At 38.7% G+C, this 72,089-nt stretch overlaps 1 protein-coding gene across 1 annotated transcript; it reads right to left on the bottom strand.

The window, feature by feature from the left end:
* Positions 1-715: 715 nt before the first annotated feature.
* On the bottom strand, positions 716-38,389 carry LOC137180979 (sodium- and chloride-dependent taurine transporter-like). Its single transcript, XM_067586299.1, has 15 exons — positions 38,195-38,389; positions 25,528-25,757; positions 25,238-25,372; positions 19,514-19,602; positions 18,623-18,765; positions 17,996-18,128; positions 16,547-16,681; positions 15,629-15,732; positions 15,395-15,519; positions 12,317-12,429; positions 11,395-11,532; positions 8,557-8,659; positions 7,880-7,980; positions 7,228-7,398; positions 716-6,818 (listed from the first exon to the last, which is right to left on the bottom strand). The coding sequence occupies exons 2-15, from the start codon at positions 25,754-25,756 to the stop codon at positions 6,660-6,662; spliced, it is 1,878 nt and encodes a 625-aa protein (XP_067442400.1). The 5' UTR covers position 25,757; positions 38,195-38,389; the 3' UTR covers positions 716-6,659.
* Positions 38,390-72,089: the final 33,700 nt, after the last annotated feature.

A 72,089-nucleotide genomic window follows, 5' to 3' on the forward strand; every position in this document is an offset into this window, starting at 1 on the left:
CACATGTAAAACAGCTGAGTTGGCTGCTGCTAAGCTAACAATTGCATTGGAAAGGATCACACCTTGGTTTGATCAATCATGTCTGAGTCTAAAAAGTTAACTTTTTTAACTAATAACTATTTTTCACGCCTTTGATTTGCAAGCAATCAGCAAATCAGTGCTCACTGGTTTCTGCTCTCTGTCCATGATTGCTGATTAACTGGAGGAGGCACATTTACTTTTTTGTCTAGTGTGAAACAGCCAACAGTTTTAACTTCCTTCAGGGCCTTGCATTATGATAATACACAGAAAAAATAATATAATCAGGTTCAGTTTACATACAGTATATCTTCATTACAAAGGTTTCAATTGTCCTGTTACTGTGTATACTGTAATTCTCATGGAGCAGATTTTCAAATCATTCTATTACTTTCACATATTTAAGGCAAACTGGCAGCACTGAATATGCTGGAATGCAGCCCCCTGCTTTTGCCTGAATACCTTAAATCTTGTATTACAGGCTTTGTAGGATTAGAGTTTATTATGTTGTCAGGGGGATTTAGGTACATATTTAGGTACATATTTAGGTGGGATTTAGGTCCCATGAGTTGGGAAATTGAACCTGAATGGAATAATCCATGTGTGTATGTGTGTAAATGTTTGACGGGTATTCACTTCATATATTTACAACAACGGACAATGTAGAACAATCATCCAGACACAAGAAACTCCAAACTCATTTTCTGAAGACAAATTTTTTATTAAGAAATAAAAAAAGTTTTACATCTTTGTAAAACCTGTTCAAACACATATTTTTTTTTTCTTTTTTTCTTTTTTTTTTACTAGCTTACAGGTTGGCCATAGAAATAAAAAATAAAACCTTTCAAATTCTTTTAAAATGTTTTTTTTCTTCACCAAGAATTAAAAAACATTTTCCCCATGTACATTCTGAAAAAGGAAGGGCTGGTATACTCTATAATGCAGGAGAGGTGTTGTCATTGGAAACCATGATTAAAATGAGTCTGATGACAGAAAGGATGGGAAGGATGAGCAGGACTCCATTTCCCAGAAGCCTTAGCGCTGAGATCACCATTACTTAAGTAAGTGAAAGAATTTTATTGTTAGAATTTTGTCCTCATAAGTCCAATTGTGAATTTTCAAAGCTAAAAATGTCTTTAGGTTACACTGTAACTATGGTTTTCTTAGTGAGGACATATTTTTCAAATGTCAAACCAAGGGACGAAGATCTTTGCATTAAGGATGTTGTGAGGAAATAGAGTCCCTTTTTTCTACCTTTGCAGCCACATTAATAGTGACTTCAGTGATAATACAGATGTGTTACTTCTATGTAGCCTACAATTCACATCTGTATGGTCTCAAGTTGCATCCATATCACAGAAACAGACAAGCCGATTCAGAATCACATTGATATGGTGGTGTTTTCATACCAATAATGGACATAATGTAAGCAACATGAGATTTAAAATCAGGCTATCTGTGCCCGTGTGGATGTAGTTTGGTTTTTCACTTTCTTTGATAAAGCACTGAGGTTGCAGGGTTTGGTGGGGTGGAGTCAGATTTACATAGAAATGTCTGAACAAGCAGGATGCGGAAATTGCATACAAGGTTTTAAAAGAAAAGCCCACATTTGATATGGTGTAATCTCGGTCTTATTGGATTTACTGCTTTTGTTGCAGGGACAGGTTTCCCAAAAGCAGCCAAAATTATAGGTATTTGTTCAATCAAAAGCAAATAGCGAAAGATGACTTCAAATTAGACTCATAAGCCTTGTAGGAACTGGTTGGATTTTTCTTTGTTGTTGATGTGTTGCAGTTTAGAAATGATGAACTTTGGTGGTGGCTTTCTTTTGGGAAACTGTCTGATTTTTAGCAACACAACAGTACTGAGATAAGTATAGGCAGGTAGAAAGATGGTGGGCTTAGTGGCAGTGTTACTGTGTTTCATACCCCTCACAAACTCACAACTTAGCAGTCTGTCACAAAAATAAAAAATATTATTTTGCTAAGAAATTCAGTTTGATGTGACAAAGTTTAATAATCATTTTATTCTCAGTGCATTTCAAACCACAAGATATTTGATGGAATAGTGGTTTAGTTTGGTTTAGTTCCACACTGCAGAGCATTTGTGGCGGGTTTTAATTTAACTGGACCCTGAAGATTCAAATTTTCTTCATCAAGAATTCACAGGCTATCATCTTTCTTCAAAGATTAGTACCACCTTTTGGAAAAATAGCATGAAAAAAAGTATTCTACAAAGTATTGCACGTAACAAATTGCAGCTTTTTTTTTGTTTGTTTTTTGATTGACAGTTGTACATGTTACTCCAATGACAGAGGTTCAAATACACTATATTTGGAATACAAAAGGCAAATGTGACAGACAAACAATCAAAAATAAAATAAAACAAGAAATTGCTGAATTCAATAAAACAAGATCAATAAAAATAAAAAGAAACTTATTCTTTTTTTTCACCCTAAAAAATAAATCTTCAGAAACTTTTACATTCACCCGCAGGTGACTTTCACATTTCAACATTCGGCGGTAAAAACTTGTGCATCGCTAATGCTTCGATTCTCTTGCAAATTCATTATCTCTGAGAAAAATCGGTTAGCTTAGGTTAACAGAAGGTTTACGCAGGCTAACTGATGGGGAGTGTAAGAAGGCAGAGAGACTGGTACATACTGTAAATATACACAGAGAGGCAGAATAAACCAAATAAATGACTGCATTAGTTATTTTATGGCCCAAAATTCCCCAACAAAAGAAGGATCTTAGCACCTAAGAAGATTTTAATCAGTTGTGAGACATATTTAGCTTTATTTGCATGGCTTAAACTCATTTTTTAGTCTGTTTTTTTACTCTTATCAGCAGATAATTAAGTTTCAACATGCTATTGACAGATTTTTTTAAAAATCCCCACAGTGTTAAATAAAATGTTCCATTTTGTGCATCTTAGAAATTATCAACCTGTGTAACAACACAGAAATTTTGAAAAGTCATACATAAACCATAGTTGAAAACCTGTCAAAACCTGACAAAATCAAAGATTAGACAGAATCTTTAACTGTCCATAGGTGCTCTTTGCTATTTTAGTTTTCATAAATATTTCATATGAAGCTCAGTTTCCGAGCTGACAGATCTTTCCGATCAAGTTGAGTTTTTTACTATAGTGCAAAGATCCTTCGGGGGAATTGAGAACCAGATCTGTACAAAAGTCTAAGAATAAAATGAAGCTTTGTATCTGCATTAAAATGGGGAGTCTGCAATGGGAGCATAGCTGTACAAAGACGACTTACATAGGAAAAGTTTGTTATTGTATGAAAATAGATGTCTGCTGTGGATTTGGTTTTCGCAAATCCCTTTTAATGATATGAACTATTTTATTCTATTTGAAAACAAAAATGAAATAAACTGAAGAAAAACACACATCAAAGCTTAGATGAAATGAAGCCCTGGTCTCACAATGACTTCTGATGTGATGTTGGTCAAGTATCTGCACCGCGTGTGTACTGTACAAATGTATATTCGATGAGCAGGAATGGTTTATTAACAGCTTGATCTATTTTAATATGTCTGCTTTTGGGAGAACAGAAGCTCTTCATGCTAAAACCTTAAGTGTTTTGACAGTATTGTGATTTATGTTTGACTATGGAGGCCATAAAAAGATGGCAGTGTTTTTATTTCAGCCTCATCATTTAATATGAAGTCCAAATTATACAAATAAGTGCTATATAAACTCTCTCTGTAGTTTTTGCCTTTGATTGTGGATAAAACAGGCAGAGAATGTGTGATTTTTCTTTGTGGCAAAGAACTAACTGACATTTTGTCAAGTTGAACGAAAACATCAATTACAATTGTTACTATTAAAAGTAAGCTCTTGGTCAACCACAGTTATAAGTCCGATTTTTTTTTTGGACACTGGGTTAAAGTAGCTATACAGTACATAAAAGCACTACAGAGAAGGTCCTGAGTGAATGGTCGCTGGTGACACATACTCATGAGAAACCCCTTGTTATACAGACATATTAAAATGAATGTGACAGTTACGCTTCTCAGATAGTCTGCTTGTAGTTCTTACTGGTTCACATCGTCAGTATTATGGCCCTTTATTAGCATGAAGAATGTAATGTAGTTTTGTTTTCATGTTTGTTAAAATCAGCCAGAGTTGCAAGATATTGTCAGTGTCTCGCAGGGCACGTTTTCTCACCATATAAATGGATGTAGCTGGTTTCAATGGCAGCCATGTCAACCTCTCAACATGATGATGTGGGAACAATTCGATCAGACGTCAAGTTAACAAATGCTGTCTGCTCATTTTTTTGTTTTCCAGGCAGCATGTTTAGGTCTTACAAAGTCTTAGTCTGACTTCATGCAATATTTCAAGTATTTGTAGAATTATTTCAATGGTCTTTAATTTATTGTTGCTACGCCATAAAACTCTCCCACATGATGACAGAAATCCAATTCCCTCTAACTTGTTAACTTATCTGACATTAAGCTCTTCACCTCCCATTTTAAATGAGGTGATGCAACGTGGTGACAAAATTTACCAAAGCCAGCTGCCGCATTTCCATGTCTGGAAAGTAGTTTGACACTCAGTCTGACACTGATTTGTTGGGAGCGTCATCAAACCAATGGCTGCTTTGAGCTGTAGTTGGTGACATGATGCTTAACCCTTGGCTACAGTGCCCCGTCTGGCTGAATTTATCCGATTTAAATACTGTCCCCTGGTATTTACAGAAGAGGAAAGGCTATAAACCCCCAACACCTACAAACTTACAGATGGAGCCATTGTAGAATTCCCATTTTTTTTTACTGTACACTGAACTGCTCGCTAAACAATGGACCCACAACCCCCACAACAGAAAATATTTGGGAAAAATCTGTTGCATTGTTTCTTTGTGTGAAGTTTAAGACGGAATGGCACCGTTGGCAGGACCAACAGTGGAAAAATGCACAATGAGGACTATACTACAATGGCTGCCACTGTAAATGTATGATTTGTATAATAGCTTAGTATTTTCACCAGATGAAAGAAGTGTTCCTTCTTCTACGTAAAACTACAGCAATTATCATCAATAGTGAATACCAATAACATTATAGTCTTAATAAAAAAAATCTAAACATTGACAGAGGAAAAACTAATAATAATGTAACTTCCTCTGTAGAAAATAAAATAAATCCAATCCAAAATTGTAAGCCAAGAGTGCCTAGTGCAGTCACTAATGTACTGTAAACTGGTCTAGGACAGAGAAAGATAGATAGATAGATATAGATAGACTGATTAGCTACTACTGTACAGTACGCCACAGACAACACACTCAAGGGTTCAACCTCCACACTTCAAATCCTTTCGGATACCTCTCTCTTTGTGCAGAAGCGGGTTTCCCCGACGCAGTCTCAGTGCTAGTTTTCTCTTTGACCCATAGTTTATGGTTATGGAAGATGGGGATATTTGTGCTAAGGTGCGTTTAAGAACCAGGATCCTGGCTTGATAAGGGTCATTGGCTATGATGGCTGTGTCAATTATACATTCATCTGATTTTTCTTTTAGCTGCACCAGGCAATGTTGTCTATTAGTGGCCCTAAAGGAGTGGAAAATTTGTAGCACACTCAGGGTTACTAATCCAGCAGGCAAAGCATTTAACTTTGATGGCTGCAGCTTTGGATTTTTGCTCTCGAGTTTTAATTTGTCATGTTTTGTTGCTTAATTTGGACTGAAAGAATCTACAGTCTTGTGAGATTTTTTTCTGGGATTGGGACACTTTCCCTGTGACAGCCATATTTTGAGATTTACTTCTGCAAATCTGGTCTTTTTTCCTCTACAAAATCCTGCCTAGTGCAGCTGAAACAATATCAAGATGCTTTTCAAAATTTCTGATGACTGAAATGGGTGCATGCCACTTAATACCCTGTCTTTCTCTAATTGTGACATGGGTAAAAAAACATTTAAGTTAATAATGTTGTGCTTGTAGTGCCTCGATCTTTCGCTTCATCTAAACAGGGCCTCTACTGAACACAGTGGAACAGATTAAACCAAAGCTGAACCCTACTGTATGGCACATGTCATCAGATAAGAGCACCCTGTTCATAGCGTCACAGGCAAAGAGCTGTTGTATATTTCAAGAACTTCCAAAAAAATCTGTTTTTGGTGATCTATGATCAGTGAAGAAAACCTTTTTCATATTGTGGCTACAAAAGGCTGTTTGATTCCAAGACTCAATAACCACTGTCTTCCTTTTTTTAGAACAATGGCTGGTTGTCTGCAAAAGTAGCTGGAGGAACAAACAGACTTAAAAAAAATCTACCAGCTTAGGACCAGAGGCTGGTGCTAATTTGCTGCTCTGTCTAAAAACGACAATAGTGGGAGATATAGTCACATGAATATTACAAATAGGAAAAAAAACAGCTTGTGAGTAATTCAGAAATAGATTTGAAATGTGATTGCTACCCTCTTAAGAAAACCACCAACAGCAAACTACTTCCAAAGTATTCCTAAAAGATTTGAAACGTGAACTTTTTTTTTTTCCTCAAAACCCTTATCAGTCCACCAGACAGACAGATAGACAGATAGACAGAAAGCTAGCTAGCTTTAGAAGCATTTTAGAGGACAGGAGAGGAGAGGAGAGCGATCTCATGGAGAGCCTCCGCCTCATTCCTTTACATCATGGTTTCTACGATGGTGTGGGTGGGGGCCTTCATCATCAGGCCCTTGTTCCCGTTGGGGTCCAGCGGGTAGGTGAGGTCCTTGGGGCCACGGTGGTCTGCAGGACGGGAACTGGCTCCGCCACGAACTGGGGCTGCCACTGCCTTAATCCTCTGTAGGAAGGAAGGAAGGAGGGATGGAAGGAAGGATTAGAGAAGGGCAGGTTAAAGGAGAGGAGGAAACAGAGAGAAGGGAAGATGGGAAGGAAGAGGAAAAGCAGTGAGAGAATGAGAGGGGCCAAACAACAGAAAGAGTGAGGGAGAGAAGGGAGGAGGGGGAACAAAATAGAGGGGAGATGGAATAGAGAAAATGCAAAAAAAATAAAAAAGTTAGAACAAGATGTAAGCTTAAAAATTGGACTAAAAGCAAATTACAGTAGCTACAAGGAAAACCTACAAAATCTGCATTTGAAGAGGTGTTTTAAGAGATTACTTTGATTTTTTTGGTCTATGTCATTCAGGAAATGACCATAAATGGCTAACCAGCAGATGGCTACATCAACATGCCCCTGGCTCCACCCACCTCAATAAGCGGCCCATCAGATCGAATGATCTTGATGACAACCACCATGGGAATGCAGATCATGGAGGCCAAGGCCAGAGTCCAACCTATTCCGACGGCCCAGTCAGGATACTCGTAGACCTTGTTGTACTTCAATGGCTTGTATTTGACCAAGGAGAAAATAAAGCAGCCCTGGAGAGGAAGAGGAAGAAATGCTTCAGATTTTTTGTATCTGGCTTAACCATGAATCTGAATTCAATTTACATAAAATATACTTTACAGCAGCCTTATTCAATGTATGTTAAGCTGTAAGTGCACAATAGAACATGATGGGGATGACTCATGTGCATCATTGTGCTATTTCATGCAATGTATTATGTTTTTTTTTTTGCAAATAATATCATATACTCTGTAAAGAACAAAAAAGAAAGAAAGCATTTTATGGAAGGTACAAAAAAATATATATTGGCTTTCAAGTAAATTGAGCAATTAGAAATGGTGGTGTGTCCCTTTCAGATGTATGAAAAACACTAAAGCAAAGACGAAAGATCAAGTTTCCGGAAACAGAAAAAAAAAAATGTTGAAAAAAAGAGGAAGAAGTCATTTACATGTGATTATGGTTTCCTGTAAATTCGCAGTGTATACTATATCTACGGTGAAAGCAGATACTTACCATGCACAGTAAAGGAGTGATAACAGTCCAGCTCCATTTCATCCAAGGATTTGGTCTGTAGCCAATCATGTCCTCAACCGCATCGTAGAAATTATCAACGCCTGTGAAGACAGTAACAAATCTTCTGATTACTCTTAATAGTTAAACTTATTCAGTAAAGAATACAAGGTTAGAAGAATGCAAGGTTATTTGTATAGCACCTTTTGTAGAAAACATATATGAAAATGTACAAAATGTACTGAGGTTTTGTAATCGCATTACCAGCAATGGCATATGGCCTTACAGCAGTGGAGTGGAAACATAATAACAATAATTGAATTGAGTGTTTAAATTAATGAGAAGTCGTATAGGCTAGATTTGCAGCTATTAAATCGAATTTAATGAAAACTGAGTGAATGTGGATGTGGAAAGTGAACTAACAGCACTTGCTCTTCCCTCATTATCACCACTAACGTGCTCTTGAGCAAGGCACTTAACCCAGCAACCTCTCTGAGTGGAGCTGCTCGGAGGTCAGCTAAACAATCTGTGCTGTCCAGGTGTGAATGTGTGCAACTGTGTGAGTGTGTGATCAGAGTGTTCCTGCAAAAGCAATAGCTATGCAACGGATATGTCTTCTTATTGTCCATTAAATACATTAGATGCATTTATTTGGTTGTTTTTAGAGGGCTGGTACTCACCATAAACCCAGGCAACAGCTATACATTCAAAGAATGCCACCCACAGAAGGCACACACCGCTAGCTGCATAGTAATCAAACAGCTGGAAAACATACATGCCACCCTGCAGGGAGACAAAAATAGAGACAGATGGGTTTAGAATGATCACATGTTACTTTCAGGTAATATTTCCTCTTTTCATCACCCTTTAAACAGAGAAACTGTAGAGGTCTACTGTCTGACAAACCCTGACAGGGTTTTTTGCCTTTCTCAATGCACTGAGCTACTTAATAAACTGCAAACAATTGTGCATTATTCATGTAATCTTTAAACTTTAAACATCACATAATAATTGAACATACAGTAAATAATGAAGATATATGTTTCAAGACTTAACATGACCAAATGTGAGCAGCACGTGAGAATGCGACCGTGTGTCGATGTCTCTGTGTTGCAACGTGTGTGTCCAGTGTGAAAACTGTTTTATCATGGGAATCCTAAACTTGAACCAGGCCACCACAGCCATAAAAAGATGTTGTCATGGGAACAGCAGAGGGTGAGAGAGCGAGGGAGGGAGGCGGGGCAAAAAATAGAATGACGGTGAGAAGACAGTGGATGTTGCGTGAGATCAGAAAGAAGGCTGGGAGGGTAGAACAGAATAATACATAGATACCTATGGTATAGGTAAATAAGTAAAAACTAAGAGAAAGGACATGAGAGGAGAAAGAGGAGGAGGAGTGGAAGATGAACGTTGGACCGTCAGATCGACAGAGTTTGTATTACTTTCACCAATTAAGTCTGCCTTGCTTGAAGTGTTTAATGTTTAATTTAGGACTTAAAGAGGAACTTGATTTAACACATGAAAGTCTGTTTCCAGGTGTTGGTGAGCACTATTGCATGCATGAAAAAAGTTGTATAAAGCCTTTTGTGGCTGCACAGGGAGGAAGTGAGGTTACCGGACCTGCGTTGCCCATCTCATCTCTGCTTGAGGCTAGCTACGTTAGACATCACTAGCATAACACACCCAATCTCCAGCCAATCTGTCGGAGGTCAACTTGCATTGTGGGTAATGCAGGTGTCATGTGTGGAATACAAAAGATGATATCTCGGATTATCTCTTCTTGGCAGAGAGGTCTTTTGACTTGCAAATAAAACCCCGTGGCTTACAAAAAATGAGCATGGCAGAGATCAGTTGTGGTTGATATGCATTTTGAATTAAAAGCAGAACTGAGAACAAAATGGCACGCAATGTGTAGGTGTTTTTTTTTTCATTCTTTTGTGCAAATTATTATTGGCACATGCAAAAAAAAAATGTATGGATGCAAGACTTGCCTCACAAGAAATGAGGCATTTGAATTTTTTATTTTGTTTGACATAAACAGAATAATTAGCAAGTGCAGTGACAGTAACCATGTCCAAACAAAGAATAGCACCCAACTTCCTGAAATGCAAAGCAATGACTGGAGTACCAAATATATATATATATATAAAAAGTTGTGCTAAGTCATGCTAACAGCATTATGTAACCATGGAGTTCCAGGCAAGGTGGAAAGTTACTGATAGCTGACTGCTATTTCTGCTGTTCTGTGAGACATTTTGGATGTCTCAGAAAAAAAGAACCATTATTTATAACAGTTGATTACATGTGTTTGTGCTCTATCTATTGAACATACAACAAATCTTGTAACTTATTAGGTGCTGCTGGTCTAATTCTGATGAAACTTGGAGAGAGTATGTGCCATTACACTGTGTTCCAATACAAGTATGGTGTAATGGGGTTTGATTGTAATTCAAGATAACATTTGTGTACTTAAACTTGTGTCATATGCAAACCTTTAGACTTTAAAGCTCTTGCAGAGATGATGAGGAAAGTTCAGAAAACAACAAAAAAATAGAGGTTGTACAGCTTTCTGTAGTGCCCAGTGACAGAAGCATTATGTGTGACAGAATGTTAGTGGTCTCATCTTGGTGACTTCTGTCCTAAAATGTGACACCACTGGTCCTATTTTGACAAAAACCTGGATGGTTTAAGCATTTTGGCACTGCATTCTGCATTTAAAAGACTACACTTATTGACCTACGGTAATAATGCTTTCACTAAAGGTAAAAAAGTCTCAATAGGCCTGTTAAATTATGACATTATGATTATTAGACTTGTATTTGACAAGTCAAAATGCCTGCAATGAAAATAGTCTATTAGTACAAGGCCGGGGTTGGCAGAATGATACATTACAATGATGTGTCTGTTTGATTCAATGGGACTAGCTTAATTTAGGGGTTAAAGTAGGTGACGCTAAGAGGAAGACGGTAAGAGAAACCAATCACATATGATGAGAATCGGGGAAAAACTGACAAGAAACAGAAATAGGAGAAAAGGAGGAGGAAGAGAAAGATTTGGAAAAGCTAAGTCAGATCTATCTTTAATACTAGAAGAGGGAAGGGAAGTTCTCATGACTTGACAGTATAAATAGACCCCTGTCAACTCCCTGGGGACTGACACTAATAGCTGTCTGAACACTGTTGTTCCTGCTGTATTGAGCTGTGGGCTGGAGCATGAAATGAGGTCTGCAGCCGCAGTATATACATACAATTATCAATAGGTACTGTGCACATTTATATACTGGATAATTACTATAATTATGACAGACAGTCTTTCCAAATGCTGGCATTTCCTCAACCTTGAAAAAGTACTGGCTCTTTTTTTTGTTTGTGGTTCATAGCAGTTATATAAACTCATTAGAGTTAATATTTTTCTGAGTTTACTGATGTTTACACTGTTGCTACACACAATATGTTCTGTTTATGATAACTAGTGACACTATTTCAGTTTTTTCTGTTCACTTTTCATGGTGCTGTTACCTTGGTAACCATGGTGAGGCCAAGCAGGTAGCTGATGCAGCAGATGATAGCGATGAAGATCTCTCTGCGGTAACCCTTCCTTAGGAAGGACGGATACAGATCCACCAGTGATGTGATCTGCCCTTCCACCTCCACAAACTACAGAGGGACAAAGAGACACAAGATGGGTACAGATCCACTGACAACATGACCTGCTTTTTTCATAAACTAACAGCTTTACATCTTTTGCTTCTCATCACTTTAGTTTCCATTAGTAAAAATGCATCATAGACCTCCTATGTTGTCTAGCACAGGTGTACTGTATAGAATTTAGCCTCTCTTGCTGTTGTTTGGAACCTGATGTGTGATTTTTGGCTGATTTCAGTATGTGCATGCTTTTGCTTTAACTCACAGGTACGTGAGAGTCATATTTGTATTCTGTATACAGTAAACTACAATATAGCTGCAGATTTTATAAATGGACTTGTGGAGATAAGGTTTACCATTTCCTCTCTTTTCTTCTTTCGTGCCGCAAATTGGATTTGACACTTCCATACACTGACTGAATGTATAAAACTTTATGGTGATTACTATACTGATTACTGTATATCATCTCCTTGTGTGATGCAGCTTTTTAGCAATGAGTAGCCCATAAACAAACGGCTCCTGTCAACTGTGTGTTCAAAAGAAGCGGGAGTACAATATCTAAAATAAAACACAGCACCATTTAAGCCCCTGTGCTGCAAATAATATCCACCCTAGTCTTTTAATCTTAAAATAACTTTCAATGAGCTAAAGTAATGTCACGTCAATCTGATGGACTGTTAGACAGGTCTTTAGAGGAATATATTCTGTGGTAGACTTTTGTGCGCAGGCTTCTTCGTGAACAGTTAAGTGCTTTGCTCATGGCTGCCCATGTGTGAATGTTCGTGTGCCTGCTAACCTGACTGTCGAGGCCAAGCAGCAGCAGCATAATGAAGAAGAGAATTGCCCAGACTGTAGGAAAAGGCATCATGGTTACAGCCTTGGGGTAGGCAATGAAAGCCAGGCCTGGACCTGCAGAGGAGGGGGGTGGGGGGGGGTAAGAACAGATAGAGAGGTGTGGGGGGGGGGGCAACATTAGTATCATGTGATAAGCTCATCTGATCTACATCCCTGTGGGAAGAAAAGGTCCCAAATAATTGAGATGCAGAACCAGATATGAATGCACGATCAAACCTGGGCTACAATACTGCGAACAGATGCTTGTGTGTGTGCAATCTACTGTATTCTCTATGAAGCAAGGTCTAAAGAGATTAACTATGTCAAACACATCTTTACTTACCTGTTACTTTGTAAAATATTACTTAAGACACATAACTAACTGTATGCACTTACATGAAACTATTCCATACAATTTACAATCAGACATTATGAGAAAAACTCAATATTATAAGAATTAAAAATAGAATAATAAAGAACATAACAACATATTATGAAATTTATTCTGAGTATAATATAAAACTACAGCTCTGTGGAAGTCTTTCAATAAGCCATGAGAGAAATCCCACAGCATAACTAGTAGATGTGTTGTGTGGTGGTAAAACCGTAGACCACTGTAAACATTGCAACAAAAATACATTTGGAAAATCTATAAAATATTTAACTTGTTAAGGGTTGGCTTAATTCACTTTTCCTGGCAGCTGGAAGTCTTGAAGAGACAATCAACTGCCATAAAAGGGTGAATCAAGTGCTTCTTCATTTTTCTCAAATTAGTCAACACCTACTTCACTCGAGTCATTTTGCATGCCTAACTGAATTAAGCATGATCTTTTCTATGAGGAATGCAAAATGACTGTTGCAAAACAGCAGCAGATGCAAACTGGGATGCCAAATAAAAAGCAATGGCATTTTTTTTTTCTGAGGTTTAATTTGATGTTGGTGCTACAATGAGAACTGTCAAACAGAAGTCAAGAAACAAGGAAGCAGTCGTAACAGCAAAACAGAATTGCAGCTGATAGCAACATGTGTAAATATATTCAGTTTTTGTTGCGAATTATGACAAGGCATCCAACCAAACACCGCGTTGACTCAAAAATTAGTACCAACTTCCATTCCCTGAGAGGGGAAATGCTAATCAAACTTAAGAGTACAACTCAAGAAATAGAATCCACAGCATACAATGTGTCATTACTGTACAAAACATCATATAGTTCTTTTTTTTTTAGCACATTATTGAGGCAACAGAGGCCTTGCTTACATTGCAATGTGAAAACCATACTGTATTCTTTGTGTATTCAGTCAGCATATTTTCTCATGCAGATAGCATACATCAAAACCAAGCAGTCGCAGTTAAGGCAGACTCACTTGTGATGTTCCTAAACTTCTGAAAAAAACTGTCTTACCTGGCAGGATTTTGACCTGTCAAAGCTTGATAATCTAGCTGGAGTATGAACACTTATCCTGCTGTCTAGCTGATCTGCTCTGTTCTTATGCTCACTGCAAATGGACACACTTTTTCAGGTTGGAAAATTACCTCTTCATTAGCGTTCCATGTGCCATGACCTCAAGGAGTGTCAGGCTCTTTCTAGCTCCTCCTAACATACCACTGATGCACATTTCTATTCTTTGGTAACCTGCGGAGCATCAACCCACTTGCCAAACACAAAGTTGATATCGGATGATTCTGCACACCCTGTTGTTAATTTGGCAGTGGATGTAAATTGAAAAGTACAGAATGCTCCTATATTTGTATCAACTGGGCTGGCACCATGAAAAGTGTTTCAAGTAAACAGACTAGCTAAATTTCCTTTAATCAGACTGAATCGTGGGTTTCACAAAAACACTTGATGTTGACAATATCTTTCTTCTGTTATAAGCAAAAAATGACAACTTCCAAGTTTGTGTCTCATTTGATGTCAGGCAAGATGCCGTATTGTCTTAAGCATGTAAAATATATCACCCAGAAGGGGGAAATCAAACTTTCCAAACAAACCAAAAAGGTAGTTCTATAAAAATCTGCTTTCAGTTCTCTGTTGGTGTGTTAACACCTTTGTTTGAGTGTAACTCATACTTTTAAAGAATAAGTCAACAGACATTTATTATCTGCTTTGGGATTTGAAAAACAAGCATAAATTATATCCTTGTGTGATTCTATTGAAACTTCCATCTTAAACTTACAAACACAAAGTTGCATTTGCAGCCTCATAGAATAATTATACACTGTCATAAGGCTCCAATAATACTGTATACTGTAAGATATACACTGTAAGTCCATGGAAAAAATGTTGGTACTCACAGTTGCATGAAAGCTTTTCCAAAAGACCTCAGTCTAATGTGTCCATGAATACAAATCTTTTGAGATTTAGGTATTATAGTTCATTCCTGTGGGCCCTTACAGGCAGTATAAAAAGGCACAGTTGCAGGTTTTAGATGCTAGAATAAAATGATAATAATAATAATAATAATGACTTTTGAACCAGCTAATAATCCCATATGCCAATATGTCACTAAAACAGATAGGAAACACAACAATGGTGAAGCCAGGTCACATAGAGTTAGAAGAGGAACATCTCAAAACCAAAACTCTGATAGCATGTTGAAGCTAGCACAGTGGCACAAGATGCAATATTATTCCTACGTGTAAATTCTAGCTTTATTTTTCGACTCTCAATGTCTCTAATTCTTGCTCTTCAGAAAACAAAATCAGTTTTCCAACATCTCTCTCTTAGCGCTAATCCATCCAACTTACTGTACTCGAATGATGAACTAACAACTAGAACCAAATATGTCCATACATATGTTCATATATTTTGTCAAGGAGTGTTTGATTGCGGAAACGTCCAAAGTCTGATGCCGTCATTTATAATTAATCAGGGAATCCATTTCATTCCAAAGTACGATTCAATTCGAAATGCAAATGTATTGGCTAATTCTCTTTTGGGTTTCGTTGCTGTTTTTCTTAATAATAGCTGTTGTTTATTTTTTTTTTAACCAGGAAGCAGCGCCCACCATCACTGCCGCCTTTTCAGAACCCTCGTACCTGACTCTGCCACATCAGCAATGTCCACCCCTTGCTCTTGTGCCATGAAGCCCAGGACGGAAAATATTGCGAAGCCAGACACAAAACTGGTACCACTGTTGAGGGCTCCCAGCAGCAAACAGTCCCTATGTCACACATACGTCATGAGGAGGATTTGTTAATGAACACACAACCATCCCTTCACCCCCCTCTCTCCCCTTCCGCTAAACCCCTCACTGAAAACTGATGCCTCACCTGTAGCAGTTGTATTTGTACTTGTTGTAGCTCCCCAAGGATGTCATGGCGCCCAAACAAATGGCATAGGAGAAGAAAATCTGGGTGCCAGCGTCTATCCACACCTGTCAAGTAGGGGGAGAGAGTGGGGACAGAAAGGCTGAGGCCTGCTGATGAGGGGAGGCACAGGGGCATGAATACTGTGTAGAGAGACACTGGGGGGGAATTTAAGTTGTGGGTACCACTCATATGGACTGGGGAAGTAAGGGTCTGCATAGGTCTAGCAGGATCTATCAGAGATACAGTGGTGGTGGTATTAGTTCAGGTCAGAAACCACCAGATGGACTTTAAACAGGGTTGTTCAGATAGAACACAAAACTAATTTTTGTCTTGCATTCTTTGCACAAATTTGACCACTAAAGTGATATTTTCTTTGTCCAAACAGCCAATGTACCGACTGCAAAGACACCCGCTCTAACTAGCTAGCAACATATGCAATGACTGTGTGTGCAAAGGGTGCCTATACTGTGACATGGGTGACATTTCAGGTTATGACTGATCTCATAATTTAAGAATGGAGTAAGTCTACATCTTTCAATGACAGATTGTTCTCTTTTTCTTCGTATTGTCACATGAACTGGAGTTATTAAGACTTGGGGGAAGCGCATAAAATATAGAGGATCTATTTTAGTAATTATGTTGTGATTAAACTATACTTCAGTCTCTCAAAGTGGTAATTGCTATGTTATTCTGCCAAGTATATTGTAATAGGTTTTCCATTTCTAATTTAATTTCAGACACTTTATGTGCAGCCAGACATATGTTTGTCTTGTTGTACAGCGGCATGCACAAATGTCAGTTAGACTAGAGGAGGAAAGGAGGACTATAACAGGAACCCAATGTTGGGTTTTCTCACTCAGACAACCCACAGGCACCTACCTCTGGGTCCTTCAGGCGATTAAGGTCAGGGTACAGGTAGAACTTGATGCCTGCTGAAGCACCCGGCAGTGTCACACCACGAATCAACAGCACGATGAGCATGATAAATGGGAACGTGGCTGTGATGTAGACCACCTGGGGAAGATCGCAGATACAGGAAAGCAAAGTCACACATGATGGAAATAAACTAAAAATATTTCAGGGGAATATATGAGCTGGGCAATTACGTTGATGGTAATTTGTTATTTTACCAACTAGCTAATATCTTGGTGTCATTACGAAGAATTATGTCTGATAAATGTGTGGAGTTATTCTTGAATCATGGAAAGAACTGACCACAGGCTGTCCCTTAAATCAATTGCAGTGTATCAGCGTCTGGAAACTGGTGACCACACTTGGCCTTGTAGGAGTGACTTTATTACCAGAGTTACAACTTGGAGCAACCAGAAAACATAAATCAAGCCAGACCGATCAATAGAGTGTGTTGAGGCTATAAAAAGAGTAGTCTGGGATTGATTGAGCTGCCTCAAGTCTCAGGGGGAGTTGTTGTTGTTGAGTAGCTCCAGTAGCAATTGTACACAGTCTGAAATGTTTTTTTCTTGAATGTTAAGATGTTAATCAGGTACATATATATATATATATATATATATACTATCATACATAACTGTATTCCTAAAATTATCTGACCATTATTCTCAAATTGATGAATAGTTGTTTGGAATTAGAGCTAAACCATAAAAAAAGCAAAGGTTGCTGTTATGTATTACAGTGTTAGCTCAAGAGCCTGCCAAAAAGTTTAGTTTTTAGGAAATCTTCAGAGTATAGACTATGAAACTCTGTGTTTGCATTAACTTGGATTCATGTAGTAGTAGAGCCGGGCCAAAGAATCTGAAGAAATGCAACAGCTAAGTGGAACCTGATGTTGCCCCGACAGTATTCTAGTCTTCCACATGAGAGCCACGTGTTTGTACAGTTAAAAGTCAGTTCTGCACAAGTCTTGCCCAAAAAATATATATTACATAATGGTGCAATCGTGTTATGATTGTTGTCTGTCTTTGACTATGGGATTATTCTATTTCTGTAATATTAAACAGAAAATAAGGGATTTAGACCCGCAACCTTGCAAGCACATGCATTTGCCACTTCCTTATCTCCCCGAGGCCTTCATAAAAACTTGTATTTTCCTGCAATCAGTTAGAACATAGCATTCTATTGTTCTCTTAGTCAGACCGCAGTGAAAAAAAAAAATCATATGAGCATCACCCTGTTATGGTTTCCAGCAGTCATTATGATACAGTTATGATAAAAGGGGACAAGTCAGTTCTTGCATTTTTTTTTAAGGTCAGCAAGTTCATGAGGAATAACATTTTGTTCCAGTGCAAAACGTAATCAGTAATGAAAAAACAGCAAATACAATACAGGACAGTATAAGGTAACAGGCTTATTTACCTTGCCAGTGGACTTGACTCCCTTCCAGATGCAGAAGAAGCAGATGACCCAAACGAGCAGTAAACACAGAGCCAAGTCCCATTTGACAGGACCAATGTCTTCTATACCACTGGAGATACCCAGCACATTATGTCTGCAAGTAAAAGACAGACGTCTTTAAGCACATGTGCTTTATGACATGGTGACAAAAAGCTAGAGATTAATTCATTAATTTGAAATTAATCACTGTTCTCTGTGTGGGGTTGGGTGTATAAACATCTATGTGTGAGCATCCATGTGTGTAATGACCATATTACTGATGTGTCAGCTACTTCCTGTGTCCTTTGGACAACTGAACAAGTTGTCTTTGGCAGGGATCACTAACCACACTGGCCGCTAAATATTTGAGAATATAAAACCTAAGAACCCTGCAGCTTTTGGTATTTGCCTGTTTTCCAAATGTGTCCAGGGGCCTTTATAGCTTCTTTGACAAGTAAATTAAACAAGTTTCTTAATGTCAGCTTTGGCCGACAGAAAATGGTAGGCTACCGTCTAAATTGCAGAACACTGCTAAAGATGTCAAAGATGTCAAACAAAATTTTTGTGGTTATGCAAGTGAGCATGTATGTGCGCTCTTATGTAACTTACTCCCAGAACTCGGTGACGGGGGAGGTGAAGTTGGCGTTGGCAGCCAGCCAAAGGGATTTGTTCTTGCGGTAGGTGTCCTCAATGCAGTTTTCGGTGTTCCATGCCTGTTTGCACTTGGCCCAGGGCAGCTCCGGCTGAAAACACTGAAATGCAAAAAAAAAAGCAGGAGTCATGTAAGAGTATACCCTAGCTATGGAATATGCTCACTTCTGATTTGCAGGCGGGTGTTTAATAAATAATAATAACAGCGATTACACTGTAGGCAGGATGAAGAGCAACAGAAGTAACATTTCTAACCTAATGCACACACTTTATTTGAGTCAGGTACGGTAGGCTTAGAAATTATTGATATGAATCTTGCATGTTTTGACCTGATAGACAAACATATATCAACACACACATTGGTCTTTATACTACTGGGTGCCGGGTATTAGGGCCACTAGAGACGGCAAACTTTAACCTGATACAACAGTTGTTTTAGCAGCTCAAGTAACTTATTTGTCATGACATTATTTATTCCATTAGTCACTCCTCCAGTAAATGATGAGTCTGTTTATTTATTCAGTATCCGTCAGCAGATATAAAGTTAATTTTTAGCCTTATATGAACAAAATTTTGCTGAGATCTCTTAGACAGATAGTTCACAGCCCTGAAATCACATGATCAAGATATAAACTCTGACATTTCCTGTGTTTGATGACTTCCTTTTTCTTTCGTAGCAATATCTTACATTGCTTAAGTGTCTGCAACACAAATCTTCCAGCTAGCCGGTACATAAGGCCAAGAATCAGAACTCACACTGCCCTGATTAAAATAATTCAACATTGCTACAGTGTAAGTCATGCAAGATGGACTTTTTTATGGGATCAAAGCTTTTTTCTCCAAACCTACCTGGAACAGGTAGTAGACACCCCAGGCCAGGATGACAATGTAGTAGATATTCAGCAGGGACACGATCACTATGGAGGCATAACCAATACCTGTAAAGACAGAAAGATCATCGTGATGAGACTAAAAGATAACAAAAGTCCAGTGAAATGATGAAGAGAAGAGAAGCTTTTCTGGCAGAGGCAGAGATGGGACACGGAGACAAATTAGATACAAGTCATTAATCTCAGTTGTTTTCAGTCCTGTGGCCTGAATGAACCCTCTTCAGAATAATATGCAACTATTTTTGTATGAAAAAATAAACATCATCTGGCACTTGAACTTAAGACCTAATACAAGACACTGACATTTCATGTTCTTCCAGTGTGACAAGTGAATGATATTTTTAACTTCCTTCAAATGACCAACAGTTGTCACCATATACTGTAAGTCCCTGCAGTGTCTCCACATTTTGTGCAGGGGGAAAGGTTTTCAGTGCTGCATTGTGATTGGCCAGAAAAGAGGATGTAAGAGTAGTCAGTTCATAATGAAACAAGTGTCACGTTCCATGAAATGAGAAGCGACGCAGACAATGCTTTGTGGTTAAAAGTTAGCTGTAGATTCACTTTGTATCTTCACCATGAATTACCTACATGATAATACACACATCTGATAAGTTATTAGTATATTTTTCTCACATGAAAAGCCCACAGGCTTTTAAACATCGTGATTAACACTGCCCACCACCTTGTTCAAACACAGATTATTATTTTAAGGTGTGGTAAAAAAATCCAAAAGTTTCCACAGACCTCAGGCTAAATTACATATGGAAATGTGTATGAAATGATGCAGAGGACGTACAAAACACTACCATTTGATGCAATGGTGCAGGCATGAAAACTAATTGAATAAAAAGAATAACAAAAACTTTAAATTAAGTAAAATTAAGATTTCTAACCTAGGGGACATGTGGTGTCAAGATTTGTGAGTTCAGTCTGCTTTCTATCACCCAACCTCTACTTCCTTAGTCTGCATATTTCGCTGTAAGAGGTGCTACTTCCTGTTCGGGTCATTTCTCTTTTTCTGTCATGCTGAGGTAACACATCATGTGCTTCTCATTTGCGCGGTAAAAACTGCTCTTGATCGAGGATATTTACTGTGACCAAACTGTGAATCTAAATTCATCCTTTAACAGTCCATGTTGATATTTTTCCCCATTAGAGCAATCATGTTTTAGTTTTTATAACCTTCAATTGTGTTGCCTTGCCTCAATTTCATTTGACATGTTTAGGAGACTGATGAGCTGACCTCAATTACATCAATACTGGCCTCGAGACAGAGCTGCTGGTAAACACAGGATCAAGGCTGAGTGTGTGTGTGTGTGTGTGTGTGTGTGTGTGTGTGTCTGGTATTTCTACTTCTCAAGGATATAAAGATAAGAAAATCCCCCAAAATGAGAACAGGTGTAGGAGTTGGGATTGGGGTCAAGATTTGAACATGGATTAGATTTTTAAGGTTCGAGAGTCACTGAAGGTCCTCGTAAGTGTATTAGTTCAACTCGTGTGTATGTGTATTATCAGTAAGTACACACAGCCAACAGAGGTCACTCATCCAAATTAATATCCTTCAACGTCATTGGCCATCTGTGTGTGTGTGTGTGTGTGTGTGTGTGTGTGTGTGTGTTGGTCTTGATGAACAGTCGGCATGAAACTGACAGAAAGTTCTTCAGCCTCATTCACCATCTGTGTGTCTTTGTGTGTATGTGTGTGTGTGTGTGTGTAAATGTGCGTATGAACGTGTGAACTATTTCACCATCGCATCATGTCCTTTTAATCACTCAGCTAATTAGCAGCTGCCGACCATCTACATCTCTAAACACACACACACACACACACAGAGACACACTCAAACGCGCGGATCACATGGAACAGTGCTGATCAAACAAACAGATGCGTCCTCCTCCATGATGTCATTTCTTGTGCTCATCTGCTGACCTTGGCTGACCTCGCCGGGTCTGTTTACATTTATGTTTATAATAGTTTTGTTTAAACATACATAACCACGGCAAAGTTTTTTGTTTTGTTTTGTTTTTTTTTCATTTCACACCAACTGTACTTCCAAAATAAAGTTTCCTTATCAACTGCCAGAGGATTCAGAGTGAACTGTCTGTAATATTATAATGTCTTGGCAACATACTTTAACTGGCTGTTATTCATCTTATTAAAGAGGACATAACATGCACATTCCCCGAAATATCTTTGCATGATTTACAGTTAAAAAAAACCTCTTACTTATTTAAAAAACGTACATATATTTATCTTATACTGGCTATTTATGCAGCCCCTCAGTTCAGCCTCTGTCTGCAACAGGCTGTTTTAGGTCCTGTCTCTTTAAGGCCCCCCTCCCGATGAGCCCACTATCTTCTGATTGGTTAGTTTCTAGAAACTTCTGTTTCTTGGCAGACTTCCTCTGGCTCCGGAGGCTACGTAAACAAACAGTAGGCGTAGGATTTTGCTTCTTTTTTCCCTATTCTTTACTCGAAATATAAACTAGTTCGAGCCAGAACGGAACAACCTTAGCAAACAACAGTAGTCTGTGGTCATGCGTGAACAATCTGACTTCAGTTTGATGGGGAAGTAGAGTTAACGTTGCAAAGGAAGTGTTCAGAGCAGGTTGAAGTCCTGGCTCTTACATACATTAACCTCATGTTTTGGAACTTTGACCATGTTTAACATAGACATCCAACATTATAACAGTATATAACAGTAACAGTGTCCCATTTAAATCAACTAAGTAATCAATACTATGCTGATTTTAATGGAAAACTCCATTAATGTAGGGGAAAACCATTACAATTGTTAAGCCAATTATAAATATGATTTTGGGGCTTAACGATTGATCGTGCCAAGTTGGACCAAGTCTGTTAAAATCTTGGGAGGTTGGTGTTGGTAGGTGGTTCGCTTCCCATCATTCTTACTAAGATTATTTTTTAACATTTATGACATTTATATAATTGGGACTGCTGAAACCGTCTAAAAACAGCAAACGAAAAACTGCGATGATCTTTGAGTGAAATTGAATCAGTTACTTTATTATTCAGAGCAACAGTTTAGCTCAAGTTCTCATTTTAATGATGTTCACCTCTCTGCTATTGTATTTAACTCTTTTTAATTAAATGTCTTTTTATGATGTCTTGTGTCCCTTTTATGTCTCGTCTTAATGCCTTTTATGTTTTATGTAAAGCACTTCGAATTGCCTTGTTGATGAAAGATGATACTGTATACAATTAAACTTCCCTTTCCTCTCTGCAGAGTTTATAGTTGTTGTTGTCCTTATCTTGTCTGCCAAATATATAATTTTCTTCAGTTTCATTCCGTTTTTGCACACAGATTGCAGCAAAATGTTGCCTGGCAAACCCGATTCTGTTTTGGTAAAGGGGACATGTGAGAATTTGTTTTCTCACAGGATTTCGGCCGTTGCTTAGTAACATAATTGCAATCACAGCCTACCTATCACCCAGTATGATTTCTCTGTATTTACTAAGTCATTCGATATGTGCTCCTTCCTCAACGCCAAGACTATTAAAAAAAAAAACGGTGTATGTCGGTGGAAACGGTTGTTATGGGGTGTTGTCTTTCTTTAAGTATGTTCCCAGCTATAGAAAATCAGTTAAGCTGTGTTGAACGCTCGTCGCCATTTTTTTTCTTTGGGATGGATTCTGACACAAGAGGATGACGTTCGCTTTCTTAAACTCTGATTGGCTTGGTTGTTTTTTACGTGAGCACAACATCAGACCTATTTCAATACCCTGAAAAACAAGCGATGTGAAACAGGCTATGCCACGTGTATCTGTGCTCTTTCTCCTTCTCCTCCCTCGTTCTCATTTCAGTTCAGTTTTCTACTTGCACAAAAAAATATTTACACGTTTCTAAACCAGGTTTACACAGAGGTGTAAACAACAAATAATTTATGAAGGAATCTCTCTTTCTTCTACCTCCAACGCCTGAGTTTTCTCTCTCCCCCTTTCTTTTCCTGATTCCTTTTTATTTTTCATTCTCTCCTTGTTTCCTCCACTCTGTCTTCCCTTCCTTCGCTCTTTTCTACTATCTCCATCTTTTCTTTCTCTCTCACATTCCTCCCCCTCCCTCTCTCCTCTATTCCTTTCCCCTCTCTCTCTCTCTCTCTCTCTCTTTCTTCATATCTGCCCCTTTCCTGTCTTTATCAATCTATCTCTCCGCTCCTCAGATCTCACTGCTCTGCTTCTTTTCTTTCTCTCTCTCTCTCTCTTTCTCTCTCTCTCTCTCTGTCTCTCTGATGTGTTGCGCGCTGTTGCCGTAGCAACGAGTGATTCAGGACACTCTGTACACCGTCTCGGGGCACATGTTTGTGTGTATGTGCGAGTGTGTGCGAGACAGCGGGGAGGATAATGTGTCCGAAAGGAAGAAAGAAGGTGTGTATGTGAAAGTGAGAATAGCAGCAGAAGTAAATAATTAAATCCAGATAATGAAACAACAAACAGTCATGACGATAAAATTACTGAACTGAATTTATAAACGTCAGGTAGAATTACAGAGGTTTGTGTGTGTTTGCTTAAGACGAACTGTCAGTATGAATAATAAAAAGAAAATACTGAAAAATTCCCACTCGGAGCAGATGTAGACAGTGATGAATACATTAACCTTATTCAGCTGGTGGCGAACAGGAGGAGAGGGGGAGGTGAGAGAAACGAAGAGAAAGAAGTGGAGAAGATTAGGAGGGATGAGAGGGAAGGAAATATGACGGAAGAAGAGGACAAAAAGACTGAAGATACGTAGAGAAGAGGAGCAGGGATGGGCAAAACAAACGAAAAAAATGTTTGGATTTGATACCAGAAGCAACGTCAGGGAAGGTATCTAAAAAATCTGAATGTGCTTCCTTGGAAGAAAGAAGGTTTTCATAGGAGAGGAGGTGAGAAGTAGAGAAGGTTAAAGCAGAATAGAGGCCACAGTGTGTTGGTGTACCAGTGCGAGCTTGGTTGCCTGGTAACGGTTGCAGGGTAAAGTCTCAGCAGTGTGATTGGAGGAGAGTCTGGTGTGACTCAGCCTTATGTTGCACAGCCATTCCTCTGTGAAAAACAACAGAGGCCTGGAAAAAAAATTAAACCCAGCAGTTGGACAGTAAAGGCTGGAGACACCGCGCTCTGTGCTCGCCATTTAAATCAGTGAGATGTTACCAGGCCGGGGCAAGAGACGACAATCGGGTCAGTCAACTATTAAACTCCGTTTGCTGTATTTGCAGTGAAGTGTGTACTGTTAACAACATGATAAGCATCATTTTTATGTCCATACAATACGTTTATTTTATAATGTGACCAAACTTCACCCAGGCTTTATTATATTTACACTCTAAGGTAGACAAAATTTTCCACAAGAGCAGATTCTAGACATGTAAAGTCTTTATCAGTCTTATCAAGCATGTCCATAGCTATTTGTGTGTATGTGTGTGTGTGTGCGTGTGTGTGAGACACTGTGTCTCCATAGTGTTAAATGAGGGGTTTCCAACAGTAGAATGTTAAGAGCCCCCATGAGACAAGACCCACCTGGGAGACTGTTGATGAGGGTGAATACTCCATCCACCCACGATCTTCACATCCATCCTTTTTACTGCTCTATACCACCATTCATGTTGTGGCTGACATAATGTTTGCCCCAACAGGTAAGTACTAATGCTATCTAACAGAGTCAATTCAATTGGTGAGGGTCTACATACCAGTAAAGATGGGGCAGAGCTTCTCCCAGCAGGTGATGCCACCCTCTGACGTGAACTGACCCAGGGCGACCTCCAGGAAGAAGACTGGCAGACCTCCGCCAAACAGGAAAATGAAGTAGGGGATGAGAAATGCACCTAAGTGGAAGGAAGGAAAAATTGAGTGACAGCTGCAGACATGTGAAAACATAGTAAGCATGAATTCAAAGCAGGGCAATGTGAAAAAATAGAACATGTCTGAAAAGCAAGTCTACCATATGTAAATGAATAATTGTAGTATTTTAAAGGCTTACCTCCACCATTCTTATAGCAGAGGTACGGGAAACGCCAGACATTCCCTAAACCAACAAAGCCGCCGGCCACAGACAGAACAAAGTCCAGCTTGCTGGCCCACTTCTCCCGCTGGGGGTGTTTACCCTCCGCCTCATCTTCAGGCCGGGTGCCAGGGCTCTTACCAGGAGACGGCTTCAGAGTGTCCTTATGGAAATCCTTCAGGCACTGAAGTTTCTCTTTTTGAGCCATTCTGTAGAAACAGGAAACAGACAAAGAATCCAGTCAGAAGTGGTCTGAAATGAATCCTCCTTTGAAGTGTTATGTTAAGTTTTCAGTGTTTCAGCATTTCACATAAACCTCGAGAGAACCAAACAGCTCTGTTCAATATATTACAAGATAAGTAGATTTTCAGACTTTAACAGAACCACATGACGGTGGCTGGCTACATGCCAAAGTGTCTGCTAGAACAACACAGTGGCAACAACCCAGAATCTTCAAGCACCTGGCCTGTGGCTGGTGGTAATAGTTTCTCAGTCAGGCTTAACCAACTTAAATCTTTGATCACTTAAATCAGTGATTGAACTCTTGTTGAAAGAGGAGGGGAAACAAAGCCTTTATAAAGGCTCTTTGGGAAAAAATACCAGGAGCTTCACTTTGGAAATTAAGTGTTCAAGTAATTCAGAAACGAGAAATATATGACTTGCTGTCGCTTCCAGCCATCTGATTGTCAGCCTGAGCTGAACTTCAAATATAATAATTATTGGTTTAGTGTGAGGCTAAACCAGGTGCGCAGGATCAGCCAAGCCTTCAGGTCCCCTGAAGGAAACACCTACATTGGCCACAGTTAACCATTTAGCTACACTTAAATGGGTTCCTCATTGAGATACAGACAGCATCTGTTGATGATTATTTGTTATACCGTCACATTTTATAATCTACCCTTTAAGACATCAATTACATTAAGTAGTCTGAAGGGCGATGGGTTAAAGAGGAGTCTTTTTTGGCTTGGTTTCTTGAACTGTCTTGTTTTACACCAGCAAAGTTTGAGTGTAAAATTGGCAACAAACATAGAGAGATAAATTAGGCTTCCCTTAATCATGTAAACTGTTTGTGCACACCATCATTACCGAACCACAAAGCTATTTTCTTGGCTACACGGGTGTGGTACTTGTTGCCAAAGCAAGTGAACATATCTTGTAATGATACCCATTAACATTCGGTTTCATTATATTACATATCTGATTATATCAACATTCTCAGGGCTAACACTGACTGTGAAACGTAACCGGAGGTATCATTTTATCTTAAACTAACTTCATTTATACTCATGGTTTGGTTTGGTTCATACTGCACTAGAAAAGCTTAATTGGTTGATTTTTTTTTGTATTTGGCTCATTTATGTTTTTATTACTCAGGAAAATAGCTTTTAATCAAAATTCATAATTCATGTGTAGCAAGCAACTTGTAATTCTGCCAGGCTAGATAGTTTGGCAGCAGAGAGAAGTCCAACCAAATGAGTCTCCAGTCTATTTGCTTAGTTGACTCTCAGCTCATGTTACTCTTAAGTGCTTTCCAAGGAAATGCTACTTATCAGATGACAGCAGTCAGAAGCCCATACACTCTTGGTGTTTTGGTTGTTGGTTGTCTTGGAAGAGGACTGAAGCTGACTTTTTCAGGTGTGGTCATTGTGATCTGCCCAAATAAACTAAACTAAAGAAGGGACACAGAGCAGTGATACTGAGTAGAAGTCAAAATATGCCAATGGATCAGGGTTGGGGTCCAATAGTCGGTTCCATTTTGGATGCAATTCAAAGTCTGATATTTTAATCGGAGAGTCGAACAGATCTTTCATCAAATCTTTTCTTTATTAGCCAAGTACACCTGCTAAGCTCCCCGACCACCAGCACCCCTACACATTAACCCTTGATTTTCTATTTCCATGTTATATAACGGGCTATATTGAGGCAAATAAAATACATTACTAGACTTGTGTTTGTTAGGTGTGTTTGTATATACAGTACGTGTAAGAAATTCCAATGGAGAGATTAAACAAAAAACAAAGTACGATACTCCTGCTCTTCGTCCTCCCTCCCTCCCTCATTAAAACTATTAAATGACACCCGGAATGGCTGGACGTCTAGCCAGGCCGGTGACACAACCAGAGCTGTAAATTTCCACCTGGCAGCGGCAACGAGAGAGAGAGAGAGAGACGGACGTACTTAGTAGTCAGCAGATGTCTGTCACTGTGGAAAATGTCATGTCTTTATCTCTTTCCATCTGCCAGGCTGCTGTGCACTCAGCTTCTCTCTCTTTGTCTCCCTCATTCTTTCACTCTCTATCTTACTTTCTGCACAATATTTACACTGGGCAGGATCAAGGACATGACTACATTTTAGATAAATCCCCTAAGGCCTTCCCCTTTGCTGCCTACAGATACACACATTTTGTTTAACAATTCGTAGTTTCCAAAATCCTGTCTTTACTATGAACATATTCCAGACAGAAAAGCAAATTTTCCTTGAAAACATGAAGAAACAGTGAAAAAAAGGATTAAATACAGCAAGAGAATATTTCCATTGAAATTTGCTCATATGGAGCCACCGAATACTGAATTTGCATTATTATTGACCCATTTGTGCATCCCAGGTTCCCTCAAACAAGTTAATGATCTCACAAACACACGCATTTCACTTCAAGACTAACTTCCTTAACAGTTAATTAATAACACTGACAGGAAACTGAAAACACTCCCTTTGTGTGTACTTGTGTGTGTGTGTGTGTGTGTGTGTGTGTGTGTATCAGTGTCAGTGTGTTGAAGTATTTCCCGCTTGGAGAGACAATGGACTCCATTACGTCTGTGATAAACTGTTAACAGCAGTAGATAGTAATGGCCATGTGTGATAGTGATATTACTTCCGACATAGAATTGGACTGACATACTAATGTGAATAACAATGCCAGCTAGAATGTATGAGACATATGGGGAACTTGTTGAACACTGCCTGCCACTGTCTTTGACCACTGAGAGACTGGTGGTAATCTATAACCTTATGTTCCAGGATCTTAATCAAGTATACTTTCAGAAAAGCATCAACTTTAGGCACAAACTGTGTTTGCTCATTTAAAAAAGTAATCTGACTTCAGATGGGCTCAAATGTGATTATTATGTTTTGGTTCATTTGGGTACAGAATCAACAAACTGGATTAGCACCTCTATAGAGTCGAGTGTCATTAGCAAATAAATACAAGTCAGAAAACAATTCACAGTCTTTGTGAATGATTACCTGCAGTGGTAACACGTAAAGACTGAAAAGTAGAGGACCCAGAATTGAGCCTTGTGGCACTCCATGGAGGCTCTGTTACCCTGTATGACAGTTACTATTGAAATAAAATTAAAAATTGTATACCATGTAAATAAGCCTGTAACAACGTAACAATAGACAAAAAAATAACTTTCACCTAATTCCTTATCCCTTTATCTCTAAGGAAAACCATCAAATACAGAGCAAACAATGTATCTTAAAAGGTTTATCTCCAATACTTTTACATAGAGCTCATAGAGTGGTTTTGTTGTTTTGCTTTTACAGTTGTGTTACTCTCTATTCTATAAAAAATAGAATAGACAGTTTAGACAAAGGGCTACTATCCTCCTCTTTGTAACAACAAAGAGTCTAATATAACATAAGAACTGGGCATGCAGTCCTTTTTACATTCTTAAAAAATATTCATTGCAGGCCTTCAATTCGAAACCTAAACCAAATCCAAATCCAAATCCATAATGGTGTCACCCTGTGCAATCAAAAAAAATGCTTTCTATGGCTGATATACTTACCGCTGTCAATACATACACATGACAAGCAGCGGAAATGAGTTTCCTTTACAGGGTGGCTGGGCTCATCCAAGAGAAGCTCAGACATGTGGAGCAAAACTGCCGCTTATTCACTTTAAAAGGAGTCAGTTGAGGTGGATTGGGGATCTGATTAGGATGCTGGCTAACTTGCTGGAGGGATTACATGTCCCATCTGGCCTGGGCTATGAGCTACCTTGATTAATTTGCTGCCTGAGCACAGATAAATGGTTGAAAAAGGATGGAACTGAGTGGTGTGCATAAGTAGCAGTAGCTATGATGACTGATCAGTGAAAGAGTGCCACCTAGAGAAGCTCTAACAAAAAAACTCAAAGATGTCACCATACTGTTTAAAAGTCTGATTATTAGACAAGGGATTGGTGGATTCCTGTTCCAAGTAAAGAGTCTTCAGTAAGTCAGGAGGGAGTGAAAGTCATACTGGTATGAATTCTCAGATGTCAGAGGAGATATATTAGCAGGAAATGTTGTTGTTGCGCAGTTGCCTACAAGATCTCCAGAGAGCAAGACTGGCCGTGGGAACTGCAATGAACTGTGGGACGATTTAAAGCTCAGGCCAAAAGCTTGGTGTAAAACATAGAGACTCATTGTCTGGTGTTTTGTGTGTGTGTGTGTGATCCCTAGGCCCAGACTCTGGACTTGCATATAGTCACTTCAGAACCCAGCCAGCACCACACACACACTTACTTCACTTCCTAACCACTTACATAACACACTATCCTATTTTAAGACCATGTACATTTCCACTGGACTGGCCGCCTATTAAATCCACTCCTGTCCCCCCTCCTCCTCTGCTCCACATTACTTTCACTCCTTTTCATCAGCCTCCTTCTCCTCCACTTCCAATCTCCTTCTTTCCCTCTTTTTCTATTTTTAATTAAATTACATGTCTAATTATATGTTTCAATGTTGCAAATAGGCTATTTAGGCCATTAGTTTATAAACAGTGATTGGCCTTGTTGGATTTTTGTCTTAGGGGTTGTAAATGCAATTATTCTTCTCATCCTCTCCAGCACTTGTTCAGTTCTCCAGGCATTTCCTTCATCCCCTCTATCATCTCGTTTGGAGCCAGAACCTTCCAATTAAGGAGTGCGGGGTGTTGCCTTTCACGTTAAGGAAACACGTCCTGCTACCTCAGAACTGCGCAAACGCTAGCTAACTGGGAAGTAAGCTAGTACCGGGCAGTGCACACCTGGGCTAACGATAGCTACTTTAGCTAAATTGTGCTAACAGGACAGGTATCAAGTAACATTAAACCTAACAAGATTTTGCGACTCAGTGCAAGTCCTTGAGCCAGGGAGAGCAGCAGTTGAGCCAGCTGTTAATCACAGCTGTCAATCAACACCCGGACGGCAGACATCAAAGCGACTATAAGTCTTCAAATCTTATTAACGGAGCAGTAATGATCACTTGTTAGAGGACCCAAATGTAGCAACTGAGACAACAAAGACTCAGTATTTCGAGAGAGAAGTTGACATTTTTAAAATGGGAGTCTACTGGAGCCAGCATATAGCGGCATTGCACATTAAGATGTTTCCGCATTGGCTTTAGCCTCAAGCCATGGTAGTCGCCGCTTGGTCTCCTCTTCCCTTTTCTTCTCCTTTTCTTCTTATGTCACTTATCTTTTAATCAGCTCCTTCTCCTCACGCTTCTTCCCACTCATCCTCCTCCCATCTCCTTGACACTTCTATCTCAGTTGCTCCTTCTTCTCTTCATCCTCTTGTTTTTCCTCCTCTCTTTTACATTTCCCATTCATCTGTCCCTTCTGTTCCTCCTATTGCCTCACTCTCATTTTATCCCTTCTCTCACTTTCATTTTAGAGAAATAGAAAGACAGAAGTTCTCATGTGAAAAAGATAGGGAAAGAACAGGAGGCAGAGAAAAGGGAATAGAAATAAAGGGAAGAAATGAGTGAAACAGAAGGTGAAAGAAAGAGCTGTTAAAAGTTAGCCGAGAGAGAGAAAGTGAAAAAGACGGGGAGGTAAAGGGGAGGCAAAAACGAAGAAGCGATAGGTATGCAGTTACTAGAAATTAAATGAGTCACAGAAAGTGAGAGAGCGTGAGAGTCAGAAAGAAAAGAAAGCCACAGACTAATAGAGATGAAAATAGATTCAACTGATACAGATAAAAAAGAAACCGAGCAAGATTAGAGGAAGCACAGAGCGACTGAGGAAAACATTGATTGTAAGAAAGAGTATCAGAAGAATGAATGTGCACGTCAGAGACAGAGAGAAAAACTGTCCGAAAGAGATAACAGGAAGTTTAAAAAGTTAAAGAAAAACAGAAAGATGCATTCCTTTCAGTCTTATCTAACTAGAGTCAACAGTCACTATTGATTCTTCCTAAGTTTTTGTGTTGTGCATTCTTGCTCCACTTCACCTCCATTATTACAGGTTACAGCAAGTCAATAGGCTTTGCTCCTGTTTACCTAAAGTGCCATTCATCTCACAATCAAACACTCCAGACATTCACACTCTAGACTGTGTCCAAATATGACAACTATTTCTTTTAATTCATATATTTATCTGTAACCAATATATAGTATAAGTTTCACTCTCAGATCTAAACTTTCCAAAAACCTCTACTACACTGACAGCAGTACAACATGGAGGTTATTTTAGTAATTCAGAAAAGGCCTGCGCTGATTGAGATCCCTGTTCTCATTCTGAGTAAGTCAGTTTAGTGCTAAGCTGCGGTTTTATCATTTTAACCCTGCATTCATGTCATATCAGATATGTAGGGCTTGCAAACTGCTAACTTGGAAATTTCACAAGAACTCTACAGAGGAAGATCACAAAATAAGGGGATGTTTTTTGCCAGTAAGTCTGAGTCATGAGATTAAAAATAATAATAATAAAACAAGAGAAGAAATTTTGGAGATGGCACTCAGCCTCCTTTTTGTATAGTTTACCCTTTCTGTTGCTAGAGGGAGCCAATGAAGAGAACGGAGAGTTGTCAGGCTCGTGATCTCAGTCTTGACTCAGTCACTGTGGCAGTTAAGCATCGCAACATACATTGTTATAACGGAAGTTCATGATTATTACACTACATCGCATAAAAATCGCATGGCTTCATGTTTTTTTAAACCTGGTATAACAGACTGGCTACAAGGGGGTAGAAGAAAGAAGCTGTATACACGACACTGGCATATTATCATTGCCACAAGCACATAACTTGAAGCCTGACGAGACAGATTCTCACGTGATCTTGTGATATCGCGAATCCGGCTGACTCGCAAAGTAAGCAGCGTCGAATCAATAGCTGATATCAAATAAGTAAAAGACTTCTGTGAAGGCTGCTCTCATGTATCCTCGCTCATGGCTCCTCAGAGAGCCCTCCTCGCTCCTCAATCTTCACTCCTCGGAGCAGAAATAGAACGACTTCCAGGTCAAGCGAGGATCGAGGAGTGAGGAAATAGGCTATCAAATGAGAGACTTGAGATGTACCCCGTGTCTGTGTTTCACTGAGGGCAGGGATCCACGGTAATACCCGGAGCGGACTTTTGAATCCTCTTATCCTTATTCACCATAAAGCACACGACTCCTCCATTTTTCTTTCAAGAGTCCTCTGTCACTGTCCGGTATTCCAGGTTTTTGCCAAGTTTCGATGAAACAAAGGATATTACAGTTCCTGATATCCGGTTGGAAACTGATGCAAGCACAGAGGTCGTCCAGATTATTATGCAACACCTGTACATTGGCTAGCAGGATGCTTGAGATGCAGAGATAGAAGCAGTGATGGTCTTGCTTGTTTATGTGGTCGGGATTGTAGCTGGTGTTTATCCACCTCCACCTTTTTCCCCGATGTTTACTCTGATGTTTACATTTGAAAACCTCAACCAGCCAGGTAACAGAGTCAGCAGGAGAGTTTACAAAGTGGTGAGATGACCGTTCCCCTATCCTGATGAGTGACTCGTAGTCATATGTTATCATTCTGCAATATTATTCACAAAAAAAACAACTAATATTGTAAAAATAAACATAAATAGCATATGTTCGCATAATTTTAGCAGAGCTAGCAGAGAGGTGACTGGATAAGTCCTTGCCCTCTAGAACTAGAATGATCTAGATGATCAACCAAAGGCGAAAATTAGCCCTAAATACCAGAAGAATTATGTATTACTCTCCTTTAGAATAAACCAGTATTTATATTTACAGTGTAAAAAATAATTTTCTTTTGTCTAAAAGAAGTAGAAATCTTTCTGACAAAAAAAAAAAGATATCTCCACCCAAGGTCCACCCACTTGCTTGTCAGTTGTCGTGGAACTGTAGATGTTCAAATTTTCCGTTCTGAGCACCTCTGGGATTTCACATCCATGTTGATTAAAAGTTGAGCTAGTCAGTTCATTCCTGACCTCGGAAACAGCAGCCGACAAAACAATCTCAACCCAAGGTTCACCCACCCGCTTGGTTCTGGAGCTTTGTGACATTTCACACAGTCTTCATCGGTTGTCATGGAATTGTAGATGTTTAAACTTTCCAAGTTACCTACTGATAACATATGACCCATTCAAAAAATAATTATATTACTTTACTTATTACTCAGCAGCAAAAGTAACGCATTATATTACTTCTTTACTTTCATTACTCAGGCATCAACTCCGTCAAAGTTAAACAACTCAAAATCCTCCACACACACACACACTGCATCTTTTTTGTATTTAACATGTAGAAAAAGAAAATGAGATGTTGGTTTAACAAGCAGGCAGTATACAGTTTGGAAGAAGTCCCAACTTCAGCTGCACCATTACATACACACCCTCCAACTCTGAACTACACCAGCGTCAGGTGACTCTTGAACGTAGGTATACCTGTGGCTAACGTTAACAAGCCAGCTAAGCTACAAACACAACTTTGGAATTAGCGTGAGTCACATTTCTCCTCCTCCTCCAGAGCATCTGTCAGCTGACGGCAGAGACCACTCTGATATCAACACTCCATTAATCCTGGTAAGACAGCGAGCACGCCGACCGCCCGAGTGTAGACATAACAGAGCATTACTGGGATTAGTAACCATAATATAATTACTGAAATTCAAACTGTAATCCCTTACACTACTCGTTACTGAAAGAAGTAATAACATTACTGTAACCCATTACAAGTAAATGCAAGATAGGTAAATGAAACCTTTCGAAAACCTCCGACCACTGTTCAAACTACAACTACAAGCTCTGATGACATTAAAGACACTGTGTACTAATGTGAGTGTATGTGGGTCAGTGGTTCATGCTGGTTAAAATGTACAAGAGCAATGAAGGTCCAGAGCTGAAGTCAAGGACACACCATCAGAAAAGTTACACAGCAGCTCCTGCAGCGTAACTGGGTGATATCTTTATTCACTGTATCACCACTCCCTCTCTCTCTCACTCTCTCTCTCGTTCTCAGTTTTCATTTGCAGAAAAATACTCTGAGAATGTCGTCGCGCCTGTGGCTGAGATTTCACCAACACACATACAGACATGTTCCACTAACCTCAGGTTACTTACTCAATAAATGATTTAACAGCAAACAAGCCTGCAGCTAATATATCAGCTTCCACTGCTGGTTTGACAGACTGACAGAAAAACAAGCAGCCATCACTCAACTTGTAAAAAGTTACAATACACTTTTAAGGCTGCGACTCTACGATTATGTTCATTATCAATTAATCTGTTGATTATTTTCTCAATGAATTGATCAGTCATTTTGTCTATAAAATAATAAAATGGTGAAAAGTGTTGATCACTGTTTCCTAAAGCCAAAGATCCAACCTAGAATGTCTTGTCTCATCCAACAACCCAAAGATATTCAGTTTACTATCACAGGAGACTAAAGAAACTAAAAAATATTCACATTTAAGAAGCTGGAACCAGAGAATTTGGGTTTTCTTTTTTAAAAAAATGACTCAGATGATTCATAAATTACCAAAATAGTTGGCAATTCAGTGTCTGTTGACCTTTGCAGCTCTATACATTTTCACTTGAATAAATATAAATAAACACTACAGTTATCCAATCTATTCAGTCCATGGAAGCTGTTAGATCTGCATTTTATGTGTTCAGGTGATGCATTTATCACCTCATAATCGGATGAAGAACTGGGAACTTGGCATGAGTAATAACTGGCTGAACAGCAAGTGAAAGTGCGCCACCCACAGAAGCTAAAACTCCATCCAAAAAGAAATCAAAGGACTCAGTTTGATTGACAGGTTACTTTTTAAGTGCATCGCAGAAACAAATCATCATGAGCCGAGCACCAAAGATGCAGACAAACTTCAACAAATAAATTGAGGATTACTACCAGTAATCTTGGATTATGAAACCTTTGAGTGCATCAGAGTGGTTTGAGGTGTTAAAACGGTTGCGATTCATTCGTCAAACTCTTCCGTTCCATTCCAATCAACCAGCTCATGTGTGTCAAGTCGCAAACACAACAGTCATCCAAGCCCAGGTTTTACCACAGATATGCAGTTCAGATAGCAGTGGTGAGATTGTGAGCTCACAGTGACCGATTTAACAAGTTGTCACACATCAGCTCAACGATGACTCTACAGCAGCCAAGATTAGATTAAACTCAAGGCCAGGAGATCACACACACACAAACACACACACGCAAACACAGCGGTGTGTATTTACAGAAAGATTGGACTTGTATACCAATTTATTGGCCAGTCGGTGTCACCTAGATCTGAAAAAAAGGAGGTTCCTCCCCAACTGACACTTCGATGTTACGCGCTCTGTTTTTTTCCACGTCATTCTACATTTTGCTTAAGTGTTGTTCATCAACAAGAACAAGAGTTTCTTTGTCCCATGATGGTCTAAATTATGTTTGGGGTGTCTTTTTCCATCCTGACAAAAGTCCAATTCGGGACAAAATGGTGAATCTTTGCAATTTCTGGCACAATATACCAGCTACAAACTGGTAAGTTGCAATAAAAGTGTCACCCTATGAAAGCACATCATCACTCTGTGACACCAAATATGGTAATACTCAAATGCTTGGGGCTTGATAGCACTGTGTTGACTCTAAACCGGTTTTAAAAGCAGCTTTTCACCACTTTTTTCATTTAAATGTTGAAATTGACTTTACATATACTGTATGAAAAATTAATAATATTAAAAAATATATGTTTAAGGAACTAAAGCTCAAGTTGTACCATGTGGATGACATCTTTATTTCAATACAAGGCTGCCTACATGTTTTGTACGTTGGTCTTTGCTAATAAATAACACCAGTACAAAGTTTGTTAGACTGTTGGACTTAACAACACTGGGTAATTTTCCAACATTGAAACTGGTCCAAAATGGAACCAGTTACCTACTATCGCAACCCAACCCCTCTCAAGACACTTGCCACTCCCATTAAACCTTTTTTTTCAGCCAAGACATATGGAAGCCACACATGAGCCAAGACACACCACTAACAGAGCCAATAACGAACATCTAATACGACAAGACTTATTATAAAGACAAATCAAAATTTGCAGGATGTGTTTTAAAAAAAAAAAAAATGCAGTTCAACGTGCATTTGATCTTTGAGACTCAACTAGATGTTGGAAACAGGCTGTATATTTACTTGCCATGCAGTGTCAAAAACACATAGCTTACTTTATTTGCAGAATCATCCAAAATAGACACAACTATAGTTTTTCTGCATATGGATATAACGCTCTAAATACATGCCTTCATTGTTAAAACAAGTGGTTAATCACTGAGGCTTTTTGTCAAATAGATCAAATTACACCAACAATCGAACAGAGAGAAAGAAAGAAAGAAAGAAAGAAAGAAAGAAAGAAAGAAAGAAAGACAGAAAGAAAGAAAGAAAGGCAGAACGAGCGAGTGTGACAGAGAGGGAGGAAAAGAGGAAGCGAGACAAAAGGTAGAGAGGCGCTGGAAACAGAGGGGGAGACAGATCGGGGGAAATAGAGAGCGACAGAGAGAGAGAGAGAGAGAGAGAGAGAGAGAGAGAGAGAGAGCGGGCGCGAGAGAGAGAGAGGAGGAACCGCGCGATGTGCAACGTGCGACTGATGAGCATCTCCGCCTTCTCACTGCCGTGCGCCTCACTTCCCCTTTCTGCAACACTTCTTTTATGCAATTAAAAAATATATACTTTAACGTTTCTCTATTCACTATAATACAAAAAAACATATGTTTAAAAATCCAGATGTAAAAGGATAAAAGACTGTAGGCTATGCATATATAAAATACCAAAATTAAACACAGAGCTGAAAATGAAGAATATGAAAGAATGAACATATTATGACATCTTCTGACATCTGAACCTGAAGAGAGAGATAAATAGAATAAAAATATGATGTTACTGATAAAGAACTTGACGCACGCATCTGGACGCTGCATTTAACACATGTCACATGAAAAAGACATGAGTGGGAGAAAAAAAGCCTAAATAAAACATTTTCACTGATCAACCCTGCTCGTGTTTTATTTAAAGCTATTAAAAAAATTGCACATCGCCCAGTGATCTTTCGTGAGCGCACGAATCAACGCACACAGAGAGCAGCCTTTATCCAAATCTACATCGCAGCTTCCTCCACCAGGAAACATCCTTGCAAACACGTTGCCAGTAACACCAGCAAAAAATACAACAAAACACTGCAAATTATTTTTTTTCCCCATCCATAAATGCACAAAAACGCTTTAAATGCTCCTCTAGTTTTGCACACAAAAAACATCTACTCAATTTCATACACAGTAAAGAAAGAAAATGCGAATTATTATAATAATTCAAATAAAAATCATAAGAAAACCGACTGAGAGCAGCACAGCCATCCCTCCCAAACCTGCTTTATAGGTGTGTAACGAGGATGTCGTTTTTTTTCCGTTACCTGCTATGTTGATGTAATTTTGTATGTTATTTTGTCCTTTTAATGTCCTTTGAGCGCGGTCCCTTGTCCGTGTCCTCTTGTGTCCGTAGGAGAGACTGAGGGTTGAACGCGTCCGTAGCCTATATTTTAGCCTATTTATAAGCCTCTCTTTCTGACCTTTGTCTCTTAAAACGGGGGGACCGGAGACATCAGCAGCAGTGGAAAATCACCGGCCTGCCTCCTCACAGAGCAACAGGAGAGCCGTGTGTTGGATGCCTTCAGGACCCAGAGGCAACGTCGGAATTTTTTCAAGTTAGCGATCACACGAGCAAAACAGTAGAAATGGACTTGATTTACTCGCTCGTAATTACTGACATGTTTTTACTTCAACTGAATGTTTTACCCGTGAGCTGTTGTAATAAACTATGTGACAATTGGTGCATTTTTTAAAATCCATTGGATGAATTTGAAAATGTTCCTGAGTAATTAATATGCTAAAGGCATGGGATTATACCACAGTATCAACTCTTGGAATTGCTGTTGTTGAATAAACCTGACTAGTTTTGTTGTTTTTTTTAAGATTGCACCAGTAAGATAACTTTATGGTACTCTAAAGAAGATGTAGTAGCCTACCCATGTGTGAAATGTCCAAAATCAACAGATGCCAAGTACAAAACGTTAAACATAAACTGACGCATTTTTTTCCTAATCATCATTCTGCCACAATGTAGGCTAGCTCTGCTCCAGGGACCGTTTTATCATCAACTTCCAACCACAAGCCCCCACAGTGTTTAGGTTTCAATCTAGGTAGTGGAAATTTACGAGCATACTTGAACGCAGCATTAAGGAGCATTAAAGTGGCAGTTCCCCCCACCCATTTCACGAGTTGGTAGGCTGATATCTAAACCGACTCTCACGAGCGCACGCTTAGATTCTCAGGCGCGCTCCCGGCAACCTTCACCACCACCACCACCACCCCTTTATGCGCGCGCCACACAGTGTGTTTGTGCACGCGGTGCTGGAAATAAGGGAAAATGCATTCCCCATACAGAGCAATAACAGCAGCAGTTTGTTTCAAACAGCAAATACAAATAGTATTTTATCATATAGTTAAATTATCATCTTTATTTTATCATTCAATGTCTATTATTTAATAGCCTATTAAGTAGTATTTTACCTCACATGGTAACACTGCAAATTCTGTCTAATATTCAGCAAAAGGTTTAATGTGAACTTATTTTTTAAAATCATCTTTTGAATGGCCTGCCTCCTCACAGAGCAACAGGACGCCTTCAGGGCTACAGAATTTTTAACAGCCTACTGTATGAATATAAGTCTTAACTAAATAGTATTAGGCCTAATAAATGCAGATGAAATAACAGGGACACCTTAAGGTATAATGCAATCCAACAGCGTACTTGGCTCTAATCATAAAGTAAATGCCTGCCTGACAGTCTCATTAGTGTTTATTGCAGCATCTACTGGAGGTCAGATGTTCTTATTATTTTGTCAACCCCCCTGAACATTTCTATAGGGACTTACTGAGTGCCTTACTGCACTCTATTAAACTAGTGTCTTGATTCTCATAAAGAGTTGAATGAGTTTATAATGACTAATGGTTCTCAATAGCACAATTTATAGTGATGACTGCAGTATTTCTATAATATCCATATGGTATCTTGTGTTTCTATTGAACTCAAAACTCAATTGTGAGTTTCCAATAATCTGGAGAATTCATCTGTTTCACTAACATTGCTATAGGTACTCACTGTAGTTTGTGTAGTAGTTTCTGTGTATATATTGCTATAACTTTCCTAAAGGAATATGTTTGCAGTGATATTTGCTTACAGTCTTCATAAGTTTAATTGCAGGAACATATATATTTGGTATAAATATTAATGAATCTGCAGAACATTATTTTGTTGACGCTGTAACCTTTTCTCCTGCACTACTGTAAGGCCTTGTCGTGTTTGACCAATCATTTGCATGGAAAGATATCTCGAAAACTACCGTTTGGATTTGCATGAACTATGAAGTGAATATTCATAACCCCCAGAGGATAAATTCCAATGTTTTTGGTGACTTCCCTGACCTTTCATCTAGCACTGACATGAGAACAAAGTTTCCATTTGTACAAGGGCTGCAACAAATGATTATTTTTGATTACTGAAGTATCTTGTTTAACCTTGTACCTTGATCTGAATTAATATTTTGGTCTATGAATTGTCAAAAAACTGTGAAAAAAAAAAGCTCATCATAATTTTCCAGAGTCCGGTTGATGTCTTCAAATGTGTTTTGTCCAAAGCTGCAAAATATTCAGTTTACAATGGATAAAACTGCAGCAGCAAACCTTCTCATTGGAGAGGCCGAAACAAGATAATGTTTGGATTCTTTGTTTGAAACATTAGTGAAAAGGTTAATTGATTATCAAAATAGCTTCTGATTCATTCAATTTTCTCTCAAACAACTAACTGATTAATCGAATAATCATTGCAGCTGTGATTTGTACACAAGAAATTTAGGAGATTACCATTACAAAATGGATGTATTGACTTTTTTGGTTGGTGGAAATTCAGACCTCTTGTTCATTTTAATATAGCCATATGGGCTGATGATCTACAAACAATTGAACAAAATTATCCTTTTATTAGTTAACTTGGTATTTGGGTGCATCAAAGAGCACTTAGCAGGACAATCACAATTCAAGAACAGACAGTAAACATTAATTTGTTTCCCAATGTGTCGTTGTTGTTGTGCTTTCTGTGGCAGACTATTTTGAGTGTTACCGAGGAAATAACCTATTGAAAAGAGTGAGTGAATAATTTTAATACTTAGACTGACATGAAAACAATGCCTGATGAGGAAAATAACAAGCACATTAACAGAGTCTTATTTACATACAGATCTGATGCTGTATTCAAATAACAGGGAAGACACATATGATTTATTACCCAAACTGTCTGTTGTCAATGTCCATTGTGCTGTAGAAGTACTTCCTGGCTCAGCTGGCCTACCTCTGTCATGTGTATGGGCATCTTTTTACAAAGAAAAAAAAATCTGTGGTTTGGTTAACCTGCTCATCTTGGGAACTTGCACTTGTTTCTGTCTTTTGTTTTTGTCTGATTCTTGCTCTTATTCAACAGTGCTTCAGTGTCAACTTCTCTGCCCTTTCTTTTTCTGATTTGTGGTGAAAAAAGGCCTCACTTGGACATTTCTTTACATTTATGTCTCGAGCGGCAACGCGTTGACAGCTAGCATTAACCTCTGTCCTAAAAACTCTTTATATCCACTTCTTATCTGGAGCCCTTGACTGGTAGTGAATGTCACCCCTCCACTGTTTTTCAAACACTATCTTACTACTCTGTTTAAACTGGCTTCATGTAATGACTGGCTGAGTAATGTTCCAGGCTGAGTAAGAATTCAAGCATACATATATATAAATTCAACAATACAGTGAGATTAAGAGAGAAAGCAAACCTTAATGTCTAAATTCCATAAACTCTAAAAAAAAAAAACAGCAACAACTTTTTAGAGGCCTAAGGGTTAAGAGACATTACTATTACTACTATTACACTACTAATACATGACTATTCAAGACTCAGCTTAAAATTATATGGAATAGTAAAGAGTTAACACATTTGCAATCAACTAAGCTGTTTATTTTATTCATAATACTAATTAATTTCAGTTCTTACAGCAAAATGAATTAGATTTTTGCAAGTTTTTCATCAAGTAAAACACCAAGAAGTCTTGCAGATAAAACTTGAAAGTTAGAGGCAGCTCCAAAAAAAAGGTCAATAATTATATTTAATAACTTTTGTTTTCAGCATCAAATATAATGAAATAAGATATATTTTGTCTGATTTTAAGAACGACTGTTCAATTTAAACCATTCAGAAATGTTATCTATTGCAGACATTACCTCAGCAATAAGTGTTGAAATGTTTTAATGTGATAAAAACAAGATAGTATCATCAGCAAAAAAAGTAAGAAACAAAGATGACGATCCAGCGACATTAATGTAAATGTAACCATGACTGAACAAAAACTATTAAAACCTGTTTTGATTCTTGTGATGCTAAAATGTTGGGTACATATGATCTGAGGTGACTCATGACCAACGCCTATTGAAAGGAAAGAAGGATGGGAAAAGAGAGAAAGAAGGAAGTGAAAGAAGATTCTCCATTTGGTTCCAGTCAGTTCAGCAGCTCTATAATAAAAATAACAATAACAATACTTTTACTATACTTGACAAACACAATATTATTCACAAAAACAGTAATGTTTTGCTTAGAGTCTTTTGTGCAATTATGAAATCAAATGTAATGTAATGTACATGTACATGGAAGGATTTTAACAATTGCTCTTATTTTTTCCTCCATTTTGTCTTCGGCAGAGGTGTTTGTATTGCTCTGCTAGATTCAGATTAGCTAGATTCATTAATTTATTTAAGAATTTCTCCTGCTGTCAAAATTAGATTATTTGGGGAACATAAAATAATCTTACGTATTTTTGCTGTTGATGTTTATTATCACTACCAATACACGCTTCGGGGGAATACATACACTCTGTACAACGACACCCATATGCAGCCCTATAATGGTTCTTTATCTATTCAAAACAAATGGTCAGAGTCAATGTGTTGCTAAAGTTAACCAAGAAATTGGCACATATAGTCACACAGGCCAAAGCAGAGGGGTGAAGATAAGGATATTCTGGTTTTACTGCTTTGTAAAAAGGTAATTACATTTCATCATATATAGGAACAGAAGAAAAACAAAACAAACTAGTGGTATAGTGAAGGAGTTTTTCGCTAAAATGACTTGTTGTTTCTTGTAATCATGTGGCCAATTCTTGATATTCTGTACCTTCCTGTACCGAGCTCTGTCATTGGACAACAGCTTTTCCCGGTCACTCACAGAGATCAACAACAGTGAAATTCCACCATGTGACCATGAACCTGTTGACCTTGCATATTCTGAGAACAAACCTTCCTTCAAGTTTATTTTAATACAACTATAAAGTAGAGTATATAATAGTACTAAAGAGTACTCTCTAGACCTGGAAAAAAACAAAGTTTAAGTTAAATGCATTTTTATTCTTTTTCTTTTACATTATTATGTAATTGCATTTTTAAAATCTCACTACACATGTTTAAATTTGAATCAATTTTGCAACATTAAATCAATTCCAATTTTCTTGCAATTACCAGCTTTTATTTGCTAAATGGCCAAACAGACCTGGGATAGTTAGTGTTTGCAGTGCTACAGATTGAAGATGGAATTCTGGCTCAACAAGCTAACATTGTTATGAGATTTGTGAAGGTCTAAATGGGGATTAGGGTTACGGTTCCTCACCCAATTTGTCACAGATGGGTGATTAAAAAAAGGGAGGTGGGGCTAATTTTGCTCCAGTCATTTTTATATTTAAGCATAATAGAAAATACTGCATGGAAATTTAAGAAACATGACGTGTAGAATCTGGATGTCTCTCCACAGCAATTTAGAGTATTTAACACAAACACACAGAGTTTGCCTGACATGTATTGTCTCTGAGCTGGAGCAACAGCTTAAGACAGAGGGTGTGTTTCTTACTGTATATATCATGTTGTCATGTATAACTATGTGGTGGAGCAGCATTCATCTTAACAGTATAGATTTAGAGAGACATGGGTGCATTTTGACCTGGAATCCCTCCATTACAGTTAAATGCAAATGTTTTACTTAAACTGGCTGTGCAACAAGTCCTCCATTTTAAACAACCACATAGGTTGTTTGTACCTGCACTCCAGAACGACCCACTGGAGCGTAATATGCCGCTTTCCAAAACTGTTACAAATCAAAAAATAATTATGTTTTATGGTGTCACAAAGCTGTGGTTAAGCTCTGGTTAGGTTTAAGCACAAAAAGCACTTGGTTAGGGTTAGGAAAAGATCATATTTGGGTTAAAATGATCACTTGAAACGTGGTTAAATCGTTGTCATCATGGTAACAGTAAACACGTTTAAACAGTTTTTTAAAAAATGTCCCAACTCGCGGTTGAAAACATGACACTCGTGATTGGAAACGGGAAGTGAATAGTAGTCTCCCACAGCCACTTTTTGCCTCCTCCTCAGAAGGAAACCACCATATATTGATGACATCTCAACTGCATCACTTCCCCAGATCATAATTACTACGGCTGCTATATGATGTCTCTCACTCAATCATTACTACAGGTCATTTTTAGCGACTAAATTTACGATCTATAGTGTCGTTTTTCTTTGGAGGACAGCCTCGGTTGTGATATACAAATGAATTTGGCAGCAGGGGTACACATAGCACACGCTAAATTCACACCTTCCAACACAGAGAAAGAGGTAGCAGTACCTCTGGCTTCGTCTCGCGTTCCCACAAACACAACTAGCCACACTAGCAAGTGGGAAGCCAACTAGGGATTCTGTCCTGCTTGTTGTAATAAATACTTCCAGTGGTTGATTTGGGCAGTATTAGGGGAACTAGGGTGAACCTCCTGTGTAATACATCCACCTGGAAAAGTGAGAAAAAGAAACAGGAAGTGAGTTCTTCATTCTGTCGGTCAAGACGAGTCCAAATAAATGTAATCTGGCCAATTTTAACTTGTGAAATCAACCACCGTTTTGTCATACACATGTATTGTTTCCTCTACAGAGACCTCTATCCTCTAGTCCTTTTAACCATGACTTGATGAATTTATTTAAGTCCTACCAACGTCAGATGATCGAAAGACATAACACGTTTTTTTTATGACAATTGACAAAACAAACCAATGATGAGCATAATTTAGCTACTAATAACTGAATCACTTTCACTTGTGATGTAGTACTGTTGGTTCACAGGTCGGAGGCCTCACATTTACACTGCACAGTATGTACTCTGAGCTGAGATGAAGTGTATGAATTACTGACTTCCTTTGAGTAACAACAGCCAGTTGAGCAGGGTTAGCGGTTTCTCACGGTGGCAAATGAATAGTATGGATGAATGACAGTTAACTGTATGACATGGAGGACCAGGGGACCTGTTTCACCAGATTTGCAACATGCAAGTTGCAACATGCAACATGTGACCATTTGCTTGACTGGTTTAATTTATCAAAAGAAACACCATACTTATAACCCATGCATGAGCATGCAAGAGGACTGTAAAACTGACAAAGGTATCAGCAGTTTGCAAGTGATAATCATTTATGTAATGGGGAACTGGCAACATTTGTGATCTGCATGTAAGCAGTGCTTGAAAATCGCCTCTGTGAAACAGGCCCCAGGTTTGCTTGGTTGGCAGTGTTATGTCGCATCTCGGGTGGCCAAGATCCAACATAAAATAGATAAGTCTTATTTCAATACGGAAAATCTGAATGACGACATTAGGAACGTAGATTGCTAACACATAAACAGAAGGACATCAATATTCTGGTGAGGTTTTCATATAATTCTTGTTATTGTACATGCCATACAACTTATAATGTTCTAACGTGTCTTTCATAAGTTGCTTTAAGTTGCTAGATCATAACAGTTAACAATACATGTTATAATAACATGAAAAAATGGCAGTGATATGCTGCCATATAATCTGGTCACTGCATCTATTCTCATGTAAGAGCACAAGACCAACAGACACACACAAAGATAGAAACCTTGCAGGCGGCTTTTCCATACTTTGGCATTGATTCTCTGTCTTATTACATAAACACTAAGGTGCATGTTTGTTTATGATCTCCATAAACACACACCCACCAACACATTACGTACACATGCAAACATGCACACACTTGTTCCTAAAGGCAACTTTGCATAATCCAAATGACTTAGAATGACCACTGAAATATGCTGCAGGGAAACAAACTTCCTGCTTACTTTCCTATCAAATGAAGTGGTCTGGTTTAGATAATAAAGTTGCACTCGAGTGTTCCGCTGTGATGCAGTTGCACGCATAGATATGGTTGTACGTGGTTGAACTTCAGTCTGGTGCTGAATATGAGACTTGCTGAAGCAATTTAGTTTTATGTATCTGCACAGTGATGAGAGACGAAAACAACTTGATAAGGGTGGCATTACAACTTCGTCAGCAAGAGTAAACAAATGAGACCATGTTGATTGTAGCTGATGAAAGGAGAGTGAGCAAAATGGCCACAAATTATGGTTTTCCACTTGCACCAAGCAGCACCACAAGGAACTACAAGCATTCAAGCTTAAGCAATGTAAAAGGTGACATTTTAGAGGTGCACTTGTTTGAACAAACGCCTAGAGAGCCTGTTGTCTGATGAGCTTCATCTTGCCAGTTTACTGTGGGGGTTTCTTCTTGTACAATTCCTCCCTGACATATTTAGAACCGATTTCCCTTATAAACTAGCTGTGAATATGTCCATATAGTGTTGTGTAGACCATTTTTTATTGAACAATAGTGTTCCAACCCAGCTCACTAGGGGAGCTTTCACACTAACAGAGCTTTCAGAGTATACTTTATAACTAAACCAGAACCTGGACAACCTCATGGCTCTGGTAGTTAACTAAAATAACCAAGAGTGAGGCAGTTGCTGTGGTGTGATCTTTGTTCTCATATATCAATTTTTATTGAAACAGTAACAAGGTTATATTATTCTTTATTGTTATGTTTTCTGCTGAAAACATGATGTGTTCTGTAAGGAGAGGCCCTGGTAATCTTTGCTTATTTTTAAATCCAAAAAATATGATTGTTTCCATCCAGTGTTCATGGAGAGATTTATGTTTGGGTTGGATCTGTCGATATGTTGATGGAATTTATTGATTCTCAGAGGAATGGAAACAAAATTCACAAGGGCTAATTGTCTTCTGAAATGAAACCCATAAATGAGTTGGAGATACGTTGCTCATGGATATCAGACAAACACAGTCTGTGCTTGTCCAAACTTGAGCTTGCATGCAAATTGTGATTGCTTCCTTAGATGCAAACTAATTTAGTGCAGTGGAGGCTGCACCTTGTTTACTCAAATGCTTTTATGCAAATCAAAAAATAATGAAATTCAGGTGACTTCTTGGTTCAGCAGAGACACAAAATTACTGAACAGATACAGATGGGAAGACCTGCACCTGTAGCCAAATTTCAACTTGATGAGATAGAGTCGAAAGGGTAGAGCCACTGTGGACAGTTTTATGCTTACTTTAAACAATACATTGAAGGTACAAATAAATTAATTAATGTTATTTTATTAATATCATTTCTCTATTTATGTATTTATGTATTATATATTTGGGTATCATACACCAAAGGCCAGCATTATTGCCTGCAGAATAGGTTTGATGGCAAGTTGCAGCCCAAGAGTTAGAACTGACAATTGATAACCAGGACCTTAAAGGAAAACTACAGTTTATTACAACTTGGGTTTTATTTTCAGATATATTATTTTCCACACCAGAGTAATTTCTGAGACCTCTGAAGACGGCTGTAGTGTTAAAAGTAGGTCAGATGGGGAAAGAAATATGAGTAGTTAGACAATTGTACAGGTTGTAAACAAACCCCCAGGTAGATGTAGGTATTTGGAAGAGAAAATGGAGGCAAATGCTTATCAAACTGTCTGTTGTAAACATCCTTCACAGTTTACAGACTTCTTGGTTCACATTTGCAGTAGCAATTGCCATAATTGTGTGTACTCACAGTTTTCCTTTGCAATGCTGTTTATTAACGATGATACAAGTGTGCTCATTTATTCACTTAACTGCCAGTTTAAGTGGTTTACATAATCTGGTTAACCTGTCAGGTTTTCTACAACCAGTATCATCATCTGATGGCTCTAATTTGTCGTCTAGTTGGACCTTTTTTTCACGATGTTGCCAAAATTACTTTGGTGAGTGCAATGTTATCTTAACTGAGAACTACTAGGTTTCATGGGCTACAGCTATGAGAGTAAAATCCAAGTTGTAATAAACTATAGTTTTCCTTTAAAGTCCAAAGGATAGTCTTTTTTGTGGTTATCTTTTTATTGGAGCTGACTGACCTATCATCACCTTCTAAGTTGATGTGTTGAACTTATTAGCAAACAGTTGTTTATTTCAACATCCAGCAGTTACGGAGCAACTTTATCATTCATTTGGAGTCGTGTTTCTGTCCACCTGGCGAATGTAGGTCCAATATTCACTCTTTTTTAGCTCTGTTTTTGCTCTCTACCAACCCCTGAGGGAAATATCTGGCCCTTTAGCTGCTAGATGCTCCACTCTGTTCACCAGCAAGTCCCTAACTGTGTCTGTTTGCCATTTGGTGCTGAGCAGGAAGTGTATAGTGGGTTTTTAGAGCTTTTTGTCTAAAAACAGTCTCTGCTGCAGCCAAAAACAGTTTGAGAGTGCTGAGAGTGAACCAAAACAGTAAAGTCTGAGCCTTACTGCTAAACTGTGAGCTGAAACTCGCTATAAAGATCCCTACAGTAATGCTGAGGGGAGCTGCAGAGTCGCTGATAATTCTCTGTAGGTCCATCGCTATGAATGACACCTCTCACATTAAACGTTGTCATTTGATACATTGTTACTATCAAAAATATTGATTATAGCCATCATCCTGTAAGTGGGTCATCATTGGAATCCATTGTAAATGCCAGAAATTCAAGCAGCTAGGGAGAACAGGGTTGTTAGTCACACTTTTTACTTTCATTTGAATCCCTCAAAAACGGTATCCTTAATAGATTCCCTTTCAATGTGTAATGAAAGTCTAAAGTGTCAGGTAGGAATGGAGTGACCTTACTCTCCTTAAACCCATTCTGTTCAAAAGATGTAGACTGTCAAATACATCTTGTGCACTTGTGACATTCATCCCCATCGTGGGGTTGGTAGTCACACTATGGGGTTGGTTCTCCTTATGTTATTTTAATGGGGAAAAATAAAAAATGGAGGCAATCTTAAAAATGTTTTAAAAAGAAGAATTTAGAAAAAGTTTAATTTCATTGAAATGCAGCAACCTAACTCATCTCCTGCATCAAGAGAACATAAATAGGAAAAATTCCTATAAGTGCATTTTTTTTAATCCTTATATAATTATATAAAGAACAATACAAAGACCAATAATACTACACTCATCCTTATGTCAGTTACTATCACATTCAGAGGTGCAGTTCTGACAGATATACACTGGCAGTCCAGCTGTGCAGTCCTTATGTGCCCACTGCTTGCACAGGATGCACTGCAGCCATGTTTCCTTGAAGCAGCTGTTTGAGAAGAGCTCTGCACACACCAAGCAGAAACATTCATCTTCATCTGAGGATGACTCTATCTCCTGTCTCTTCCTTCTCTTGGTCTAGATTTTTATTTTCAGCTTGAGAGAACAGGGATATTTTTCATCCTCTGCTGAGTGGCTGCCTTTTATTTTTCAATCCTCTCCTTCACTGGGGTGTTGTTGAGGATGCAACTCGTCAGTGTTTTTCTTTTTCGGGTCTTCTTCCTGGGTCCAGCCTTTGGGAATGGCCTTAGCTCCTCTGGAGTAGCTCTGTTGCATCCAGAGCTAGTATATGGTTCTGAAGGGAGAGGCACAGTAGTATTGGCCTGTGAATTGGGGGGTGTGAGGTGCCAGGGTGGCAAGGTATTCATTTGCAGCTTGGCTGGGGTCAGAATTTCGACAGCCAGCCACACAGGCAGGAGCAAATGCTGACTTGGAGAACACCTCCCTGTTGAAAGGATATGTACTACTCGCCAGCATGACTGAATGTTGACCAAGTTTACAGCAAGAGGGAAGGCTACAATTTTTGTTATTTCGTGAATGGTCATTGTTTTACCCAATTTACTCAACATCCAGGCAGATGAGGCAGTGTTGACTTGCCTCTTTAGTGGGCCATACACAGACAGATCAGGTGGTGGGAGCAATGGGGGAGAAACGATAGCATCCCAACCCCATTCTCTTTGGCATAGTTCAGCCCATCAACCGACAGGTGGGAGCTGTGGTTGTCCATGAGCAGGAGGCATGATTTTTCTCTGCTGCACCTTGTAAGTGCCACAAAATGTTTGGGGAAGTCCAAAAAATGCTCCTCTTTCATCCACCCTCTAGGGTTTGCCCCTCCTGCATTTCCTGTGGGGGAGGAAAATTAGAAAATGGTCATGAAAGTTGACCCAGGGGAAAATAAAGAAGGGAGGAATACTGTTCCCAGTGGCAGAGACAGCACAGGAGAGGGTCACTAGGGTTCCCCTTTCGGCAGATGTCAAAGACCCCACCTGCTTGTAGCCTCTCCTGACTACCTTCTCATTTGGTTTGTGGACAGTGGTAATACCAGTTTCATCCATATTCCAAATGGACTGGGGCTCAAACTGGTGTCTTGCCATGAGCTCCTCCAAGTTGGTGAAGAACAGGTCCACATTGTGCTTATTAAAGGCACTGGCATGTGCAAGGCTAGTGGCCTCCGGGGTCCTTACTGAGATTGATGGATGTCTCTTCAGAAAGCCTGAGAACCAGTCTGCCCCTGCTGTGTCCTTCTCTGCAGTTTGTGTGGACAGGGACAATAGTGTGGACTTCATACATGTATGCAAGTTTTTGGACTTCAACAGGAAAGAGGCCAAAATAAACTTCTGAGGCAGTGATGATGAATTCTACCAGTTGACTTTTCTGCTCCTCACTGAAAACTAAACGATTTTTGATATGCCCTACTGGCAGGGATGGGCAAATTCCATCTTCAGCAACCTTTGATGGGCTTATTTTATTGCAATATCTTGCCAGTGTTCGATAGTTAATCTTGAAGTCCTTGGCAGTGCTTCTGACTGTTTTGTTGTGCAGCTTCAACTCTCTAACTGCGCTGAGTATTACATCTGGTGGAGTCTGGCCCTTATTTGTCTTTCTGACAAAATTCTTTCCCATTTTTTTCATCTAAAAACAAAGAAAGGACTAGAACATTGAATTATGTTTTTCTTGCCATAATCATTCCTCCTATTCATACCGACCATTAGAAGATCCCTTCATAATGCACTTACAATGTAAGTGATGGGATCCAAAATCCACAGTCCTCCTTCTGTGCAAAAATGTATTTAAACATTTATCTGAAGCTAATATGAAGCCTTAGCTGTCCAAATTAGTCAAATGAAGTAGATATCTTTCAACGTTAGTCTTTTTAGTGCCAAAGTTCCTCTTTTTTTTCTATATTTCCACCGAGGCTCAACAGGGAAACACCGTCCAAAGAAAAAGAAAGAGGGAATTTGATGCTAAAAAGACTGTAAATGTGGCAGATATCCACTTGATATGACTAACTCAGACTGCTGAAGCCTCATATAAGCTTCAAATAAACTTTTAAATGCATTTTTTCACAAAATGACTGTGTGGACACACTGTGGATTTTGGCTTCCATCACTTACATTGAAAGCACATTTGAAGGAGACCATTTAATAGCCAGTATGAACAGGAGGAATGATTACAGCGGAGCGAGGAATTTAATTATATAATTTATTCCAACTTGTAGTGAAATTAGGAGACAAAAAAAAAAAATCAAAAGACAGTGAAAATAAAATGTCGCCTTTTCTATCTCTCAGTCTCTCCATCTGTCTGACAAACATTAGCCTGCAGCCAGGATGAAGCTGCAGAATGCAGGCTGTAACAAACACCATGAAGGGTGTTGTTGTGTTTGCACGGCAGCTGCTGTTAGTGTCGTTGGATGGGAGGTCATGTGACAGGAAAAGTGACAAACATCTAGATGGTAAACTTCCTGAAAGAAGCAGAGAGAAAAAGAATAAAGCCAACAATGTGTTTTATATCAAACAACCTAATCCGTATTTGTTTCCTGTCACGTTTTACTCTGGATATCATTAGTGTTCTGTTTCTGTCTGTACAGAGATTCGTAAAGCTGGATGTTGTCACATTTTTAGTTGCTAGATGTTGTTATAATGTATGTAGATAATTATGAACAAAATGTATCCTCTGTTTTTGTTTCCACATACAATTATTCTGCTATTTCTTGCCGTGGTAAAGTCATTTCTAAAAAGTCAGATACATGAAGAAACTGTGTTGAATGAGAAAGAAATGGAGAGAAGAGTGAGAGGAAAAAAGAAGAGATGTGTGTGTTTGTCCCCAGAGGAAAGCAAGAGGCAGAGTGTGACAGACAGATGATTCAAAGTGAGAAAGAGGAAGACAAGCCGAGACCTTCAACTCCCAATGAAACTGCATTTCGACAGCGTCTTGCTTCCTCATTGTCAAGTATTTCCTGTCAAAACAGAGTTTTGTGGTGAAACGTGATGAAGGGAAGGTTCATGTAAAAATGAAATGAAAAAGTATAAATTAATAACATATCATTTTGTAGAGAGGAATGCAGTTTGATTTGATGGGAGGGATGGGGTTGTTCAAAAGTTTTTGATAGTTCTTGGATGCCGTGTAATGTGCAGGGGTAAACAATGAAATCGCAACAAAAAAATTTGAATGTTTAGTTGTATGGAAAGTGAAGGTGCACTCCCAAGTTTCTACTTAGTTCTCTAAAATGTTGTAATGTCTAATCCTATCGCATTAAGCAAAACTCTGAATTTGACCAAGAACATTTTGTGATTCAAACCCAAAGGAAATCTGACTCAACAAATTGTGACACTGCACCTCCGAGTCCACTGAGCTGCGTCCAAGATAGGACTCCCTACTTGTGTCCCACTCCCCCTGGAAGCCCATTTTGGATCCTGTCAGTTTTGTAAATATTCAAGTCGTTGACTGTAGTTTGCATATATACTGTTCAATAAATAGTTTGTGATTACATTACTTAAGGTTTCTTAAAGGACAAGTTCACAGTTTTTCAAGTCTGTCTTACAACATCAGTCGGGTACAATCCTTCCACCGCAACTCAACAGGGAAACAACATTCACTTGATATGACTAACTGAGACTGCTGAAGCCTCATATAAGCTTCACACCAACTTTTAAATGCATTTTTGCACAAAATGACTGTGTGGAAACACTGTGGATTTTGGCCTCCATCACTTACATTGAAAGCCCATTTGGAAGGTTGGGTGGGATCTTCTAATGGCCAGTATGTAGTAGGAATGATTACAGCAAGAAAACCTTTATGTGAAGCAGACAGACTAGAAAAATTGGGAACCCATCCTTTAACAATTTGCATTATTTATTTATTTATAGTTTGAGCTTTCATTCTTTCAGAAAACTCTCCTAACGTGTTTTGATATGCAAACAGTTATGGAGGTTACATCAGGTGCCCAACATCATTTAATGACTTCTAACAACATTTCAAGGCGAGCTTTTTCTACTTGAACTTCGATGCTACGTTGGGTCCATCAAAACTAAAACACGTCACCTACCTCCTCCTCCTATTTGTGTTTTCTCGCCTTCATCAGGGTGGTGTCTGAGGTTGTTTCCAGTTTCATTATACACAGTCTATTGATCATTCATGTGCCTGGTAATTTCCCATAAATATACATGCGCAAAACAACGATTTCATCATTCTTTTCTTCTAACCTAAAAGTCCCTCTGGGAAGGTGGTATTAATACAATCAATGGCGGTAATGTTTTCTTACAGAGAAAATAAAACACCGGCACTCACAGATCCATCTAGAAGAAATCATCAGCATAAAAAAAGGTTTTTACGTTTTGTTTTTACACTGATAACAGCTTCTGGATGAAACGCGTCCGTCTCTGTCATTTCTGTCCACAGTAAAAAAAACATAAGACGATGGATCAGTGAGTGCTGGCGTTTTGTTTCGATTGTTTCATCTTTACCACAACCGTGCACCCGATTACTCTGCTTAAGATTTGGAGATGTGCGCACTGCTGCTTTGTACCAATGTGTTCTTAGAGGACATCGTTGCATCCATTGGAGTGTAACTGTAGCAGCCTCCTCAGGTTTGTCGCTGCTGTTTGGAAAAATCATTTGCCATGTTTTTGGGGAAAAAATAAGATAAAGTGTGAAACAGACAGACAATGAGAAGGAGGGCTTGGAGAGAACGAAAAAAGGGAAGATAAAGAGTTCAAAAAAAAAGAGGTGACACAGCTCATCGTCTGCTGCTCCGGTTCATCAGCGTCATCATCATCTGCAGTCACCCCACTTGTTGGGTTGAGAGCCTACTATGTGATGGAGGCGTGCTAGGTTTTAATCCCATATTAGTAAGCAGGCAGTCAGTGAGGCAGGCAGTTCAGAGATTAGCGCCTGTCATCTGACTGCCCCAGCCCGCCAGAGAGGGGGATTAAACTGAAATAAATGCACCACTTCCTAGTAAACACCAGCATTACAGGCAAAGGGGGGTTGGGTTAGTTTCTCAGCAGAAAAAATGTTTTATAATTAGATGAGTGTTTAGTGACCTTTATTTTTTTGTCTGCTTGTTTGTTTTCTTTAGGAAATGTAAGGGCAGCATTTCTGGACAGTCATACATGTGGCAGATGACGGTAAAGAGAAAGGACTTGATCTAGAGAAGTTTTAGATTTCTAATTTTACAAATTATATGATCATTCAAATCTGGATGTCAGTCAAGATGTTCAACTTGTAGTTTGCTGTTCTAGCACTTTATTAAGTCTTTATTAAGCCATTTTCCCCATTTGTAGATAGATAGATAGATAGATAGATAGATAGATAGATAGAAACAGTAGCAGGACTTCACTTAGTGAAAACCTCTTGACGTTAGTTAAACGTTGGGGCCTTTTATCCTCTGTGGAGCTAAACCCATCTCTTTCCCTACAACTTAGCACACAATCTCATTAGTTATCCTCTTTCTCCATCTCCATTCATGCGTGTTTTCATGCAGCTCTGAACAGTCAGACACCTACCTCTGGTCATGACATCGGGATTATTTAAAGGAGCATACAACTAGTTTTATCATATTTTAGCTCTTTACCTAAGATTCATGTAATTGCCAACTATTTTTACAGCACACAAAACATTTATATATTGATTCCCTGCTGTATTTTCTAAGAAGACACTGGTTCCCACTGATTTAAGTGACACTTGCAGAGGCTTCAGACCTGCTTGAGATTGGTAAACCATCAATCACTGTGAAAAATGCGTTTGCACCTTTAATTAATGAACGACAGAGATTTGAGAATCATCTGCATATTACTGCAAGTAATGTACACAAGAAATGTTATATCCATGTTCGCTTGTTCCTTATAGCTTGTCAATATTTCTGTTATCAATTCTTGTTGTTTGAGCATTCTTGAAGAGTCTTGAAAACAGACCTTGCCTGTATGTTTCAGTGGCAACCACACAATGACAACATGACTGATGAAAAATAAAATAATATAAAGAAATAAAATAAAATGGCAAAATGTTTACTGTTTGTAATTGGATGGTGAGAGTTTAAATGAACCAAATACTGATGGCTAACAGCTAAATACCATTTCATGTGGTACACAATTTGTATTTGAGAGTAAAATCAAAGGCAGTTTTTTGGACATCAGTGCAGTATATCACCAAAATCTTAGAGACTGTTGTGCAAAGGGAATGTTGGGTTTGCTTAAAACTGCATGAAAACATTTCTGACCACTAGAGGGCTGAAATATTCCAAAACAAAGTGCAGTTGTGACTAATACGTTAGCAAACTGCTTATACATGTAGCAGACATGAAGCTCGATTTATGGTCGATCAGAACTGGGTCGTACACTGTCGGAAATGTGCAGGGGCAGGGGGTTTCTGAAGCTATTCCACCATCTGACAGGCGAGTCTAAAGGAGTGTCCTGGCCCCTTTAGTCTCCACCAACACCTGAGGAAAAAATAAAATCTCTTTAGGTAATATATTCCACTTTCTTTACCTGACACTTGTTTACTTCAGCTCCCTGCTGTTTGGTGCCGCAGGTAGAAGACACTCGGTCTGTCTGACCTAGTTTGCTTGAAAAGGCTTCTTTCTGTTTCGTGTGGGGTGTTGATGAGGGCCGAGAGACTCAAGCAGACAGTCAGAGCTAAAAGACTAGCATTTATCCTCCACAAGTTTGGCAGTATGAATGTCTGTTTCACATTTAATTTGATTAAACATTAACAAAAAATAGTGTTTAATGCAGATTTAAAGTTTAAACTAAGACACTTTCAGGATGGCAAGTCCCAGATGGATATAGAAAGTGAATATAAACACAGCACAGCCATATGAACTTGTCCAGAGGACGCTGAACTGTACTGTACTAAAATGAAGGTGTGGAAAGCAGTGCACTTGGCAAAGCTGCCTGAGACAGTTTTATGGTTGATCAAACAAAAAGGGGCAGGATATCCTGTTATGATATTGTGCTGTTTTATGATCCAAATTCAACACTGCAAGCAGAGTTGAACTTGCAGTAAATGTGTCCCAGGTCTATTGTTTAATGCTGCCAAATCACATTTATGTTTTGCTCGAGACTAGTTATGAAATTTCAATCTAGGCAGTAATGTAAAGGCATAAATATAGCTTCATTAAAAACCTCAATTCTGGATGTCATTCTGTTTCCTCTGTTGCTGTTCACTTTCACATGCAAATAAATGAATCATTCAAGCTTTTATATTACATTTTCATAACAGCCTGCAGTTAAATAGGCTTTTGCCATAACAATAAAGACACAATATGAGAAAGAAATGTAGGACATATGATGTTAAACCGGGGCATTATCACAGAATGAAAACGATAAAAGAAGGATAGGAAAAGCATTACTGTTCAAATCTGGCTGGCACGCTTATGATTGTTGCCATGCAACTTTCGATAATGTTGCCATGGAAATAATCATTGCTGCAGTGCGTGAGACAGAAAGTCGATCTGTTACCATGGCAGAGGCTATGTTTTGTAGAGCATTCTGGGAGAGGGTTATTCTCCTGAGTCTGTTACCTCGTCCATGCATGAAACACTCCTCTTTTTCTTGACATGTAACAAGAGATCTGTCACGACACTCTGAGGTGTGCAACTGTGACTTTAATATAGTGAAATTCTTATCTTTATATTACTGTGAGGGAAACTCATTGCAGAGGCATGGCCTACAAAGCACATACAGCAGCACAGAAAATAGGACATCATAGGGGAGAAAACAACTGATCAGACCAAACAGAGAGAACAATTTGGTGCAAAAAAAGGCTGCAGAGTTCTTCCAGTGTCAGAACTTTATGTACAAGAGGCTATGTGTGGCGCTTCAGAAGTGTCTTATATAGCATTAACATTAAGTTTCTCATAAGCACCAGATAAACTTTCTCCTGGACTCCTGAACATGAGAAACAGACATATTCTGATGTTCTAAAACCAAACTAAACAAAAAATATTTTTGCTCATGTATACAGGTACCCTGTTTTTGACCACTATCACTATAGCAAATTTCTGTTTATATCATGATCTACCAGCAAGCACATAAAGGAAGATAATGTGCTGTAATACAATGTGTGTGCAGATCACTGACACACAAGTTTCTGGTGCAATTTGATACTTTTGCATAATGTGTTTCAAGATTTTCTGTCATTTATATACTGTTATAATGTCTAATGTTTATGTTAACTGTGTCAAAGTTAAGGTGCACATATGTAAAAAATGCTCCCTGCAAGTCATAAGCCTCTGAAAGAAAGCTTAATGTGCAAAGTTACCTCTACTTCCCCATCGGACTGATTTCAGATTGCTTGTGCCCACAAATGGCCGTCCATACTGTAGTCTTTATTGCTAAGGTTGTTCCACAGGTTGTTCATGTTGTCAACTTGCATGTTTCAGATCGGATTTTGGCTCAAACATGTATGTGATGAATTTGAGAGGCTGACATTTTGAGTAAAGAATGAGAAAAAGATGCAAATTCCTGCTACTATTGTTAGTTGTTAGCTGCTGAGAGGCAACCAATCAGAATAGAGTGGGCTCATCAGGACGGGGGCCTTAAAGAGACAGGAGCTAAAACGGCCTGTTTCAGGCAGAGGCTGAACTGAGAGGCTGCATAAAGGGCCTGTATAAGATAAATAAGGAGTTTTTTTGAACTGTAAATCATGCAAAGATCTTCCAGTAGAGCCCCAGAATATAAATATAGACCTCAAATGTTCATGATATGTCACCTTTAATCAATGAAATAATTTTCTCACGGTCACAGAACAATCATTTTGAAGGCTTAAAGTTCAACAGTTATGGGAAATTCACTCTCACTGCCAGTTAAATAACAATATTTACACGTCTGCGCCCTATATGGAGCCTGGAGCCAGGAGGTGATTAGCTTAACATAAAGACTGGAAGCAGGAGGAGGGAGCTGCTAGACTGGCTTGGTCCAAAGTTCAAAAACACACCTATCAACATCTCCAAAGACTATTATTGAACATGTTGAATCTTGTTTGTATAATCCATACAAAAACAGAACTGCGAAAACACCAAGCTGGTGGTTTTACAGGGATATGAGAGAGGTATTGATCTTCTCACTTAGCAAGAAAGCAAATAAGTGTATTTCCCAAAATGTCAAACTATTTCTTTAACATACCCTCAGTTTATGTAATATTTATTTCACAATCATGTTGCATGTTCTGTGCTCTGTAACTGTGTCTCTGTTCTGCTTCAACACTTCGCTCCAAATCAATTCAAGCCGTAGTGGAACAAACAAAAAAAAAACCCTCCACTTAAAAACAATTAAAACTTGAGAGGGTGTACTCTAATAACAACATTATTCATTATGTTTTTTCATATCTGCATGAGTGTCCACTCTATGTGTTCTTGTAACTACAATTCCTCGCTTGTTACTCAACAAAACACATCATTATTGCTGTGCGGCTGGTGGGGGATTACGTGGCAGGCCAATCAGCGTCTCCTTAACGAAGCATTATCCGGTCGGCTGAGCTCCTGTTCTGCTATTCACTCATTAAACACTCTAAGTCACTTATTTTTTTCTCCTTAGAAAACAGACGTCAAATCTCCTTTTCACTCGATTTAAGGGATAAATGAATTCTCAAACATTCTCTCTCTCTCTTTCTCTCTCTGTCTCAATCTAACATGCAATTTCACTCCACCAAACAAATGCATTTATACTTTCTCTCATTCGAACTGTACTCTTCTCTTTCAAAGCTTCAAAACTAAATCTTTGTCTCCCTTTGCAGATAAAATATTCAAATTTTCCATTCTACATGCTTTCTTCCTTCATTTGTCTGTCATCTTTTCTTTTTCTCCTCTGCCCTTGCTCGCTCACCTTTTGCTCCATCGCCTGTATGTACCTCCTTTACTTCTTCACCCATGTTGTTTTCTTTCAACCTCAATATTCTCTCAATCTATCTTTCTAATTTTACCACTCTGTCCCTCTCTCAGGGATATAAACACATTTCCCTCAGGAATGTGTTTATCTCTGATCGTTGCTCCGGTTCACCTCCTGGTTGTCGGGTCACTTCGCTTGACTGCTCGCCTCCTCTTCCTCTTGCTACTCAGGCCTCTCCCCTTTCTTGACCATAATGCCATGTCCAGACTGACATTGTATGTCAGAAAAAAAGCCTCTCATTCATTTCAATGAGACTACTGGGTTCACTCGGGGTCACGAGGCAGAGAGTTCCTGCAAAAAAATGGAAAAAGAAGGTCAACCTGGCACTGATTTGGCCAGTCAGATTCCTGCAAGTGCACATACCTAATGACTTACATCGTAAAAGTTAATTATACTGTTAACCTTGTGCCACAATAACTTTTATATGTAGTTTTATACAGTATATGGCTGCGGTGTTTTTGAGTCTGATAAGGGATCAAATTCAGGGATCTAAAAGTCAAACTGGCTTCTTTTTATTTCTCTTCTTCCTCAACCACACCCATCTCTGCCACCTGTCCTCCTTCTACCTCTTCTCCTTTCAGTTTATGATGCTTTACCTCCACCTCTTCACCCTCTCCTTCTTCTTTACTAGAGCTCCTCCTTAATTTCCATCTCATCTTCCCTCTCCTTGTCTTTTCCTCTTCTCTTTGCCTCATTTACACCAACCTTTCCTCTCAGCTTCCTCCCTCCATGTCTCCTCATCCCCTACTCACCTCCTCATCTCCCTGCGTACATCCTTCTGCCTCCTCACACTCTCCTGTAATTTTGTTTCTGCATCTCATTCCTTGCTTTCCTCTCTTCTTTACCAACTGCATCCTCCAGTTTTCTTGTCCTTGCTTGCCCCAGCACTTTTTTGTCTCTTGCTCTTCCCCCTCCTTTTACCCTCAAACCTCTTGATCCTCCACTCACTTCCCCAGTCCTACTTTTCTCCTTTTTTTTCTACCTGTTTTTGCACCATGCTGCGAACATTGCTACAAGGCTGGCGGGAAACAGGCGATTAAAGGTTTATTTCTTAATTAAACTTGGCAGCCAAAGCCACCCAGTTTCAGTCATGAGTTGCTGAGGGGGCAGGAGCAGGGTGTCATGACCTCTTTGAAGAGAGGGAGCAACTAGCACCACTGGTGCATTATGGGCATTTTCCAATAGGGACATAAAAGGACAGACGTTTAGTCCTCAGACTTATTCCAACATATTATCCTGAGTTTTACCGTGTTGGAAATTATTGCGAGTATGTGCTGATGGTGTTAGCATTTAATGAATACTGCATGTCAACCCTCTGAAAATTTAAGAAAAACTTCAAAGACAGTCTTTTGCTCTTCAAAAGAAACCAACTGCCTGTAGGCTTGAGAGGTGGCTCTGAAAAGTTTGTGTCTTGCTCTTATGCAAAGGAAGGCAGCAGATTCCAGTGAACCAAGAAAAAGTCCATCAAAAATGTCAAATCCTGCAACATAATGCGTCTTCTCCACCTCTCACCTTCATGCTCAGTATGTTCCAAACATATAGTATTGCTGAATACACATCTGTTTGTAGCTAGCTTTGTTAGCTGTTTGTTATTGTTTGCCAATATTTTTTTACATACTTAAATTTGGGACTATTTATTCATATCTCTCACTGCATTGTGGGTGAATGTTTTGTTCCTGTTTTTATTTGTTGTTATATTCACTGAGCTTGCATTTATCATCAGCTTTATTATTATATATCTTTTTTATTTATTTTTCTACTGCCTTGTGTTTCATTTATATCTTATCATAATGCCTTTTTATATCTCATACACGATAAAGGACTTTGAATTGCCTTGTTTTTGAAAGGTGCTATACAAATAAACTCTCCTTTCTTTGTTGTTCATGATTGACATAAGCAAACAGTTGTGTGCCAGAGAGGTGAAATTAACTATGTAGGCATGGTATAGTTATAAGAGAGATATGATCAAATCCTTCAGATTTCTTTGGGTTGCTCAAAAGTGGGCATGGCATAACAAATACAGAGCAATACAAGCTGTAGAGGACTAGTTGGCCTCCACCCAGGTTGTTACATAAGGAGGTGGAGGATGAGTGAGAAATGAATATAAATGAGAACATAGCAATGTTGTTTTGGAAATGTAAGCGTTTTTGCCAACTGAGCTATAAACACACACTTCTCGTATCACTGATAGTCTATAATATCACTCTGCTGGGCATAAACCACAAGGTAAAGGTCAAGTGCAGTTTTATATGATGGGTGCGGTTTGCTAGTCACCTCATTCACATTTGATTGGATATTATGTATACGCCCCCAAGCTCAAAATCAGTCATTAAAAACATTTTAGTGTTTTACATGAAGAGAAAAGAGAAGGATTTTAATAAAAAAAATACTTATTATAACTTATATGACATATATTTCACATACCAAGGGATTAAACAATTAACAGACAGGATTAGAACCAGGAAAATTTATTTTTCATTTCACTTTGTCTCTAACACTGGATGAATTAGTTTCATGACAGACTTGCTAAGCTCTAGAGAGACTTTGTGCACTTATCTGACAGCACAAACGGGAATTTTGAATTTGTTGAGCGTCTCCTTACCCTGCAATCGGCAGGCTCCCCCATGTGATTGTCACTATTGTAAACAGACGACGGGTCTTTTATGGAACTCCTAAGAACTCGTTAATAATCAACTGTATTAAAAATGCAAACCTTTCTATAAACCACCCTGAGTTTAATGCACCATTTATTCTGTGTGCACTTGTTGTGCAACTTTTGTAAGGCTGACTGAGACACAAGTTAATTAAGTTCAATGTGGCAACTAGTAGCCTCATTGTGTCACCGTCTATGATGTCAAAGTCCATATAAACATCAGTGGGCAGTGATTGTTTTTTTCCATTCTTGGTCCCTATATCAAACTACTTATTAAGAAATATCATCATCCTTTGATAGCAGTGTTACACATGTTTTCGCTGATAAAACAATAAACCATGAAAGCTGAAGAGATAAACAGTATGAACTCATCTTAATTATTCCCCTGTAAATTTGACTCATAGTACTTATCTATATCAATGCATATTCATGACTATATAAGCAATAAATCAAAGCTTACGTTTGGAAAATATCTGAGGTATTATTTATTAAGAATTTAACACTCACTCTTAAAAACACACTTATCTCTTCCTCTAAGACTTTATAGGTGTGGTTGATCAGATTTGATCAACAGTGCCAGCGACATAAACAAACCTTATTGGTGCACAGACATCAAGTTTTTCCCATCGAACCAAGTGCAAACCAAAACCAAAAACAATAAAAAAATACCTCAAGAAAAAAAAAACCTTGGCAGAAAATGATGTAATGATGTGTTTGTTTATATAGGATATCATTATTCTTGGTAAAAAGCTGACTGGGAAATTATTTTTACATTTAAAATCAATCAGTTGTGTTTGTATGCATATGTCTGTGCTAATGTGGCTATTTATTATACTTTGCTTAAATAACAGTGTCATTTAAATTTACAACCCATTTCCTTCTGTTAATGTCCCATTTATGTTCCCCTTAATCATTTTGCAATGCATGCTGTATCTGAGTTCAGACTGTATAACCTTTGTTGTTTTGATTGTGTTTCAGACAACAAAATTTAGTGCATCCAAGCTAACATAAATTTAACCATCCTGGTTAACAAAGCATTGACAATTAATCTAAAAATGTTTGCAAGGTTTCAACATTTTTTAAAGATTACTTTCCAAAGTAGACTTTCATTCTTCTTTTGTGAAACAAGTGACTGAATGGAAGCAGATTGTGAATTAATGCAGCATTGACAAGAAAACCTCAAAACAGTGACAGCACATATTGTTGGATTATCTTTGTTGGCATGACTTTTCAAGGTTATGTAAGTGTCAGTGTCTCTGGACTGGCAGATGGGTTGGTTGTTAGATGAGAAGGTAAGAGTAAAGTTACTCCGACAAATGATAGAGGCATTGCTTGGAATAACCATACTCTTATATGTGTTGAGTACCAGTGGATCTCCTGGTGTATGAAAAATGAAGGGATTTCCAAAGTTATTTCGATTCATCCTGTTGCATCCCCTTGCAATAATCAAGACATGGCAATATGTATGATGTTCTCAAGATTAGCACAAGAGAGGAAATACCTGATTTTTGAGATGCTCCTCAGGTTGAGGAAACATAACTGGACCGTTCTTGTGACTTGTTTGTCAAACGAGAGGTCACTATTAAAGACTACACCCATGTTTGTGGGTTTGATATTTGCAGACAGGGAGCCAAGAATCTTCTGCAGACTGGCACTGGACCAAATACAGTTATGTCTGATTTATTTTCATTTAGTATCAGAACGTTTTGGGACATCCAACACTTGATTTCTGAGGGACAAGATATCAGGTGATGTAAGTTGGCTTCTACACTGTTTTTTAACAGAACATAGATATCAGTGTCATTTGCACAGCAGTGGTATTGTTTGTGTGTTTGTGTATGTTTGTGAATATTGGAACCTGGTGGGAGCATGTACATAGAGAATACAAGGGGTCACTGAGGAGGAGGAACAAACATGTTTAAACCTGTCTAAAGCTGTTAAATAACTGAGAAAAACTGTGTGATTTACTGTGTAAAAAGCTGATCAAGTAGAATTAATCCTGAACAATCACCAGCATCAGCTGTTAATAAAAGATCATTGGTTACTTTAATGAGGGGAGTTTCAGTGCTGTACAGTAAACAGAAACCTGATTGTTTTTTTTTCTTCAGATAACATGATTATTTATAAAAGCGATCAACTTTCTAAAACTTTGGATATAAAATGTATTTATTAGTGGTATGATAACCATGGAAGAGGAATGCAGACAAATCCATCGTGCTTAGTTGAGGTTGCATGAACTGGACTCTACCCTCAACAAAAACACTACAAAATAAACTTCTTCACTCTGGCTCAAATTGATTTTAATCTCTTCTCTCAGGAATTCTGGGAAGGTGTTGGTTACTCTGATGTTTATGGTCCAAGTCAATTTGTTTTTTAGACTTGATTTGTGTTACTTTCACACACTGATGGCTCAGAGCAAACAACAACTGGAAGTCAGGGAGTGCTAGATGCTGAGAGAGGGAGTATACTTAGCTGTAATTTCAAGTATGTGGAGGAGAGGAGTGGATCAAGCTCACTGCCTAAATGTGGTTATGTCTGACTCAGAGATGAAAGATGAGTGGCAAACTACTCATCTAAAATGTCATCAGTATCACAAGAAAAGCACTCATGTTAAAGATCAGTGCAAAAGCCAAATCAATTTCTATCTACTGTAAGACCATATAATAAACACCTAAGACCACTAAAGACACAAAGGTCACAGTGTCAGAACTGGCAGAGGCAGTCAAAGCACTTATCCAGACACAAAGAGACCAGGACCAAAGAGCTGAAAGTGAAAGAGCTCACCAGTAGCAATGCTGGCAGTCAATGCAGCACCAATTAAGGCAACTCCTGGCCATGGTTCAGCTTCATTGTAGAAAGTGGCATGAGGGACAGCAAAGAAACCAGCTAGATAACCAATCATCACAAGAGGAGCAAGATGAGGAGCAGTGGAGAGACCAGGGAGAAAAGAAGCTTGAGGATGAGCCACCCAGGGGCCGTGGCAGCCAGTCTGAGACAGCAGACAGAAGGTCAGCTCCGTTCACCTGATAATGACATTGACATGAATGTTGTTGAAAGCACAAAAAAGGGTTTGCATACCCAAATCAATTAGATTGTTCCTTTTATTTAGTTTTCTTCATCAAACTTGAGTACAGGTGGAAAATGCAGGCATTTCGACTATGCCTTGTGCAATAGTCCTTCAGTTTCATGATTGGTTCTTTTTAACTTTACACCAAGTGTCAATCATCTTATTACCAACAGGTGCACCAAGTGACTACCTGTAGTCAGAGGCATCCTAAGACAGACCTGCCTCACTACATAAACTAAATAAGAGGAATAACTGATTTGGGTGTGCTAACCCAGAACTTTGACTTTGATTGCACACACCTCAGTTCCCATTTTTGGTTTTGGTTGAGTGCGATGTTCAGATGTAGCTGATCTCTCTCAAGAAGTGCTTATATTGCCACCTAATGGTAGTAAAACCATATATAAGCACATAACGTTCAAGAAAAGTAAAGTCCAGCTTATTTGTTTAGCCCAGTTTGACATGACCACAGCTCTTTGAAATGGCCCAGGAGAGAAGAACAGCAAAGAATTGTGGGAGCAGAGAAGACTCAACCAGGGAGGGAGAAGTCAGTAGGCACATAGGAAAGGAAGTGAAATGTCATTAATGTGGTCACTGTAAAGGATAACCATAAAAGAGATGCTACGAGAATGCTAAAGCTGGATGGTATGCCCCATCCACTAACCAAGGAAAAACTAGACTATTGGTAAACTCACTAGGGCAATAAAGTTAAAATAGGATTAGGGTTCCTAAAATAAAGTGCACTAACAATTTCCTGCACCATGGAGGCTATGTTTAATCCCATTAGAATTAGAAGGTTAAGTGTACTTACACATGCCAATGAGTAAAAGTAAATTTAGAAGTTGGAAAACGAAGGCAGAATGGGCGACTGAGTGATAAATTAATACAGATGGAGATGATACCAGATGAAATATAAAGGTGTGCAGTACATCAGAGCAACAGGGAGAGATAAACATGAAGAAAACCTCTATACTCATTGATACTATAATGACGTTGATGGGCAGACGGGAGAATGATTAACACAGTTAGAGTGCACACACATACACACAAACTATATAACACACATTGTATAAGTAGAAAAACAATGAGAGCACATTACCCTTCTTCCTGTTGTTGCCGTATTGAACTAAAGAGAGACATCATGTCCAGCATGGTATTGATGGACAGTTAACTGGTAATGTTGTCTAATGTTTTCACCGTTGGTGTTCCCGGAAGCTTTCCTCACTCTCTTACAGTAGCATTTATATCACTCCGAATACCATTTGGTGGATGTTTTTTTTCCATAGAGAACGGACACACCATGAGTTCATTCTGATGTTCTGATGTGAGTGGACCATATGAGATGTGAACCCTCAACCCTGGTGACGTTAATGGAACTAAGAAACAAATACATTTTATTATATAATAAATGAAGTTAGATATATCTGAGTTTTCAGAAAAATATAAGATTCTCTGTAGCAACATTATCATTATCACACTGTCATTTAATACATTGTTATTATAAAAAATATTGATTATAGCTGCTTTAAATCCACCTAGAAATCATATAGAAAGACTCTCCTTGTAACTCGTGATTTTTTCCATGTAAAAGTAATCCTGGTATTGTTTGTCTGTATCCATTGTTCCAGTGTAAACAGGAACTGCTTGTATGCAGTATGACTTTTAACGGTGATTTTCTAAAATGTAAACAATATATATAGCTGAGCTTAGCTATATAGCTTGAAAGTTCATCCTTGACCTTGGAAACTGCAGTTTTAATACTCAATGACAACTCCAGCTACAGAAAAAGGCCACAAAATGTGACTGAAAGCTTTGCATACTAAAATTGTTGGTGTATGAGGGAGACTTTTTATCAGCATGCCACCATACTATACTATATGAAAATTTTTCTTCCAGATGTTTTGCTTAAATTATTTGTGACCTCAACTGCACCTAAAGTTGAAACCCGTTAAACCTCATTGTCATTATCATCTTTACTCTGACAGATACTAATAATGACTTCTTGTGCAGGATGACCTGCTTTGACTGAACTAAATAAAACGTTTGTGGTATCATATCATATCAATCACTTTTATCCAGATAGTACATGTTTTCCTGATTGCTGCATCTACAGCATAAGCATATACAGTTTTAGGCTTGACTTCAGTTTCGGTTCTCTATCTCTGCATTTGCAGGCAACTGCCAAATTTGCCGCCTGTTTCCGTAATCTGATGGCAGGGCTGTTGGGTATGGTGGCTGATACAGAGAGAAACTTGGTTTGAGGTTTTTCTTGCATTCACACGTTGCTGCCTAATAATACCCTGTCATTTCATTGCTGCAAGCTCAATGTGCAGAAGTTGCAATGGTTAAAAACAAACAAAATCAATAAATTAAGAATCTAGCTCATGTTTAATCACTTTCTAATGGCTGAGTTTGTCAGGCTAAGTAGAATGTTTCCTTACATTATGGTTCTGCCACTCCTGTTACCACCTAACAACCCAGTATCACATCAAAATGTGTAATAGCTACACTGGTGCACAGCACAAAACATATTAATTTCACAATAAGGGCTCTAAAATTGTGAGATGCTTACTTCTTTTTTTTGCAGATTCTTTTCTATTGTCCTGTGTTCCAGTGTCCTGTGTCTGCGAAAACAAACAAAAATGGCTGACATTCTTTTTATTCTCAGTGGAAAATTCAATATTTTAAAATTGTTTCAGCATTAAATTGCACTTTGATAACATTGCTAGCGAAAATGTGAATTTTATTTTCATAATCTTTGTTCAGTGAATGTATATGATGTTTAGTTTGTCAGTTATTACAAAGATTTTTTTCAAGCTTTCTATCATTGCTATGGTGGTTACTATGGACACTGCTAAAGTACATGGTTGCATGTTGTCTGAATCATCATCTGTGCATTGTGTAGTTATCTGAGCTGTTATGTTATTTGTTTGATGATGTGAAAACATGAAAGTGTTGTTGATTGACTTTGATAAAGAACTCCTGCTATCCCAGTAAAGTAGTAAGAATAATCCAGATAACCATTAAAATCAGATTAGAATCCAGTATTTAACCTTACCTTAGACTAGTTATCCTTTGTTAATCACTTAGAACATTAGAAAGACAAACTCTGATCATAAAGGTTGTTGTCATATCACTTGTTTCTTCTGCCTCCAAATGTCCTCATTGATGGAAGTGAACTTCTGCTGAGTCGGGGAGTGTAGGACACCATGCTCTTTTCTTTTATTCCATGGGATAAAACAGCCCTGATGAATGTCTTACCCAGGACCTACATGCACTGACCTCTTGCCCAAGTTGGGGTCTGACAGCGTGACACTAACCAAAGCCAAGCAGTGTGACAAAATGGAGGTTACACAGACCACCTGAGAGATCAGTCCTGACCAATAACTAAAATGATTGCCTGAACTAAAAGTATGAATGACCTTTAGGGTTATTTGAACAGGAGAAAGGCCTGAACCACTCCATGCAAACATGGACAGAAAACTTTTTTTTGAGTCTCCTTATCTCCTCAGACCACTGTCGTAAACTCTAGTTCACATTCTTGAGTGATACCTCGCTACTTCTCTTGTATTTCAGCAGAGATTTATTAACTGTGAAAGTAGGCTGTGCGATATGACGATATATATCGTGTGATGATGTTCATATTATGCTCTATCATTTATTTCGTTGTGACACAAATCACGCTCTTTACGACAATATTTTTCGTTATTTGGAGTCTTTCCATCTTTTGCACAGATTACATTGATAAATTACTCTTCTTGGCTTTTTAATTGTGAAGATTTTATTGCACTTAAAGTAATGTAACAAGTTTAGTTGTCGTCAACTCTCGCTCCCGCTGTCTGTCTCCTCTGCTGCACAGAACACAAGCAGAGAAAGAGCAGAGAAGCAGCAAGACGACGACCATAAATAAAAGCATAATGCAGTAGAGACTGTCTTTATTTATGTTATTTACCAAATTCATGTGCACTCTTTTAATTTCAGCTCAGTGTGTGAGAGTCTGTGCTGCATTTTGCTGTCATTTATGGTCGCCCTACTCCCCTCTGCTCTCTATAGCCCCTTTTACACCCCTTTTACGGAGGTAGTCACAGAGCCAGATCGACTGTGTGTGTAAAAGGGACAGCCGGCACGGCGGGACAGTGAGCTGATGTTGTTGTGTTAGCTCATATTCAGACCAAAGTGTGTGGCGTACAGCCGCAGTGCTGAGCAAAGGTTTGTGGAGGTGAGGGCGTGTTTGTCCTTTACAATATCACTGCCATGAAACAATCAGCAAATAAAATTTTATTGATCTGATTCACCGGCTTTCTCACTACCATTGCTCCCTCTCCTCATTCACTCTCTAGCCCACTCGACCACGGCTGCTCTCTCTCTCTCTCGTTGGTGCTCTCAGCTCTCTCTCTCTTTTTCTCTAATCTTTTTTAAAATGAGTCGGAAAGCCGACAGAAAAGTCTAAATTAACTTTTAATGTTATCAAACAAAGAGAAATGTCCTCCCCTTGTCCTAGTAACGTCTTTGTACTCCCTCATGGCAGAGTTTAAAGCTCTGATTAGTCTGATCTCCATCACGCCTCTGAATCCAGAACACCAGCATGCTATGTAAAAGACGGACCAACTATTCATTCATTGAATTAAAATGTTCTATATTGGGATAGGTATCGTTATCGGAATATGAAACGACCTATATTGGGATATGAGATTTTGGTCATGTCATCCAGCCCTATGAGAAAGTAAGTATCATCAGTATATGAACCACACCATGCTGTGTGTCATAGAAATGCCTAAAGAATGGTATAACTTTGATAACTGTGTGATTATCTATTGATGATATATTAAAATTAGATAAATAAGATAGATTTGATTAGATTTTATATGTGACAATACTGCCCTCTATTGATAACTTAAATGGAAATAAAGTTAAATAAAAGATAAATGTTGCGATAAGGGTAAATGAATGTTTATATGGCCACTATGCAATGGTATTTTAAAATAATTGTTGATAGGAAGGATTGACTTATTATGAAATGAATGTATAATGCTAAACTGTTTTTCTGAATAGTTCTACAATACATTATTATCTACAATTTGACATGAAGTATTCAGACATAGTGACTCTCAAGTGTGATTATGCTTGTAAACTTAAACACTAAGTCACTAGTTTCCAAATTGCAGACTGCCATCTCAAGTCAGAGTATCAGTCACACCTTAAAAGTCCTGAAGAAAATAAATATTTATCAGAACATCAGCACGAAAATGTTTAAAACACACCCAAAACTCCGCCTGTCTTGTCCAAGCATATAAAACAAACCTCAGAGGAATCTTCCTTTGAACTGGTCTCCAAAAACTATTTTAAAAAACTATATTGGCCAAGCAGTATACTTGCTGTTACACCCTGCTGTTATTTTCGTTTAAGACAGTGTTGCTTCATGATTTGGAAATTAATTTTCTCCTTGTCCAAAATAAGATGACTCTCACAATGAGCAAGGAGGCTGCTTTGACTGGAGCCAATAATTTAGCCGTTATTTTCAATAATATGAACTGTGGTGTATCTTTGTGAACTTGATTTCGATTCACAACAACAACATCACACATATATGTCATGGCAGCCCTAGGGGACAGCAGCACTACGCTCTTTCTCGTGGCGTTTGAGAGCAGCGTCTCCATCAGATTAGATGCGATTTTCCAGAGAGGAGGAGTGTGAGGGCAAGCTGAAGGATATGAGTTAACAGATGGTTGGCATGGAAACAAGGCATCTTCAGAGCCCAGTGAGACTCTGCATCCTACCCCTGCCAGACAAGATGTCTGGGCTGACAGCCTGGATAATGCTGACACACAGATGGGATGAGAGGCAAAGCACAATGTTGATGTTTTGTGATCATCCTGTTGTCATCAGGATGCTTTGCTTTGTGTCTGTGATCATCGTTGTAAAAGGGATCCTTCCAAAATGTGTAGTCAAACATTTTAAGATAATGCCAATTACTATGATAGAATTGTAGCCTTATCGAATTAATTGATGTTTGACTGAATTGATTCCTGAACTATCTGGACAGTAAAAAATGTTTTCTTCCTCCCTATAAAAGCACCATGATGATCACACTAAAAGAATAATGTTGGTGATTTTCTATATTTTTCTTATTGTCATTTGTCCTGTGTGTATCCAAAGCCTGATATATCTCATACCTCTGTGCCGTAGACCACCGTTGTTATCCAGAAAGTATTAAAAAACATGTCAATGAGCCACACTATTGCACTGGGTGATGTTCCTTCATCATGAAGAGTTTGGTCATGTTAGTTTGTTTAGAAATGGCTCCAAAGACTAATAATAGCAATCACGTTTTCAATCTCCTGAGAGTAGTTCTGTGTAAGACAGCACCAGTGCACATGTGCAGGAACTTTGGGCTCATTGACGTAAATCTATTTGACGTAAATCTGATGTTAGGGGGATCTCGGTTAGTTTGAGTTTGCTTTGAGAATTGTGTCTGTATGGAAGACTCACTGCCCCAGTGGATGGCAGCCAGCATGGCCAGTATATCTAACTGTTACTGTGAGCTCTTAAGGAGGAAGCGTGGGAGTTCTGCATTACCCTGCTTTGAATGATCACATTCAGAACGCTAATCACATTTTCACAGATTTAAACTGTGAATCTTTCACAATGAATCACATTTTATTCTCACAGTGTTGTTTTGTCAAAGAACTCTGGACTGAATCTGTAGACAAAAACTGCATTAAATGTCAAGAAATTAGGAGACTTACCAGACTGGCATGGCAGTTTCATTCATTCACTGCTCACCATTTGAGGTGCTTTTAACGTCCTTCTATCCACCCTCGCCTAACACAAACTTAGTGTCTCTCTACATGGCTGTCCTATATTGTCCCCCTGGAACCTACTCACAATTCCTGAACGGATTTTCAGAGCTGACCGCATCATTATAATTGGCAATTTTAATATTCATTTTAATGACACATCCAACACACTAAACCAAGCCTTCACAACAATCATTGATACATTTGGTTCTACTCAGGCTGTCTCTGAACCCACACACCACAGCGATCACACCATCGATTTACTTTTAGTCCGTGGTCTTTCTGTTACTGATCTTTCAGTCTCCCCCTCCACTCCATCATTA

Source organism: Thunnus thynnus, chromosome 4, assembly GCF_963924715.1.
Source record: "Thunnus thynnus chromosome 4, fThuThy2.1, whole genome shotgun sequence".
NCBI lineage: Eukaryota > Metazoa > Chordata > Actinopteri > Scombriformes > Scombridae > Thunnus > Thunnus thynnus.

Excerpts from the sequence above, each read along its gene's own strand:
- LOC137180979 (XM_067586299.1), bottom strand. The coding sequence starts at position 25,756 with ATGGCTCAAAAAGAGAAACTTCAGTGCCTGAAGGATTTCCATAAGGAC. Across the intron at positions 15,733-16,546 it reads ATCGCCTGAAGGACCCAGAG|GTGTGGATAGACGCTGGCAC; the intron begins GTAGGTGCCTGT and ends CCTACTTGACAG. Across the intron at positions 6,819-7,227 it reads CTGATGGGCCGCTTATTGAG|AGGATTAAGGCAGTGGCAGC; the intron begins GTGGGTGGAGCC and ends TCCTTCCTACAG.